Below are 72,089 nucleotides of genomic sequence, written 5' to 3'. Positions count from 1 at the left end.
AGTCTGCAGATACTATGAGGAGGACATTATCAGAGCAAAAAAAGGTTATGTCACATCACAAGTAATTATAAAATTGTGATTATATTTGCATGTCCCTAGTAGGAAAACCATATATTGCTCCAGAATTGCCTCACATAATACTACAGTAACCCCTTAGAAATATGGATGAAGAGTGCCATATTGCAGGAAATAATGGGGTGATAACATAAGTATGATATTTTATACATTTACTGTAAATATGCTATCACAGTGTTCATAACGTGAAATATAGATTGTTCCAAAAATCCATTTTAATGAATTTGAAAGAAGTCTTGATTTTGATTTGCTAAATCTAGTACATCATCCATTGGTGTAATGGTTAAGATGTTTATTTCACACACAAAGTGCAGGGTTTGATTCTTGCCTTTGAAAGGCAAATTGGCTAGGTTTGAAATGGCCCACAAGGCAGGTAGCTGAGTACTTATCTATGGACAAAGAAAGCTGCAACATTTCAATGCTCAGCTATAGAACGTGTATGGTACTCCAGCCAAAAAGTTTTCAGGTATGGATCTTTTGATGCTAATATTTAAAATATTGAGAGAAAATCTTCTCCTGGGATTCAATAACTTCCATGCGGACTTCGCACGAAGCCTACATGGAGGTTACACATGTTTGCGGTAATGCACAGTGAGCAACGGCTATTATTGCATATTCATGCCAGGCACCACATTTAAACATAAATAAGTGAGGTCTCATGTTGCCAGCCAGAAGCCATGTAAGTGAACATGGATAGCACTCCTGTTTAAATCAGAGCACTTAAGGTCTGTGATTTTATACAGAATGCATCAATTATCACCAGGGCTTCACAGATAGCTCTCAAGTCTCTTAGTGCAAGACATTTGGACAAAGGCAAACATAATGGGGGGTGGGGGCAATGACCCAGAAATAGGGACATATTTGACGTATTTTCCCTATAGAAATGTGCTTGAATAACAAGGGATTTGTGTTAAGGTACATGTTCTGAAGGATTTGAAGTCTGAAATTCAAATGTATGTAATTATTGAGTCACATCAGTCCTGAGATCATCCGACTGATATTGCAGAAAGCCACAAATTTGATAAGGAACACATCTGGACATTCTGTGAAAATCTGGACAGTTGGGAGGTATGAATGTTAAGTATATGCTCCAAACACAGTACAGGACAGTGTATCTGCAGTGTAGAGTATTGTGAATCCCATTCCTGGCATTCTGTACTTAAGTTATACAAATGATCTGTAGGGGTGCATGTACTACCATGTAAAATAAACACTCAGGGGAAGTGTGTGTGTGTGTGTGTGTGTGTGTGTGTGTGTGTGTGTGTGTGTGTGTGTGTGTGTGTGTGTGTGTGTGTGTGTGTGTGTGTTGAATAGAGACGCACAGATAAATTATAGGAATGAACACAGGGAAAGAGAACATGGGAAATGACCTAATGTACAACAGATGAGGGTGTGTCAATGGAATATGGTTGTAGCAGCAACACGTCACATATCAATATGGAACAGTAGGAACTGCATAGTGAAAATGTGGATTATGTGACTGTCACACAAGGTGACATAACACTGGGCCATATGTCTGTGTGAGATAATCATCCTTCCATGAATAATGCACAGAACATCTATCAGGGATGTGACATACAACTGGGGTAGGGTGCATACTGTGAAGCTGTGCAAATTGATTTGCCTGAATATAAGGGTAATCTCATCAGAGGTTTCCAGCAAGTGGGACACAGGCAAAGCCTCATTGACAACCTATGAACAAGCAAGCACAATCATGGACAATATCAGAATAATACCACCAGTAATCCCATGCCGATGACATAACATATGAGATTTAGATTGACCAGAGATGATTCTGCACAAACACAATTGTACAACTATTATGATACATCCACACACTATGAGGGTAATCATGCACACTGTCCTGGCACTGTAACATCTACTGAAGTTGTTAGGAGGGACACTGTTATATCTGTATGCTACATTATGAGCAATAGAGGCTAGTTCACTGGTGTGCATGGGATGTATATATATATATATATATATATATATATATATATATATATATATATATATATATATATATATATATATATACATACATACACACACACATATATATGGCAAATCCATACTATCACGAATGTTATCCATGCAACTGATGTTGACAAACACCTATGTATGTACTGTGTGCATCACCAGAACAGGTAGCACATATACATCTGCTATAACAACTTGATGGGGGCTCCTCACCATCAGACAGTAATGTTTACACCACAAAAAGAATACCTAGGTATGACCAATAAGCTGTATGACAGCTCACATGCGACAAACCTGGTGCACTTCAGTTACACATCAGTGGAAGATGTGTAATGAGTTACATGAAGAAAGGTGTATTATACTCAGTTGTAGGTGTGATGAAGGCCGGGAACTATGGAGGTATTATGGCCTCTGATGTGGATGCCCTTCACATACTCTGCACTTGTGTTACATACAAGGGAGTAGTCAGCACTGTGGCTACATACTGGTGGATGTTCCACTTACCATCTAACCCAGGGCACAGATAACATACCTACTGGTCTAATTATAGGGTGTAATGTCCACATTATGCTTGGGTTTTGTGTTTGTTTTCCTGATGTAACAAATCCTCCCATGTTTTCTTGTCATTACAGGTGTTGTCATGGCTGTGGCAGCAATATTTGGTGTGTGTTGATACTGTCTGTATTATACTAATATCTCAGCTGGAGTCAATGATTACCCACAATCTGTAGTCCTTCAGGCAGCTGTTTGGACACAAGATGTGTATGTCATCTTTGATGTCCATTACTTAAATAATGGACAGGAAAGGGTCTAGCAGATAGCTCTGATGTACTACCTGATCACTGGACCTGAAATGTAGGTCACCTCATACATTTCAACATAGTTAGATGTCACATATGTGATCCACTGGTCTACCCACTTATTGATATAGCTGTTTATGGCCAAATCAGTCAGTGTTGATTGAACACCTCAGTGTGGATTTGTGTCAAATGCCTTGGCCTCGTCAAGTTCAACAGGATGATAGTGTTGTCATCATGCATGCCAGCAATGACTTCTTTGAGGACATCTATCAGATGTAACAGACATAATGTAACATTAACATCTCATACAGGACTGTTGCACTAGCACACAGCCAGGATATTACTAGTGTCCATTTGGAAAAGGTCCATGATGACATGTTGCTCTACTTCACACTTGAAAAAAGTCAGGATGTGTCTATACATACATGCATCAAGTGTTGTCCCCTCCAATTTAGGTGGATGCATGTTGATGTACCCCCTTCTATGGGAACATAGCCCATGTGGAGGGTGTGTTGAAGTGTGTTTTCAACTGCACCAGGAAGGTGTATGCACTGAGTCACTCCATAGGAAATCTGTGATGGGCCTTACAGAAACAGATGCTTGGTGACAGAGCCATGGGCTCAAGCTCAATTCTAAGAAATGTATAGTTATCCCCTTTGGGGAAAAAACATGTACCCATGAATTACCACATAGGTGGCAGTACACTAAACACTGAAAGTGTGATAAGAGACTTAAGGACACAGATGGACAGTGATCTCACCTCAATAACCACATTGCCACAACAATCAGGAAATCCTTCTATGTGGCACACCTCATCACTAAGGGCTTTTCATCCAGAAAAAAAGGAGGTCATTGTCCCACTGTACTCATCCTTCATTAGACCCATTATAGAATACAATGCCCCATTTGGTTTTTACCTGTCAAGACATCTGAAACAACTGGAAAGGCCGCAGAAATACCTCACTAAAAGAATCACAGGCCTAAAGCAGATGCCCTATGCTGACTATCTAAAAAAACTCCACCTATACTCTGTCACATATCATCTACTCAGAGGTGATCTCTGCTTAACATACAAGGCCATGTCAAACCCATAGCTGTTGGGCATGCTACACTTAAAGAAATCCCAATAACTCAGAGACACATGCTCCAGGGATCTAAACTCTGTCATTACAATGAACAAAACATGCTGGTGGGATATATTCCTGACCCAGAGACTCCCCAGACTCTGGAATAGACTGCCCATACATGTCAAGCAGAGCACCTCTTTGGCCCCCTTCAAAAGGAACCTTGATGATTAGATGGGAGATAGGAAATTCAGCCCGGGGATCACGTCAGTCACTCTTCTAGACAGGGGTCCAGGGAAATAAATACTGGGGAAGAAATAGCCAGGGTATTGTTATGGTTAGGCTTGTATAGGCCCTAGGGCTGATAGCCTAGTTCCAGCCTATGAACCTATGCTGTCACAGCCCATTGATTCTGTGTGATAGGCCTGGATGAAGGTAAGGCAGTGCATACTGCCTATGTTGATCTGGCCTAGGGTGTTTAAACAATCCCGCACTCAGGTATTATTGAAAAATTCTCCCAGATGGGGATTAACCCTTACATCACTAGATGGGTAACCAATTGGCTCACCGACAGAACACATACCGTAAAAGCTGGTAAATCAACTTATACCAGTAGTTCAGTCACCAGTGGCATACTCCAGAGATCTGTGCTTGGCCCTTTACTGTTTGGAATCTATTTCGTAACAGTTCAGGCTAAAGTATATGGCCTTTGGCTTACCAAGTTTGTTGATTCTTGCATATCGGGTGCAATCATTGAGTCCACCAATGATGATAACATAATACAGGTGGGGCTAACACAGACAAATGATTGGTGACAAAGCTACATGATATACAAATAAATTCAGAAATGCGTCTTTATTTTGTCCTTCTGAGAAGTGGAATTCCATGCTAATTACAGCATTGACAACAGTCCTGCTATGCTGAAGCCCAGTGATACAAACACCAGGAACACATGTAGATAGCAATCTGAACTTCGAATACCAAGTGTTCACACTGGTATTGAAAGCCTACGTTGTGCACATTATAAGTCATGCCATCATATTCAGATATTAGGATTGTATGACACACTGTACTCGAGCCTCATCAGAACACTATTAGAGTATAATGCTCTTTTTTGCATGTACCTTACCAGACAAATTATTTGGCTAGACTGAAAGCCATGTCAATGTAATCTGTATCATATAGGATGTGTTGATTTCTGTCTGACCTCTAGGCCAATCTCTGACCCTGCCCTGGTGGGAATAGTGCATATCCACAAATCAGATATAGCTTATGACATCAGCAGTGTCTGTTGAGGAGAATATGGTAATAACAGCGTCCCACATGCTGATGAAAAAGGCTCTCTGAATGTCAAGCAAGAGCACAAACACACAAACATACACAGACTTGACTGCAGTGAGAATATAACCCCTACTTATCTAAGTACACAGACTACAAGAACTCAGGACTTTATGCAAGCACCATGGCACAAGTCTAACTTTTATAAGTCTGCAGATCATCTTGTAGTGGATGACATCAGCAGGGCATACTGGAGAGAATAGTTTGGGAGGCATCCATAGGTTCATAGGTTCATAGGAGGTTACTAGCCTAATGGCTAGCAGTGTAAAAACACAAGTACCTGTATTGAGCATAGTTACAGTGTTGTTGTTAGCAGAGTGATTTTGTGATCAGCACTGACTGACCCTGTCCATGAGGGACATAGGTGACACCCCAGCAGTAAATTTACAATCACCCACCCAGTTATAAAGGTTGCACTTGAATAGGGTCATTGAGGAGCACTGCTTCACATGCAGTGGGAGCCTATTACAGAGAAGTAGCAACCACTGGGCAATATATTTGTCTCCCTAAATTGTTCTCTTTATGTCACAAGCTATCCCTGGACCAAGTTATTCTTGTCCCATTTGATTTGCAGATGTCCAGCATTTCCAGTAGGGCAGCATCTGAGACTGCTCTATAAGAGAGACATAGGTCACCTCTCAGCAGCCTGTATGAAAATGATACTGAGTACACTGACAGCTTTTTCAGTCTTTCCATGTATGTCATGTTTTGGAGGCCCTAGATCCTCCTGGTCACAAACCTCTAGGCTTCCTCCAGTTGCTGCGGTGTCTGGTGAGGTACAGAGAGAAGGGAGCATTGTAGTCAATTAGTGGACTGATAAGGGTAGAGTACAGCAGAGCTATGACCTCCCTGGTCTTGGATGTGATGTCCTTATTTATGAGGTGCTCAATGTAGAATGTGTATCTCATCACTATGGACACATAGTGATTGAAGTGTAGATTGCTATCATGTGTTCCCAAGTCTCATAACACTGTGTTTGGGCTTAGAGGAGTGCTATGTATATTGCAATTAACAGGGGTACTTCATTGCCAAAGAGGACAATGGAGCATTATTTGCTTTAAGTTTCAGTTCTTGAGTTTGGCACCGATCATTTGTCTGTAACAGCCACTTCAGTAATATGTTAGCATAGTTGCGGGACTCTATATGACTGCATCCAGTTGACAGTCATCTGCAAACTTGGTAAGCCACAGGCCATCTACTTTTGCCTGGACTTCAGAGAAACAGATTTCAAACAGTTGACAGCCCAGCACAGATCCTTGTGGTATTCCACTCATAAGTGATCTAGTGGTGGATGTGCAGTCCCCAACTTTGGCAGTGTGTGTATTGTCAGTGAGCCAGTTGACTATCCATCTAGTAATGTATGGGTTAATCCCCATATGGGAGATTTTCTCTATGATTCCTGAATGGGGAATAGTGTCAAAGAGGTTGGATAACTCAACATAGGCAGTATGTCCTGTTATTCCTCATCCCTGTTATTGGGGTCAGTATCAAAGAAGTCCACTAGTTTTAATTAGTAATATCTACTCTTGATAAAACCAAAATGGGTTGTGTCAAATGTGCTGAATGTCTCTTATGTCCCTGTGGATAAGGTCCATGCAGATTCCTTCCCTAGACTTGCAGTTAAGGCTTTTTATGCTTTTGGGTCAATAGTTCTAATTCTGCATGTTACCAGACTGAACTGCATTGTACATCACACATCATTTGATATTAATTTGTGTATGTAGGTGATATATGTGTGCAAAAATACTGAGACACCAGGGTTGCAGTGCTTAGGGGGAGGCAACACATGGCTGTATTGTAAGTATGTGACATATTGTTAAATAGGGCCTTCAGTTCATAAGTTCACAGGTTGGTACTAGGCTATCAGCCCTATGGCCTATACAAGCCTAGCCATAATGATTCCCTGGCTATTGCTTCCCACAAATATTTACTTTCTTTGACTCCTTTCTAGCAGGGCTACTGATGTGATCCCCAGGGTGAATTTCCTATTTCCCATCCAATTGTCAAGGTTCCTCTTGAAGAGAGCCATTGAGACTTTCTGCCTGACATGTATGGGCAGCCTATTCCAGAGTATGGGGAGTCTCTGGGTCAGGAACCTATCCCTCCAGCACATTCTATTCATTGTGATGACAAGGTTAAGATCCCTGGAGCATGTGGCTCGGAGGGATTGGGATTTCTTTAAGTGTAGCAATTTCAACAACTCTGGGTTTGACATGGCCTTGTATGTTAAGCAGAGATCGCCTCTGAGTAGGTGATATGCGACAGAGTATAGCTGGAGTTTCTTTAGATGATCAGCATAAGGCATATGCTTTAGGCCTGTGATTCCTTCTGTGAGGTATTTCTGCGGCCTTTCTAGTTGTTGCAGATGTCTTGTGAGGTAAATACCAAATGGCCATTGTATTCTATAATGGTTCTAATGAGGGATGAGTACAGAGGAAGAAAGACCTCCTTTTTTCTGGATGAAAATCCCTTAATGATGAGGTGTGCCACATAGAAGGATTTTCTAACTCTTGTGGCTATGTGGTTATCAAAGGTAAGACAACTGTCCACCTGTGTCCCTAGGTCTCTTATCACACTTTTGGTGTTTAGTGTATTGCCACCTATGTGGTAGTTCACAGGTATATGGTTTTTCCCAAAGGGGACAACTATACATTTTTTGGCATTTAGCTTGAGCCCATGGCTCTGGCACCAGGCATCTGTTTCTGTAAGGCCCTTTTGTAGAATATCCACATCATTTGGGGATTCAATAATGGCTCCCAGCTCACAGTCATCTGTGAACTTTGCAAGCCAGAGTCCCTTAATGTTGGCCTGTACTTCAGAGAAGTAGATGCCAAACAAGAGTGGTCCCAAGACAGAGCCCTGCGGTACACCACTTGTCACTTGTTTGGAGCTGGATTTGGAGCCGGCTACTTTTACAGTGTGTGTTCTCTCAGTAAGCTAGTTTGCAACCCATCGAGTGATGTAGGTATTAATGCCCAGCTTAGTAAGTTTATCTATGATTCCAGAGTGGCTGATAGTGTCGAAAGCCTTGGCGAGGTCAAAGTAGGCTGTGTGAACCACCTTGCCCCCATCCACAGCTCTGGAGACTGATTCGAAGAAGCCAGTCAAGTTCAGGAGGCAAGATTGGCCCTTCACAAACCCAAACTGGGTGGGCTTCAGTGTTTGAGGGTTGCCAATGTCTTTGTTTATAAGTGCCATGATAATATGTTCCATGGAATTGCAGATTGGGCTCATTGGGCTCATCAGGGTGGGAGGATGACATAATGGTTAAGGTGTTTACCTTACAGACACAAGGTGCAGGGTTTGATTCTCACATGGGGTAATTGGCTAGGCTTGAAATGGCCCACAAGGGTAGTTAGCCTAGTACTAATCTATGAACCTATGAACCTATTAGACTGATGGGACAGTAGTTCCCAGGATCCAAAGTGGATCCCCCCTTGTGGAGTGGGATGACTGCACCTGCACGCCACTCTGTGGGCATGAAGCCTGAGGTGAGGCTATGATTAAACATGACACATAGGTGAGGTGCCATTTCATTTTGTAGTTCATGCAGTACACAGCCCGGGATGTCATCTGGTCCCATGGATGCTGTATTCTTGGCTTTGGAGAGTGCATTTTTTACCTGAGCGGCCATCATTACCAGAATTTGGCATTCATTTGGTATTGAGATGGGCCCTTTAAAGGGTGAGAGGGGGGTGAAGTTGGCACTGAATCTATATGCCAGGATATTGGCAATATCCTTGGGATCAGTATATCTAGTGCCATTCTTCTGTAGCTCAGAGCACATCTGAGTATTGTCATTTAGATTCTTGGCATAGCTATAGAATGCCTTGTGGTTGTCTTTGGAATCTTTGGCAATGTTGTTTTCGTAACTAGCTTTGGTAGATTTTATGAGGGATCTCAGCTTTCTACTGAGGCTAGTGAGGGAGTTTTTTGAATCCTGGGTTCTTCCTCTTTTCTACAACAGTTTCTTCCTTCTGTTGTACAGCTTGCTTATGGCAGGGGACCACCAGATTGGCTTCTTTTTTTTAGAGAACATCATCTTGGTTCTATTTGGGATGGCTCGGTCCATGCACGAGTGAATGTGCTCATACAGCACCTTAGTGTAGGATTCAGCAGTTGAACTTCCAGTTCCTATCTGCATGGGTGTCATGAAGTTTGATACTTCTGACTTGAGAAGCATGAAGTTGGCTTTAGAGAAGTTTTTTATGGAGGTTTCCTTAAAGGGGGGTGGGGGTGGGATGTGGATGTCAAGGGTGATTAGTTTATGGTCTGATCTGACCAACAAGGGGGGTGACCACTGGTGTGGAGCATTGATCTCCCATGTTGGTAATGACCAGGTCTAGAATATTGGTACTCCTGGTGGGACTATGAATTAGTTGCTCTAGGCCATTGGAAATTATAAATTCCAAGAACCATTGAGCAAAGGTGTTGGTACAGGAGTAGTTCTCCCAGTTAATGGCAGGGTAGTTAAAATCGCCCAGTATTAGGGTGTTTGGTTGTATCTTAATATTTTCCAGTATGTTTAGAAAGGTGTAGTGAGAATCTTGGGGCATGGTGGGGGATCTGTAACAAGCTACAATTTGTATTGGAGTCTTACCTAGTGTTAGTTGCAACTGGAGAATTTCAGATGCATTGTGTTGGGCAACCAGCCTGGAGGTGTGAATATCCTTGGTGAATATGGGCACTCCTCCACCTTTAGTGTTTCGGTCCTGGTTTGGTGGCTGATAAGTGTGGTATGAGCTGTAGCCTGGTATTGCAGGGCTGCTCTCTGGAGCTTTGAACTAGGTCTCAGTTACTGCATACATATCAATGTTCTCCATTTTTAGGAGAGCCTCGAGAGAGTGCATCTTGAGGTTTAGACTTCTAGCATTGAGTAGCATTACCTTCAGATTTTATGGTGGTAGTTTTGTCCTTTGAACCTTGCCTAAAAAAGGCACTATAGGGGTGGCAAGAGCATTAGCCAGTAACCTGAATCACAGGAGAGACAGGTGCAAACCATCTCTTCCAAAGCATTGTGGTTTGTCGATCATGTCATCCCAGGCAGACAGATACTGGATCCCCTTTGAATGACACCAGAAGCTTAGCCAATTATTGAAGTCAATTATTTTGCCCTTCTACTGTGGTATCATTCTGGGTGATGGCAGGATGCTACTCAGGCTAGGGTCATACCTGCCTGGGCTACAGGATCCAAGAGCTCTTCCATGTCTCTTTTCATGTAGTCCAGGGAGGTGCATCTCAAGTCATTCACTCCAACATGGACAATGACAGAGTCATATTTGTACCTGTTGTGGGGTGATTTGAGTGCATGCGTTATGTGGTGGATCCTGGCACCCGACAGGCAACTAACTGTAATTTTCTCCTTGTTCAGCCTGGTGAATGAGACATCAGTGTGCCTGACTATAGAGTCACTGATGACTAAAGTGTTGGGTACGTTGTCTTGCCTTAGGGGCTGCTGTTGGGTGGCACACTGGTGTTGTGAGCTATGTGATGCTTTGGTTGTGTTTGGGGGTGGTGTTTGTTTGCATTTCAGCTTCGGAGGTACTTGTTGCCTGGGCAGGTTAATGTTAAGAACCGCCACATATGTGGGTTTTGTGTTGCTATGTGAGGGTTTGGTGGTGTGGGTTTTGAAGGGCTATGTGTTGTTTGACGTGTTGTTTGGGTGTTAACCTTCTCCTCTTGGCTGTCTAGCACAATCTTGGCTGAAGAGAGCTTTGCTTCCAGTTTGGCTATGTAAGTGCATCTCTCACAGTTTGTAGTGTTTATTGGTAGTAGGAGAGGGTTGTCTGTGTACATGAGGCAATTGCTGCATTGCCACAGTATGCCCAGATTCACCAGGTGAACAGGAGAAATTACCAGAAGCTGACCCTTGGACATGCCTGATTTGTGTAGTACAAGAGTGTTTTCCCTTACTTTTTGGCAAGGTACTTGCAATTGTAGGCTGTCTAGTGCCTATGGCTATTTTCTCCTCATTACCAAGGAGAGGTGAGAGCTTGTAACAAATAAAGGCTTCCTAGTGCTTTTTAGTGGACTTTAGAGCAAGTGCTAGTCACAAGTATACAGATTTTAGTGCTACCGCTGATAAACTAGCTTGTTCTAAGGTAACATTTGAAGAGCAGACTTTCTGCCACCAGGAATAGTTTAAGCTTAGCTCCGCAGTGCTGCGCAGTGTGCAAATGCACGCAAACACACATATTTATGCCAGAAAGTTGAAAGGGATAGAAATCAGCCCAAAATGGCCCATAAAATTGCAATTTCAGACCTGGAAACCACTCATCTAGTGATAGCTAGGCAGTACAATGCTCCCACTCTCACTGGTAAGCAGTAGGACCCGCTCACATATAATTTCATGTCATAAATAAGAAATTGGCAGCAAACAGCAGTAATACATAATTATATTAGTAGCTGTTTTGTGCAATGGTTGGCAAAGTGTTTGCACATGCGAGATACACATTTTCAATACTTTCCATATTTGCTCATAGTTAAGTAGTGCACAAAAATGAGGCGCATTGAGAAAAGTCTCAGAGTTAGTACTGGGTCTATGAAACACACCTGCTGCTTAACTGACTCTGTAGCAGCAGGTGTAAATGCATTGGCACATTTTTTTTGAGCCCAGATTATACTGGGTTCAAATCCAGCCCAAAAAGTGAAGGGATCCATTGCTTTTTCTGCTACTTATATGTGATATGTGTGCTTCTACTTTTTGACCAAATTAAATGTGTTAAAATGGGGTAGGTAGGAAAGTGGTGAAATGGGGAGCAAGCAGGGGAAACAAAGCAAAAGCAATTCAGGAATGTGCAGGAGGGAGGTAAGAAAGAAGCATAGCTATCCATTTCTTCAACAGAGTAAACTGAAAATATGTGCAGAATATTAACTGAATTTAGACTGTCACCTCCACAAAGAGGGGTGACAAAAATGCAATCATATTGTATAGCCAATTGGACCAAATCAAGTGTGTCAAGAAAACATGTGTGTAAAATGGAGAGCTATGTATGGGATGATTTTTTTTTTGGGGGGGGGGCAGGTGCCTTTTTTTTCTTTTTCATTTCAGTAAGAGAGGACTGCTGTAAGGGATGTACGTATGTCTGCATCTGGTAAGTTGGGTAGGTGAGGAAACAAATGTAAACATACAAGACAAGAGACAGAGATGGTGAGGGACAAAAAAGTTTGGGGGACACCATGGCTGGGGGTGGCAGAGGAGACAACACAAGTTCATGGACATCAAGCTTGGAGACAGTGAGTTTTGAGTACTCACCCACTGGACTGTCATCACTATACCCGTACCACTCTGGCAGCTGGAGTGCTTGATGTCTCCTTCTTCTATGGTCTATGAGGGGAAAGCAGCCTCTCCATCCAGTGTAGGTGTACACCAATGGTGTGCTGCCCAACCCTACGCACCATCCCTGGAAGCTCCCGGTGGGTGATGAAATCACCACCTCTGCCACTGCTTCTGGAGGCTACCATGCACCAGCTTCCAGGACAGTACCACCTGAGGGCACAGGTAGTGCAAAGGCAGCAGAGGCAGTGCTGCCAGGTTGGCTCCCAGACATGCTGGACATTGGTGCTGGAGCAGGTGGAGCAGGGGTGGACTGATTCACTGGGGATGGCCTACCTCACTGTGCTGTTTAGCATTTAGTGATGTGGTACACATACATGGCATGTAGACATTTTGATGACACATAGAAAATAAAAAAAGGAGAGATAAGGGTTGGGGTGAGAGAAAAAAAACAGATAAAACTAGTGCCATCATATGTAGCATACAATGCATTCACACTATTATACAACTCTTATCAGATGTATTACAAAGTCCTAACAGATACACACTATATAATAGAATTCTGAAAGCAATCCTTGAAATGTGCATATATTGCACATATGCATGTTCCAGTTATACAGATTACAGTTTACAACAGGATATTTGTGCCACTGGCATAGCGTTTTTAATTTAATGTAAATATTATTGAAGAAATAACAGTATTATATAGTTATGAATGGTGGTATTTGAACTCACAACCTCTGACTACAGTCTAATATTGGACTCTTTCAATTGGTTTATGCTACAGACTAATGCATGCATACTTGCTTTTACAGTTGGGATATTCATGCTCAATTCGATGCAACTTTATAAAATACCAAAAATGTTATCCTTAACTTTTAATGCTACAATAACACTTTTCTTTTGTTGCATATATTCCACTTGCTTCCCTCAGTCTGTCCAATTGAGCAACATGAGCATGTCAATTGAACTCACACTTGATGGGAGCTGGAGAAAGAACATAAAAGAACAAGAGAGCATTATGCATACCAGTCTTACCTATATTTAGCTTTCTAAGTCTTGCAAGTACTCTCTTATTGTCTTACTAACACAGCTGTGGGATGTCCACATTCTTAAATTTCTCCAAACAACAGTTGAGACTATCCCTTTTTCTCATGAGTAGGTCAGTAAGATGATGCCTACATTGCTCTTCAGTACAGAGGATACCAGTGGCACTGGATACAGCCTGGGCCAAACTACTCCATGCCTCAGACTTGTACTGTGATCCAGAATAGACCACCTGCAGAAGCGTTTGGCTGTGGTTCTTTACCAGGAGTCCAATAAATATCCTGGACACCCCACCTCTGTGCCCTAAAGTGTGCACCTTTCCTCTTCAATACCAGCCATGTCTACCAGCTGAACTAGAGCAATGAAAACAAATGTTTTTTTCCCCCATACCAGCTATCATGTTTATTGGTAGGGCACAAACCCGAGCAACAATGCCAACTGTGTTTGTACTATATTAAGCGGAGCACAACAGTGCCAAGCAGGGAAGAATTAAATAATTGAAATCGGAAGGTTAATCTGACACTTGGTCTTTCTTTAAGGGGTGTGTACTGATGTATCCTGAAAATATATACTGGAAAATGGAAGGTAACTGTTTGGTGAGTTAAGAAGCTGATGTACTTGGTTCAGTGAAAGTGCTTACGTTTATTAAACAGTTGGATACTGAATTGCCTGCTCGTTTTCTTTCTCTGTTCTGGTTTTGCCAGTTTTTGATTTTCGTTTTTCAGTTGTTGAGTTAAGTTTGCAGACATACACTGGGGGGCATAAATGTAATGACTTGACATTTTTTATCTTTATACACTCAGGAAAATTTACTTTTACAGAGTGGCATTCAAACCTAGGCATAAGGGACAAACATTTTCTTCCACAGCATTGATTTTCCATCCTTGCCACAGAAGATGTACCGCTCAGACATAGTCAGGAATCATACATAAATACAGGTGACAGTTTGAGCTTTTACACATATATGTGTAACAAATCAACAAAAATACCTTGAATTAAGAAATAAAGCCAAAAAACAAATCAAACTTGATTAAAAAAAACATTGCACCAACACTCAAACAAAACACAAAAATAATCCACAAAAATTCTGGTCTGCCATCAATTAAATTCTACATCCAGGCAAAAAAGGTACCCCTTACACTACAACCAGTATCTCTTCTGACAATATTGCCACACAGTTCAACAAATACTTTACAGAATCTATCACAGCTCTCACAAATAATAATTGTTCCTCTCCACCTTCAAACTTTTCACTCACAACCCAGAATAACAAAAAATTCTCCCTACAACCAATCCCAAAAAATACTATAAAAATCATAAGTAAACCCAAACCCACCACACTTGCAGCTGATAATTTAGCTGCTAAATTCCTCAAGATCACAGCTGATGCCATTTCATTTCCAGCCTCTATACTAATCAATCGGTCCATCTCAGAACTCCATATCCCCACCCTATGGAAAACATCTACTACATAAAGGAAGGGACTCTGCAGAACTATAGATCTACCGCCCTATTGCCATTGTATCCCCTTTATCAAAAGTCCTTGAAAAATGCATATATTTACAAATACTAAATTATCTCTTAGACAACAAACTTCTGGCAAATACTCAGCATTCATTTTGTCCATATTACATCACTACCACAACCCTTATTAGCTTCATCAGCTCCATTTATCAACACCATAATGAATGTAAACGTGTTTCCTTTATCTTTCTGGATCTCTCTAAGGCTTTCAACACAGTTTTCCACAATAAACACTTATCTGCTCTATCCAGACTTAATATGAGCTACTCCAGTATTGCATGGTTCCAAGACTATTTATCAGGTCACACTCAGGCAGTAAAATGGCAAAACAATCTATCTTCATCCATTTCATTTACTTAGGAGGTTCCTCAAGGCTACTACATACTTTCTCTTCTTCTATCATATTTACAAACTACATTCTGCCACCCTACCACCACATGCCACCTTACCAACTATAATCTGTTCTGCCCCATCATTCCAGCAGCTTCATAAAATAACACAAGAATCATTACTGCAGTAGAAACCTGGCTATCCCATTCACAGCTTTATTTATTTATATATTTATTAACATTTGTTGACCGGGAAAGTTCACTTGGTCTGAGACCCATTTTCAGTGAAGGCCTGGGGAGAAAAGCTCCACAAAGTATTACAGTGACAACAAAGTTTAATATAAGCTTAAAAAGTATTACATGTTAAAGACGCAGAAGAAATCATATGTCAAAATACAATTTACAGGATTTACATTATTCTACACAAGACACAAGAGAAAAACATATTTCAAAATACAATTCAAAGGAATTTACTTTATTCTACATTAAACAAGGAAAACAGGTAGAGTCTTACAAAACAATGAAAAAAGCCCTCTGAATTAGTAATGTCATTCGACCCTAAATAAAGAGGGTTAGACATTAATTTGTCTACTTTTTTAGATAAATCGGAAACTGTTGCAGTTAAAGTGGATACAGATCTAAGTAGAGTCTGCAGTTCTGCATCGCCAGTGTCATGCATCTGCTCGCCTCCATCCATGACAACAAACAAGGAAAACAGGTAGAGTCTTGCAAACAATGAAAAATAAAAGGCAGCTGTTGCAAGACAAAAGCGACGCTTGGTAGGTGGTAAATCCTTTATAAGCAGAAAACTCCAAATCCAGAAAAATACAGACAATATTCATCCAAGATTATGGGTTTCTAAGGTAATTTGCCCATTTAATAACAGCTGTTCCAATTCCAGGTCAATATTACGATATGCTATATTAATCTCATTTCGTGAGACCTCAAGATAGACATCGGATAAATCAGAAACTTGCAGTTAAAGTGGAAACAGATCTAAGTATTTTGTATTCTGAGGAAGTCATCTACCAGACGAAAGCATTTAATACTGCTGTGTTTGCTTGCACTGTTTTATCTTGGATGAATATTGTCTGTATTTTTCTGGATTTGGAGTTTTCTGCTTATAAAGGATTTACCACCTACCAAGCGTCGCTTTTGTCTTGCAGCAACTGCCTTTTATTTTTTATTCTACATTAGAAAAGCATGGTCTTTTGAAAAAGTACTTTCTATGTTAAGAGTATTGTATACTGTATAGTAGGTTTCCAGTGGCTGTTGTGAAGACTGAGTTTTACAAAGATATGCCAACCCAGCATTTGGTGAAATGTGCTTTTTAAGGAGGTTTGCTTCTGAGGCAGGTGCAGGATGATTGTTTAGATAATGTGTTTTTAGAGCTACTTTAAAGGTTTTTGGGTGATCAATTTGGGTTATTTCAGATGGTAGGTTATTCCATTGTTTGGCAATAGAGTGGGGGAAACGACATTGTCCAGCTCTTTTGTTGGGTTTTGTTTCCATAAGCAAGTGTTTACAGGATGATCTTATTGTTCTTGTAGGGGTGTAAGTTTGTAGGATTGAGTCAAGGGCTAGGCACTCATTAGATTTGCTGATTAGTTTGTGGGCTAAGGTTAGTTGGATGCATTTTAGATGCTGGGAAAATTCTAGCCATTTTAGCTCAGTGATTGCTTGGCAGTGATGAGAATGGTGTGGTTTTCGGAGGCGAATTTGGCTATTTTATTGTAGCAGGATTGTAGTTTATTACAGGGGTTGTGCGAAGACTGGTAAAAATGGCACTACCATATAGAAGGGAAGGGATGAGTAGGGTATTAGCTAGTGTTATTTTGGTATATTTATCCATATAGAGGTTGTGATGATATAGTTTGCCTAGTTTGAAGTGAGTTCTCTTTATTGCATTCAGGATGTGTGGTTCATAAGTGAGTTTGTTATCTATTGTTATACCTAGTAGTTTGGCTGTCTTAACTAGTTCTATTTCTGTGCCATCTTTAGCAATGATTTTGAAGTCAGTGCCAAGTGATTTTGTAGAGAAAAGTAAAGGTTTTGTTTTTCTGGGGTTTAGCATAAGTTGTGCGTTAATAATCCATGATTCAATAGAAGTAAAGGCCTGTTGTGTAACAGGGAGGAGAGCTGAGACATTTTTGGAGGTGGATATCAGAGCTGAATAATCAGCATATTGGATGAGATTCTGGATTGTGGGGCTTTGTGCAGGTCATTGATGAAAATATTGAACAATAGTGGACCTAAAAATGGATCCTTGCGGTACTCCTATATTGCTGGGTTGGTAGTCAGATTGTACATTTAGCCACCTTACTGATTGTTCCCTGTCCTGTAAGTAAGATGAAAACCAGTTTAGGGATCTTGGGAGCAGCCTAGTCTTGACAGTTGAATTACTAGCTTAGTACCGTGTCATAAACCTTAGCTAAGTTTTGTAGGATTACAGAGGTAGGATGCCTGCATCTAAGGGTTTGTTGATGGTGTCAGTGAAAGAGAGAAAGGCAGTGATAGTGCTATGCCCTGGATGGAAACCATGTTGGGTGGGGGATAGAATAGCATTATATTTATATTTATATATTTAACGCAAACAAAATTAAACGAGTTTCACCCCACCAAAACCGCTCCTCCCACCACGACTTTCACAATTACTTCATGAAACAATGCCTACATTACACCAGTCACCCATACTAAACTTCTAGGTGTTACCATTGATTAAAACATGAAGTTTGATTTATACATTGCTAAAACTATAAAGAAAGTACACACACAACTTGGAACTCTATACGGGGGTAAAGAATACCGTACCAATAAGACAATTATTGCTAGAACCACCTAGTCTCAACACTTCTCTATGCTTCCCCATGCTCACTAACCTTCATAAATCAGACTTAACTAAATTAAACAGCTGCTACAACAAAATAGCAACATTTGCAGCCGATCATGCCTGTTGATCACATAACTGCCAGGCCCTTAAACAGCTATCTTGATTAGTACTACAAAATTTACTTGCCATTAACCAACTCAAAATAGCCCACCACATAATTCATCAACCTGAAGAAAACACCAACCCTACAAGACCTACTAAACCACTACTCAACAAATGTAGACTAAGATCCAGTAATGAATCACTAATCAACATAACCAGAAGAAAAACAGCGCTGGAGACTCCTATATTCCAACTGCATTGCCAAAACGTGGAACAACTTGAGTCTTAACATTAGCAACACAACCATCAAACTAACCTTTATAAACCTTCTCAAAGCCCATGTAACTAGTTCATGGATTTATACATGTTCAGAACCAGGCTAAATAACCAAACTCAATGACCAAGTTACCTAAAAAACCTAGCTCAACTTACCTAGCTGCTTTTAGTGAATACTGTCACATTTAACTTCCCAAAGTCAATTCATATTCTTCTTTATATTTTTTTACATTATCTAATTCCACACTAACCTACCCTTAACCCACTATCAGTAATCCTATCACATGTATTTATAGTGTATTCATACCTTCTCTAATTACCTCACTATGTTTACTAACACTATTTTTTAAAGTTAACTATTTCTTGTAATATTTCTTAATATGTCTTCTTATACTTCTTGTAATATTGCTTGTTACATTTTTCTAATGTTGTACCACCAACTCAGAACTAAAAACTGAATACTCAAACTCCACAGGCAGTAATGAATATCCACAGACAAAGGATTGATTTTTAAGTGCTTTCATTTTTCAATTTCATTAGAACTTCATCAGAAAAAAATCTAAACTTTTTCTGTTTATTAGTTGACAGTCTTTGTATATCAATATTTAGTGCATGTTCCTTTAATTTGGTTTAAGTGTCATATTGGTTTGATTGGATCATTTGACCTTTGCGGAGGGTTATTTAAATGGTATAGATTCAGTGTAAATTTTTCTGATGAAGTTCTAATGAAATTAAAGAACAAACACTATTAAAAAACAATCCTTTGTCTGTAGATATTCATCACTGCTGGTGGAGTTTGTTTGAGTCTTTAGTTTTTAGTTTTGAGTTGGTGGTACAGTGTTTTTATATATTTTTGCTTGTTTTCTTCTTGTTCCTTCAATGGCAGATGTAGTGTTATCATAGGACACTTTAAATCTCAGTACTCACAGTGTGCTAGATATTGTCTCTGCATTGACATAACAACTGTCTACTATTATTTCAGGTGCAATTCGTGATGGATTATTAGTAAATCCAAGGATTAATTTGACCTCTGGGCAGAATTTTGTGACTAAAATTCCTTCTGCATCAGGTACTGTTAACTATGCTAGCATTTCTGGGATGCAAGGTGATGCTGGTGTTTCCAACATTAGTTTCAAGTCTAACAGTCTCAATGCACTTGAGTGTATATTTAAGCAGACAAACAACCCATTTTTGCTGGAAGGGCAAAACAGCAATGAATTGACTGTAAGTTCTAAATCTTCTGTTAATGAATTAAGCAGCTGTTAGCATAACATGAGCAACTGTCTTGTAAATACATAGCCCTTAACTTAGAAGTATTATACTAAGAAGAATTTATTAGACATGGTTGTGTTCCTCAGGGTCTGAGTGTTTTAAGTTCCCAAATTGTGTATTTTACTGAGATGAGTTATTCAAGGAACTTAGTTTATTTAACAGTACTGGTATTGCTGTCATGAAAGCTTTGGTCAAGCATTATAGCAATAACTTGGTTAGTTTATGGTCACAAATCTGACACTTGATGATGGTATTAAAGCTTCCAGCTGTTCTGAGTCTTTGTCAACTTTATACAGTGGCATAGGAGCTACAATTGAGAGGCTAAGAGTTATTAGTATCATCAGAAAAGAGGGAAAGCTTTAGAGGGATATTGGAATCTATGCACAAGGCTCTGCTTATCCAGAAAAGTTCTCACATGGAGTTTCTTCAGATGTTGACATTGGTCAGAATTTAACTAGTGCTTCTAATGATGTAAATAGATCAGATGCACAGACCACTGATAACATCACTGTGCATGCTGAAGTTAACTACCCTACCTGCCCAACATACACTACTGGTTCTGTGTTGCCTGCATCTACACAAGGCCCTTTTTTAGTGGACCAATTCAGCAATGTGAAAACCCTGAAGTGGTACAACAATCTACAAGGAAAAGGGAAGGGGAAGGGGAAGAATCACAAAAACAATTAACTTTTTGCACTGACATTTTGAATCTCAGCAGTATTACATTTGACAACAGTACCCTGTCATTGTTACAGAGAGGTTTTTCATTTGTGCCTGCTCATTCTATTGGTATTACCAAAGCGCTAATAGAATTTAAGCTTTTTTTAAAGAAAGCTTTATTTACAGTACATTATGCATAATGTATTGACATCTAGATCTTTGAATGAAAAAATAAAAAAAATTTAGTGTTTATAATTCACCATTGACTGGCACTCTTCAACCTTTTCAGAATATTTGTGAACATGATTTGAGAGTTAAGCTGAATCAAAATTTACAGTCTGACAATCTTTCAACTGATGAAAGAGCTGCTTTAAGTTATTTGATGAAAAATAAGGTTGTCAGGGCGTGAAAGTGGGCAAGAGTGGCATGCTGATGACCATGAATACCTCTGATTACACTACTGCCAAAAATAATCTACTGAATTATAAGTCCTGTTATAAGGTCATTTTCTCTGATTTCATCTGTAGCAGCTTTTCTACAGCAGACAACACATTATATGATTTATTTTGTCAAGGTGCATTGGACTATCAGACTTATTGCCTTTTGTATGTGGAATTTCTTAAAATGGCAATGCTTTTTGGAATTCCTAAGGATCACAAAAACCAAACAACTCTACATTTTAACCTAAAAAAAGGTGCAACAAGGGTGCAATCTACAAATAAAACAACTAGTACAAGCAATAACGAATGCACCCAATGAAGGATGAAACAGGTTTAAAAAACACAATTTAATGAAAAAAATTGAGCGCTTTTGTCCCTGACAAACAAGGGACTTCATCAGAACATCTTGTTAAAACCTCTTTAAATATACTAAAAACAATTCCCATTGGTAAAACCCTCACCAATCCAAAAATTTATTTGCTAGTCACATGTTGTACTATCAGTCAAATACATATTTTTCCAAAATACGAAATAAACTTGTATATAAAAGTATGATTATAGTCCAAAATGGTATGAAAACAGTAATTTTATGAAACTAAAAAACATTTGTAACGTTTGAGTACACTAACTCCATTTATAAATTATCTTCTTTTTCTTTCAGGACAGTAACTAATGAAATTAATTTGTTTTAACCTGGGGAAAAGGTTGCAGCTAGCCTCAATTGCCACTGTATTTCTCTTTTGTTTAACAAAGTCTTCCAATCCCCACCCCTAGGGTTTAGTGTGACTTGTTCAACAATTCCAAAGGAGAATTTTCTAAAATGCTTATAACTAGAATGCTTGTATACAGCCTTAGTCTCCTGTTTATTTCTGATGTCATACAAATGCTCGTATATTGTGTTTCCTCAGGCCACAGTCTGTCTATCCAATATAAAACCCTGCACAGCTATCACACTTGGCCAAATATACTATTTTCAAAGAGCCACAAGTACCTTTGCAAACACAATTGTACTGTGTATTCTGTTTTGTAAGCTGATTTCCTCTTACTTATTAATATAGCCACACTGATTACATGAGCCTCGGGGTTTAGTACCCCCCTCACTGATCCCAGTTTTATTGTTCTTGCTTTCTAAAAGTCTCTTGATGTTGACATCAGTTTTAGAAATAAACAATGGCCTGCTAACTAAAATGCCATTCAAGACTGGATCAACCCTGAAGATGTTGCAATTTCTCCTTATTATCTTTTTATTCCCTTGAATACATGATTTGGTTGTGTAATGTATGTCTTCTCGTACTTTTGTTATCAAAATTAATGCTGTTGTTGTTTCTGGAGAGTCTCTTCCTCAAAAGGACCCCCCCATTTATTATATACTTCCCAGATGATGTCTTCCACCATTCATCTAGAGTAACCTCTCTCAAAGAACATTTCTCCTACTCTGAGTAATTCTTTCCTCACATCTTTGGAGTGAGAGGTCATTCTGGCCACCCGTATTGCCTGCCCCATCACTAAACTATTTTTCTGTGTAATATTAGGGACATCATTTCACAGGTGAGGGTGATATGATTGTTGGTTAAACTAGAACATGATAAAAGGGTTACCTCAAATAAATCTAATCCCTCCACCTTAGGTATACTGGAGAACAGGTCCTTAACATCTATGGTGAGAAACAACAAATCAGCAGACCCTCACCAATCCAAAAACATCTTTGCTAGTCACATGTTGTACTGTGAATCAAATACACAATTTTCCAAAATACAAAATAAATTTATATATAAAAGCATGATTATAGTCCAAAATGGTATGAAAATAGTCCTTTTATAAAACTAAAAAAACATTTGTAATGTTTGAATACACTACCCCATTTTTAAATTATCTGCTTTTCCATTCAAGACAGGAACTAATGAAATAAATATGTTTAAACCCGGGGGAAAAGTTGCAACTAGCCTCAATTGCCACTGCATTTCTCTTTTGTTTAACAATGTCTTCTAATCCCCACCCCTATGGTTTAGTATGATTTGTTCAACAATTCCAAAGGTGAATTTTCTGAAATGCTACAACTAATAGAATGTTTGTATACAGCATTAGTCTCCTTTTTATTTTTGATGTCGAATGCTCATATATTGTGTTTTTCAGGCCACGCTCTTTCTTTCCAATAAAAAACCATGCACAGCTATCACACTTGGCCAAATTTACTATTTTTGAAGAGCCACAATTACCTTTCTTAAACACAATTTTACTGTGTATTCTGTTTTGTAAACTGGTTTCCTCTTTCTTATTAATATAGACAGACTGGTTACATGAGTCACAGGGTTTAGTATCCCCCACTGAGCTCAATCGTATTGTGCTTCTTTCCAAAAAGTCTCTTGATTTTTTTCCCCAGTTTTAGAAATAAACAGTGGATCTCTACCTAAAATGCCATTCAACGCTGGGATGACCCTGAAGTTGTTGGAATTTCTCCTTATTATGTTTTTATTCCCTTGGATACATGATTATGTTGTGTAATGCATGCCTGCTCATACTTCTTACCTAAATCTCTACTTTCATTAATAAAATTGATGCTTTTGTTTTTTCTGGGGACCCCCTTCCCCAAAAGTGGCCTATACAGGACCCCCCATTTATTATATACTTCCCAAATGATGTCTTCCAACATTACTCTAGAGTAACCTCTCTCAAAGAACATTTCTCCTACTTTGAGTAATTCTTCTCTCCCATCTTTGGGGTAAGAGGTCATTTTGGCCACCTGTATGGCCTGTAACCTCACTAAACTCTTTTTCTGTGTAATGGGGTGACTACCGGAGAAACGCAAATAAGAATTACAAAATGTGTCCTTTCGGTACGCATTCAGTTTAAATCCATCCTTTGTATTTGAAATACTTGTATCTAAATAATTTATCCTTGCCTCTTGGCATTCATAAGTAAATGATAAAAAATTGGCACTCTGATTCAAATACATCATAAATTCATCAACTGTTTCTTTTGCCCCTTTCTACGGGTTAAATATATCGTCCAAAAATCTGATATATAAATGAACATGGCACCAAAATTCACTATTGAAAACTATTTTCTTTTCCCATCCTAAAAGAACAATATTGACATATTTAGAATGGACAGCACCCCCATTGCTACCCTCTTCATCTGCTGGAAATACTGCCTTTCAAAAAATAAATGTTTCCCAATATTAGGGCCAATCATTTCATAGGTGAGGGTGATCTGATCGTGGGTTAAACCAGAACATGAAAAAAGGGTTTCCTCAAGCAAATCTAATCCCTCCAACTTAGATATACTGGAGAACAGGTCCTTAACATCTATGGTGAGAAAAAAACAAATTGGCAGACCAAAGATCTTCTGTAGGCTGAACCTAAAAATTCCCATGAATGCTTCCCCAAATTTGAAGCCCTCATGACTACATATGTTACCCGTTTGTCCACAAAAAGTGCCAGGTGGTAAGTTTTTGAACAATGAGCTGATACAATGGGCCGTGTTCAGGAAATAGAATACTAAAATTCAATTTCCTGGTCAACATCTTGGTTTCAATTACATTATCTGCTATATCTACTTTTCTTCTGGGCACAAATTTAAAACCTTTAAAAATAAAGTAAAAAACTCTTTAGTGATAACCTTATCAGTATAATTGTAAATGTTGTACCCTTGAAAAGAATGTAGTGTTTGGTTTCCAGTGCTCCTTATCTCCTGTTCTTCCCTCCCCCCAGTGGGTGTGGCCTTTCTGTGGTGGGCCAGTGGGACTGAGATAATAATGCCATTTCTCTGTACTCATGTTTGCAAAGACAGCTTGCATCCTATACATATAACATGTGCTGTTTTCAAAGGGCAACTCATATGTTTGAGCAGGCTCACCTCTGAACAGAATGTTTTCCTGAGTGAATTATCCAAGTTGAGCAGTTTTTTATTGGTAGAGGTTATGGCATACATTAGCTCAAAAATAGAGGAAGAGGTTCTTTTACTAAGGAATACAAAAGCTTGTCCCATTTTGAGAAACATTTTTTCATCTGAAGTTAATGGTTCTATTTCTCTGGAAGTGAATGCTGAGAGCAGTAAACATTTTATCTCAGTTTTTCATTTGCCAATTTCTAATGCCATGTGGGTTATTAAGCACTGCATTTTTGACAATTAGAAGGTGTTTATGGGCAATCTAGATTTTGTCAACATTATTTGGACTAAGCCTATTTCCACCTATCCCAATGCCTTAAGTGCATTTTGGAAAGAAGTGCACTACATCTACAATAAAGAAAACTAGTCTAGCATATGACAGTTACAGTTGTGGGCATTGTAAACAATGTAGATGCATTGTTAATTCATCTTCCTTAGAGTTCAAATCTTGTGGCTATTTATTTTTTGCCAAACAAATATTTGACTGCTGCTCCAACTGCGCTGCTAACTGTAATTCATGTCAGAATTTTTATATAGATAAAACTATTAGAGCGCTCAGCAGAAGAATTTATGAGCATTGTTTTGGCCATTAAAAAAGAAAGACTTTTCAAGTGCTTTGGCCAAGCATGCTGTGTCTTGTACAAACTTTAAAAAGTTGACTATTGCAGTATTGGATTCAGTTAAAAGTACTGGGTTTGTTGGTGACTTTAAAACTATGCTTGAATTTAAAGAAGCAGCTTAGCAGATCACACTTAATTCTGATCAGAAGCCTGGCTTTACTGAATCTATTAATATTAAATGTTTTTTTTTTTTTTTTTGCTGCAGCACAACTATACCTGAATATTTAATTAACATTTAAATTCAAATATTAGTTTTGATTTTTTATTTTATGTGTATTAGTTGATAGTCTTTGTATATTAATATTTAGTATATGCTAATTTGGTTTTAAGTGTGATGTAAGCCATTGCAAGTTTCTGTTGGTCTGATTGGATCATTTGATCTTTTTGGAGAGTTATTTAAAGGGTATTGATTCACTTTAGATTTTTTTCTGATGAAGGTCTAATGACATTAAAGAACAAAAGCATTTAAAAAAAATCAATCCTTTGTCAGTAGATATTCATTGCTGCTGGTGAAGTTTGAGTCTTCAGTTTTTTTTTTTTTTTGTAATGTTGTTATACTGTGGAGCTTTTCTTCGTGGGCCTCTGGTGAAAATGAGCCCCTAGCCCAGTCAGATTTTCCTGGTAAACAAATGTAAAATAAATAAAAATAAAATAAATTACTGAGTGTGACCTGACAAGGTTATTGGATATAGATCCAGTTGTGTATGTGTCTTAGTTAATTGTAAAGAAATACAGTAGACAATATACCTTCAGTCATATATTTGAAAATACAGTAATAGTGTATCATCCCTCATACATATAATTCATATCAGATCCACTATCTAAAGTGTTATAAGTGAGAGTAAATATAATGGGAAGTGGAACTAAAATGTCTGGACTATCCTCTATTAGAACATTGAACCATGTGTATGGCAGTTCTACATTGACACTGTTGCCCCAAGAATGTTAAAATAACACTTGTCTATTTTTCTGTTCATTGCTATAAACTGTACTGTGACAGCAGTAAAAGTACGTTGCACACCCTGTGCTAGAACCCAGGACCATCTGTACTCCAGACTTACTCAGGGCTAGTTACATGAAATATCCTTGCTTATTTATTTATTTATTTATTTATTTATTTTTCATTTGTTTACCAGGGATATCCAACTGGAGATAGCTGCCCATTTTCAGTGGAGCCCCAGGGAGAAAAGCTCCAGAACAATTGGTGAGATACAATACATAAGATGTTTACATAAGCATAGTGGCTTAGACATATAATTAAAAAAATAGCAGGTAGTAACATATCATTGTTTGATCATACATAAGATGTTTACATTAGCAGAATGGTTTAGACATACAATTAAAAATATAGCAGGTAGTAACATATGATTGTATGACCATATAATTTGTTTAGTAGAGGTAATATTGGCAATGTTATATTAAAATAGTTTGTATAGTTAGTAATTTAGGATAGGGCCGGGGGGACTAGGTGGCTGTGAGTAGGTATCTAAAGTGAGATAATAAAATGGTGCATCTGTGGGAGTTTTAAAGAAGAGATTAGATGATGGGTAGGGGAAAGGCATTAGAATATCTCAGCCAGGTGCTATGCAGTTGCATGACCAAGAGAACAAGAGATGTTTAGGTGGGAAATAACCTGTTTTTTGAAGATAGTTTTGTTAGATTGTACCATTATTTCTAGTGGTAGGGAGTTCCATGTCTTGGCAATGTTATTAGAATACAAGGAGTCAACAGAGCTACAATGATTTTTGGAGATTGTGATTAGTGCCTTGTTAGTGGATCTTAGTTCTCAGTTACTGGAGTAGAGGGTGATCAGGTCTGGTAAGGCAGGAGTTTTGTTAGGATGGTAGAGTATTTGGTGAGCTGGAATAAGTTGATTTAGGGCTAAGGTGTTTGGGAGTTCCAGCCAGGAAAGTTGTTTTAGGGCTTGACAGTGGTGAGTGCGATAGGAGCAGTTTGTGATGAATTTTGCTATTTTGTTGTAGCATGCTGATAGTTTCTTTAAATCACTCTTGTTTAGATTAATTAGGACAGGAGAAGCATACAGTAAGGTTGAGAAAATATGGGTATGTGCTAGAATGACTTTACTGTTGTTAGGAAGTTTTTACATCTGTAAAGAGGGCCTAGTTTTTTGTAGACTTTGCTTATCATTTGAGCTATATGTTTGTCAAATTACATATTGTTGTCAGTGATGACTCCTAGTAATTTGGCTTCTGTGACAGTGGAGATAGTAGTATTATCTGATGCAGAAATAGAGAATGGGGACATTGGTATAGTTGCTTTGGAGGGATGGAAGCGCATAAGTTGGGTCTTTTTAGGATTTAGTTTTAGCTGAGAGTTTGTTAGCCAGGTTTCAATGGACATAAAGGCTTCTTGGGTCTTGATGTGAAGTTGTTGGAGGATAAGAGCAGAGCAGATTAAGGTGGAGTCATCAGCATATTGAACCAGGTTTGCTAGAGGGGTGGCTTTGTGAAGATTATTTGTAAATATAGTGAAAAGTAGGGGTCCTATGATTGATCCTTGGGTACTACTAGTTTCACAGGAAGAAGAGGGGAAAGGGAGTTTTTCCACTGAACAGCTTGTTGGTGCTGGGAGAGGTAGTCTTGAAACCATAATAGAGGGGAGGTAGTTAGTTTTAAGTCTGATAGTGTTGCTAGACATTTTGTATGGAAGACTGTATAAAATGCCTTTGATAGGTCAAGGAATACTCCAGAATCTAGTTTTCTAATCATTCTTATTTCAATTTCTTAATCATTCTAAATGTGTCTGTATTAACTGCCAGGCAACACCACTTAGTGGGCTTGTGCAGTGCCCAACAGAATTAATAGAATGTATCTATTTTCAATTATTGTCTGTCTGAATCCTGTCTGCAGGTGTTCGATGGCTGCAGCTGCTGAGGAACCCTGCTAACTGCTGTGCAATACTGAGCAACACCTCTAAGCTCACTTGCATGATGAAATACAGAAATTGCAACAATGTATTGTTTTTGACCTTTGCCTTTTACAGATGCTCTGTTTGCAGGTGTTCTGCAGGTGTCCTGTGTGGTTCTTGGGTAGCCCACTAATCCTGTTTGTTTACTGCTGCACTTTGCGCAAATTAGATAAGCACAGCCAAACCAGGCATTAATTTTCCTCCATTTTCTGTGATTGCTCTAAGCAGCACATCATGCAAACAATGCCCCCCCAAAAAAGAAAGAAAAAAATAAAAATAGAAAAAAGAGGCAAGTAGTTGAAATGAGGAAAAGCAATCTATGGCATACACAGTAGAAAATGTTGGTACACGTCAGATATTTTTACATAGGTCTGGATATGAACCCTCACACCAATGAACCCTCAAAACACAGGAGGGGTTCCTTATCCCTCTTTGCCACACAAACAGCTTTGAAGCAAAGAACTGAAATCATTTTGCATATAACCAATTGCAACATCATCTACAGTAATACAAAACCATACAACTGTTATTTGTACATTTATTATTTTTTGGATGTAGTGCACTAAGTGATCACACAACCAGTTATGACTATTGCTTGCAAATATACAGCTCTGTCTTACCTCTCTGTGTTTGTTGGTCATTCTTCTCTTATCTGACCAGTAATCTCAGACATGCAGTCCGTAAGCCATTCTATATCATTGTCCTTAAAATGTGTCATGCATACTTCTCAACTGTACAGATTTTCGCAGAATGCCCAGATTTTTGCCTCATATTTGTGGTGTGTTCTTCCTAAAATCTGTACCTTTCTGGCAAATAGCTGATGATTGAAATAATTAATAATGGCAAATATTTGAGTTTAAGACTCCACATCCTTCAGAAAATTCACGCTAATGCAAAACCTATTATTCTATCAACTTTCTAAGTTTGTAAGAGCAATATTTAAAATCTGTCCCTATTTGTCCCCCCATCATTTTAGGCTTTGTCCAGATGTTTTTGCTCTAAGAGGTTGAGAGTTATGGTATCATGATATTAAATGGCAATAATATCATATGCCTGTTCTTTGTTGGGAGGGGCAAACTTGCATTTCTTTTATGGCACAAATAAGAATATGTTGCTATTGTTACTCTCCTTTTTCTTGCATCCAGCCTGTTCATATTTCACCTCTCTAGACTGTTTTATGTTTCTCCAGTGGGTAATGCTGAAATTCTACCTTTTTTGTTTTATTTGGGAATAGTTCTTTTGTAATTATGTGATACTTATGTGTATTTTAGGACACCTAGGACTATGCCACCTAGGTGTCTCAATCGAAAACCACCCTTCATTGACACTGAAAATCAGGTCATTTTTGACACTTTTAGGCAACAGGGTGCGTTCCTGCTTGAAAGAGGACATGGAGATATGTCACACAGAATGCAGATTTGGCAGCAGGTTGTCATGCCATAGGGCCACTGAAGTGATCACATCAGCACGGAGGAGACTGGCTGCAATGGACTATGACTGGATGGGTACAGGGATGTTGCTACAGAGCCACCACTAGCACCAAATGAAGAGTTCTTGTCCACTGTCTGGGATCCGAACAGCTCACAGGAAAGTGCAGAACAGCATGTCCTTGACATTGGTGCTACTGTTCCAGGGACAGCAAGCATGTTCCATGATCAGTTTCCAGGTAGGCTTTTGTATCTCAGTTGTTGAATACTGTTATATAGTAAAACAATTTAAATCAATACATTACTTCAGTTTCACAAGATTTTTTTTTGTTTTTGTTGGGGGATTGAAGACTACTACAGTTAACAACATATTCTATTGATTAGCTTAGGTTGGAGTTGTCATCCAAGTTCTTGTTGAAAGTGTAGTTAATGGACAAATAAAGGAGAAAAAGTATTATCCCATGTGTTAATGTTAATTGTGAATATGTTGTCCTTACCTTTTGCTTAACTTCTTCCAGGGCCATCTGACATGCAGAGGATACCTTCACATGGTAAACCAAACATTTTTGTGTCAGTACGGATAAGCAATTCAAAGAAATATTTCAATGTGTGATGTTGATGTCAGAACTGTTGTGTGTATTTCTGTACTGTCTAATAGCGGCAGCACTGTTATTTTGTTAGCATATATTGGAGTATAGCAGTTTAGATATTATTTTTTTCTGTGTTTGTTGCTTATTATCACAGGTGATCCAGACAGTGGAAGTGTAAAACTTCTACTACCTGATGTCAGAGTATAAACAGACTCTGATGCTGACGGTGGCCAAATAGAGGCACAGTTGGGAGTGCAGAGGTTGAATCTGACACTGAGGTTGACATACAGCCATCCCCTGAAATTCCATCGGACACAGCAAGTAAGCCTACAACTACTCATTGCAGTGCACCTGCAGATATTGGATATGTGGAGGGCAACACAACTGATCAGAGAAGTGTGGTTGCTGTGCCTTCAGTGCCTGTTGGCAATGACGGTATCCAAAATGTGGGTGAGGTGCCATACTGCAGAGTTATTAGGGATGCTCAGAGGAAGCCTGCTGTCCATTTTCACCTGGTTCAGAGTTTCTCTTCTCGTGCAATTCAACATATGTTTAGGGGCATCATGAAGGCACAGGCATTTTCCAATAGGTGATTCAAAGAAATGCTTAGGGTTGTAGATGTGGCATAGGCTGACATACATGACTTCCTCCACTGCATTGCCAATTCAATGGATCGGGCAAATGACATTTTGGAACAAATGGTGTCTGTAATGTAACATCTGTTAGGAGGAGGACTGCATTCGCATGGGTGTAGGTCAGCCACATCATCTGCAGTTAGCCAATGTGGCAAGGCTTGATCATGCACCTATAGTGGCAGTACTTCCACTGCTCCATTAGTGGGTGAGGTGTCCACACCCAGATGTGGCAGGCCATGGGGTTGAGGTCCTGGGCATAGTCCTGAGGGTAGCTCATCCAGCAGATATCAGCCACATTCAGAGAACAGCAGTGCATCTCACTCTGAGCATAGACATGCCAGTGCAACTCCTGTCTGACCCAGTTCCCTTGGTCAGGGATGATAACAGTTAACTACTACCTCTACCATGCATGGCTCACACCTGTCTGACATACCAAGACATAGAGCTAGCACAAAGCTTGGCTGTGTTCATGCAGACACTTACACACCAGTTTCTCCAGGAGGGCCCCTACAGACACACACACACACACACACACACACACACACACACACACACACACACACACACACACAATAGTCACATGTTCAGCTGTGCAGTTTAAAACTCATTTTGTCTCACTGGCCATTTGTTCATTTCTCCAAATATCTGCCTGCTTCTCTTTCTTACTCACACACACTCACAGACCTTTTGTGTCAGCCTAGGCTTCCTGCCTCCCCAACACCCTGTGCAACTGATGATAACTGTGACATATCCCTGTTTTGTAGCTTTTGGATTCAGGGATACACAAATGTCATGTCTGATGCTCAGGATGTATAGCTGAATTAGTGCTTAGTATATCTGCATTAGTTATGTTGAACTGGTAATTGTACCTTTGAATTATATTGGTCTTAGAATGTTAGACAGTTGATAGCATCAAAAGTTTCCAAATGTACTATGAATTATCTTGTGAGGCTTGTGAAATCTGAAACTGCAATGTGTATCATTACTTTCTAACTTCTCTTTAATTGCTTTCCATTAAAACATATGGTGCTAAACTGAGTGACCATCACTATTTTTGAGAGGTATGACTGTGCGAATATTTGATGCCTGAGGCCTACTACTTAATAACGGACACACATTAGTCAAATAAGTCTCTGCTGTCACATGTCAAGGTCATTTCTGTACAAATCTCCAACCTTTTACTTGCTTACACTACCAAGTAACAAAATGCAACGGTATACCAGTCATTCATATTATTACACAATACACAATATACTCCAAGTTCAACACTTACCTTGCAAATCCAGAAGTTGCAACAGTTTTATTTTAGGGATGACTGTCTGATGCAAGCAGTACACAGCCAATACATGGGGAGGTAAAGGTTTTAAGAGTTGCTTGGCATCAGTGTTGCTATATGTATGTGCATAGGAGGAAGGTTATGGGTTCTTAGGTGGTGAGTAACTGTACTAAGCATTGTCTCTTAGCCAATGCAAGGGCATATTGAACATGCCTATGTCTGCCTATGCGCACAGCAGCTGCTGGTTTCCCCTCTGACTTCTCACCTACATGTGGCTTGGTGACCTTCACATTGGTGGTGGGATGTGTATTCCTGCCCCTTGTTGATCCCTCTGAAGCTGTTTTCTTAGGATGGTATTTTATAACATGGCACATACTGGGAATATTTCAGTACATGTCAGTGGATTGTATTGCAAGGCTTCCAAAGATGTATCTAGGCACCTGAACCGCAACTTCTGCAGCCCAGATACATGCTCTATGATATTTCTGGTTTGAGAGTGTGCCTCATTATTGCATTCTTCGGCAGGTGTATGTGCATTTGTGGTGGATGTCATCAGCCATGGTTCCAGTGCATAACCTGCATCCCCCAGTAAATGACCCTGTGGGATATCCCCCTAGCAGGCATCTTAGGTTCATAGGTTCATAAGTAGGTACTAAGCTATTGGCCTTAGTGCCTATGTAAGCCTAGCCAAAAATGTACCCTGGCTTTCGTCACCTAAGAAAATTATTTTCCTGTGCCCCTGTCGAGGAACGTCACAGAAGTGATCCCCGGGGTGAATTTTCTATCTCCCATCCAATCATCAAGATTTTTCTTGAAGAGTGCTAATGAGGAGCTCTGTTTGACATAGATAGGTAGTCTGTTACAGAGTATGGGAAGTCTCTGGGACAGGAATCTATCCCTCCAGCATGTTATGTTTATTGTGGTGACAAGGTTTAGGTCCCTAGAGTGTGTAGTTTGGAGGGATTGGGATTTCTTTAAGTGGAGCATGTCCAACAGCTCTGGGTTTGACATAGCTTTGTATGTTAGGCAGAGATCACCTCTGAGTAGGTGATATGCGACGGAGTAAAGCTGGAGTTTTTTGAGACGGTCTGCATAGGGCATCTGTTTGAGGCCAGTAATCCTCTTTGTGAGGTATTTCTGTGGCCTTTCCAGTTGTTGTAGATGTCTTGTGAGGTACATACCAAAAGGGGCATTGTACTCTATGGTTTAGGCTTGGACACCAGTCTCAAATTGTTCCAACTCTGCCTAAACTCTGCTTCTTGTGATTCCACAATGTAAGATCTCAGCTCTGGGCAAATATTCTTCATGACTCCAATCTGATTATAACCTCTGGATGTTTGCATCCTTACCACTTCTCCTTCTCGTAATGGATTGAGTGGTTTACTGGTCTTATCATAGTAGGACTTCTGGGTTAAATGCTTCTTCAACCGATTGGCTTTCACTGACCTGTTGTTCTTGACACATGGAACCAAAAATTGACTACTGATTGGTAATGTGGTTCTGGTTTGTCTTGACAAAAGTCTCTGAGCAAGTGAACCAAGATGTTTATCATGAGGTACATTTCTGAGATTCAAGAAATTCAGGAAAACATCACTTTTATCTCATTTTGACTTATCTACTCACTGTTTTGCACTTTGAACTGCACTTTTGCCAAACCATCTGACTGCGGGTACTCTGGGCTACTCATGACATGAGCAAAGTTCCATTCTTCAGCAAATCTTTTGAATTGTTGGCCATGGGAGAAAGGAAATTCACCACAGGGATCACGTCAGTCGCCCTGCTAGACAGGGGTCCAGGAAAGTAAATAATGTGGGAAGAAATATTCAGGGAATTGTTATGGCTAGGCTTGTATAGGCCCTAGGGCTGATAGCCTAGTACTAACCTATAAACCTATGAACCTATAAACTGTGTGCCATTGTCAGAAATAACTTTCAGTGGACTACCAGAAACTGCAAAATGACGCTTTATCTTAGTAATGACAGCACTGGATGCTAGGTTAGGAAGTAGGTCAATCTCAAACAAATTTGAGTAAGAGTCTACTAACACCAAATAATGTTGACCATTCCACTTGAAAATGTCTGTGGCTACTATCGACCAAGGTAGTTCAGGAATCTGGTTTAGCTGAAGTGGTTCCTTTTGTAGATGTGGCTTTGTACTATTACACACAGAATCAGATCAAAGTTCTGTCTCAATATCTTGTGACATAGAAGGCCAAAATACTAGTCCTCTTGCCCTTCTTTTGGAAGAATTGGCTCCTGGGCGACCACAATGTAGGATAGTAATGTACTCTTGTTGCAAGGACTTTGGAACAATTACTTTCAGACCTTTCATAATGAAATGAATGGCAACACTCAGGTCTGTTCTGAGCTAGTACAAAATGGAACAAAATACACTGACCCTTCTGTCATTGCCAACATCTTGGCTGACAGGTTCAGTGCAAATCCCCCCCCCACCACCACCACCACCACCACCTACAGGGCCTATTACCATTCCAGGGGATTGTGTAAGTCCAATTATTACTGATACATTGGTTGGAAGGCTCTATCTAAAGCTAAAAACACTGCCTCCATGGGACCAGATGGTGTCCCAGGCTGTGTCATACACGAGCTCCAAAAGGAATTAACCCCGCATCTTAATACCCTGTTCAGTCTCAGCCTCTCCACAGGATATGTGCCCATAGAATGGTGCATGGCAACGGTGGTCCCGCTACACAAGGGTGGAGCCACAACTGACCCTGTGAACTACTGACCAATAAGCCTGACCAGTCTGATCTGTAAGGCTATGGAGCGAATCATTATGTAACTCATAAATGGAGAGATTAGGAACCTCCAGTTGCTGGACCCCACACAGTTTGGCTTCGTCAAGGGCAGATCATGCCTCCTGAACCTGGTGGATTTCTTTGAGACAGTTACTCAGGCTATAGATAAGGGAAAGGAGGTACACATGGCTTACCTTGACCTTGCCAAAGCATTTGACACCATTCCCCATTCAGGAATTATTGATAAGCTCACCAGCCTGGGCATAAACACGTCACAAGATGGATCGCAAACTGGCTCTCAGACAGATCCCATAAAGTAAGAGTAGCAGGATCTATGTCCGAATCCAGACCAGTAATGAGTGGTGTGCCTCAGGGCTCTGTCCTGGGGCCCCTCCTGTTTGACATATACTTCTCAGAAGTACAGGCAAGCACGGAAGGGCTGTGGCTGACTAAGTTTGCGGACAACTGCAAACTGGGTGCTATAATAGAGTCTCCGGCCGACATGGAGATCCTCCAGAAGGGCCTAAATAAGACTGATGCATGGTGTCAAAGCCATGGTCTCAAGCTAAATGCAAAAAAATGCGTAGTAATCCCCTTTGGAAAAAACAGAGTACCCGCAAACTACAACATAGGAGGTAATCTCCTGAAATCTAAAGAAGAAATAAGGGATCTAGGGACCCAAGTAGATAGTCAGCTTTCCTTTGATAACCATGTTGCCAACGTGGTTAGAAAATCTTTCTATGTGACCCATCTGATCATGAAAGGGTTTGCATCAAGATCTAAGGATGTAATGGTGCCCCTCTACTCTTCCCTCATCAGACCCATTATTGAGTACAATGCACTAATTGGAATGTACCTGGCTAGACATCTCCAGCAGCTGGAGAGACCACAGAGGTACCTAACCAAGAGGATTACTGGCCTCAAACAGTTGCCCTATGCAGCATGATTGAAAAAGCTAAGACTATTCTCTGTTGCATACCACTTTCTTAGAGACGATCTCTGTCTAACGTACAGAGCCATGTCCAACCCAGAATTGTTGAACATGCTCCATCTTAGCAAAACTAAATCTTCTCGAGCTACATGCTCTAGGGATATAAACCTCAACACACAATGAATAAAACATGCTGGAGGGATAGATTCCCTTCACAGAGACTTCCCTTACTATGGAACAGGGTCCCGATCTATATAAGACAGAGCCCCTCACTATCACTCTTGCAAGTGGAGTCATGATGAGTGGATGGGTAATAGAAAGTTCACACCGGAGATCACACCAACAGCACTACTAGATAGGGGCCAAGGGTACTAGCTGCTAGTACAAGGGTCTAGAGAACTACTAAAGGGGCGGTGAATACTGCACAACATTGCTGGGCTAATATATGCCTTCAGGCAGATAGCCCAGTACCAACCTATGAACCTATGAACCTATGCCATTGTCATCCAAAGTCTCATCTCTGTAAGGAAAATAAGGTTGCACTTCTTGAGGTAAACTAGATTGCTTTGACAGCTATCCTTGATTGATAAAGTGGTTGAGCCTTTGTAAAACTGGATCTGTGGTTGTGTGTTCCCTCAGCTCATCAAGATGTGGAAGAAAAATGTCTCACTTCATTGACTCAAAATCAAGGTTCTCATTCTCATTCTGTTCTGTGGTATTTTTGGGTAATCTGGATAATGTATCAGCAAGATAAAGAAGTGTGTCTTTCTTGTAGACAAGAGTGAAATTATGCTTTTGCAATCTCAGCATCATACATTGCAATCTGGCTGGAGCTGAATGCATGGGCTTTCTTAAGATAGTGACTAGAGGTTGGTGGTCTGTTTCAATCTGGATCGGTCTACCATAAACATAATCATAGAACTTCGAGCATGCAAATACAATTGCCAAAATCTCGTTCTCAATCTGGGCAAACTCCATTTCAGTTCAGGTAAGAATTCTCGATACACAGGTAACAGGTTGACCCTCTTGTAGAATGACTGCACCAATAATCACATGAAAGAGTCACTAGCTTGTGAACATCATAGTATCTGAGAGTTGGTGGAATAGCAATTCTGTGTTTCAAGACATCAAGTGCTCTAACCAAGACTATGATACATCTTTACTTGTCAGCTCTCTGAGTGGTGCTGATAGTCAACTCAAGTCTGGAATGAACTTGCCTAGATAGTTAACCATGCCAAAAAAAATGTTGCAGGGTTTGAACATTGTCTGGAGCAGGCATCTCGAGAATGGCTGTTTGTTTAGAAGGGTCTGGTCGTCGGCCTGAACTGGTAAATAAATGACCAACATAAGTAACTTCTTGTAGCCTGAATTTGCATTTCTGTGGATTGAGCTTAAGATTCACTTGAAGATTCCAGAACTTTTCTGAGGTTTCTATCATGCTCTGCTTCACCATGGCCTCCTACTAGTATGTTGTTGACTATAATAGCACAAGGATACCCAGAAAAAAGTTGCTTCATTGCACATTGAAAGAATTCACTTGCAGAATTTATCCCAAATGGTATTCTCAAAACTCTGTACCTGCCAAATGGAGTACTGAGCATAGTGAACAGTGAGGATTTCTTGTCAAGGTGAATTTCTGTGAGAAATACTCTTTATCTTAGAGTGAGTTGTCTAGTGTTCCAATTCCTGAGGAAGTTTCAGAGACTATTCTCATTCCTGTGATAAATCCAGAAGTTTCTGATATGAGTTATTCACCGAATACTGTCCCTGTTGCTAAATTCAGTTCAGATTGCTATGTTTCAAGATTTGGTCAGATCTCCAGTTTAAGGCACTAGGAAGCCTTAAACTCATACAAACACTGAACTCTCCTTGTTAACAAGGAGAAATTAATAGTAGGCACTAAACAGCCTATAATTGCAAAGTACCTTGCTAAGTAAACAGCTCCTTTACAAAGAAAAAAAAAGCCCCAAACCAAGCATGTCCAAGGGTCAGCTTCCGGTGATTTCTCCTGTCCACCTGGTGAATCTGGGCATACTGGGGCAATGCAGCAATTGCCTCATGTACACAGACAACCCTCTCCTCCTACCACCCAACACTATAACCTGTGAGAGATGCTCTTACATAGCCAAAATGGAAGCAAAGCTCTCTCCACACAAGATTGTGCTAAACAGTCAAGAGGAGAAGGTTAACACCCACACTACATCTCAAGCAACACATAGCCCTTCTAAACCCACACCACCAACACCCACATATAGCAACACTAAATCCACATATACAGAGGCCCTTAACTGTAACCTGCCCAAGCAACAAAGACCTCTGAAGCTGAAACGCAAACAAACACCAATCACAACCAATGTGTCACATAGGTCACAACACCAGTGTGCCACCCAGCAACAGCCCCTAAGGCAAGACAATGTACCTAACACTTTAGTCATAGGTGACTCTATAGTCCGGCACACTGATGTCCCTCTCACCAGGTTGAATAAGGAGAAAATTACAGTCAGCTGCCTGTCGGGTGCCAGGATCCACCACATAACGCATGCACTCAAGTCACTCCACAACAAGTACAAATATGACTCTGTCATTGTCCATGTTGGAGTGAATGACTTGAGACGTACCTCCCTGGACTACATGAAAAGAGACATGGAAGAGCTCTTGGATCATGTGGCCCAGGCAGGTATGACCCTAGCCCTGAGTAGCATCCTGCCTTCACCCAGAATGATACCACAATATAAGGATAAAATGATTGACTTCAACAATTGGCTAAGCTTATGGTGTCATTCAAAGGGGATCCAGTATCTGTCTGCCTGGGATGACATGATTGACAGACCACGATGCTTTGCCAGAGATGGTCTGCACCTGTCGCCCCTGGGATTCAGGTTACTGGCTAAGGCTCTTGCCATCCCTATAGTGCCTTTTTTAGGCAAACTTCAAAGGACAAAACCACCACCGTAACAGGTGCAAGCATGCAAAATCTGAAGGTAATGCTACTCAATGCTAGAAGTCTAAACCTCAAAATGCACTCTCTCGAGGCACTCCTAAAAATGGAGAACATTGATATCTGTGCAGTAACTGAGACCTGGTTCAAGGCTCCACAGAGCACCCCTGCAATACCAGGCTACAACTCTTACCACACTTTTCGGCCACCAAACCAGGACCTAAACACTAAAGGTGGAGGAGTGTCAATATTCACCAAGGATATTCACACCACCAGGCTAGTTGGCCAACACAATGTGTCTGAAATTCTTGAAGTGCAACTAACACTAGGTAAGACTGCAATCCAAATTGTAGCTTGCTACAGATCCCCCACCATACCCCAAGATTCTCACTACACCTTTCTAAACATACTGGAAAATATTAAGATAGAACCAAACACCCTAATACTGGGTGATTTTAACTACCCTGCCATTAACTGGGAAAACTACTCATGTCCCAACACCTTTGCTAACGGTTCTTGGAATTCATAAATTCTAATGCCCTGGATCAACTAATCCACCCATTAAAAATCACCCAAATCAGCCAGCTAATCACCAACATCCCACCCACCCCCAGTAAAGAAACCACCATAAAAACTTCTCCAAAAACTTCTCAAAGCCAAAATACTAGTCCTCTTGCCCTTCTTCCGCCAGAATTGGCTCCTGGCCGAGCACAATGTAGGATAGTAATGTACTCTTGTTGCAAGGACTTTGGAACAATTACTTTCAGACCTTTCATAATGAAATGAATGGCAATGCTCAGGTCTGTTCTAAGCTAGTACAAAATGGAACAAAATACACTGACCCTTCTGTCATTGCCAACATCTTGGCTGACAGGTTCAGTGCAAATCCCCCCCCCCACCACCTACAGGGTCTATTACCATTCCAGGGGATTGTGTAAGTCCAATTATTATTGATACGTTGGTTAACAAGGCTCTATCTAAAGCTAAAAACACTGCCTCCATGGGACCAGATGGTGTCCCAGGCTGTGTCATATGCAAGCTCCAAAAGGAAGTAACCCCGCATCTTAATACCCTGTTCAGTCTCAGCCTCTCCACAGGATATGTGCCCATAGAATGGCGCATGGCAATGGTGGTCCCACTACACAAGGGTGGGGCCACAACTGACCCTGGGAACTACCGACCAATAAGCCTGACCAGTCTGATCTGTAAGGCTATGGAGCAAATCATTATGGAACTCATAAATGGAGAGATTAGGAACATCCAGTCGCTGGCCCCCATACAGTTTGGCTTCGTCAAGTGCAGATCATGCCTCCTGAACTTGGTGGATTTCTTTGAGACAGTTACTCAGGCTATAGATAAGGGAAAGGAGGTGCACACGGCTTACCTTGACCTTGCTTAAGCATTTGACACCATTCCCCATTCAGGTATTATTGATAAGCTCACCAGCCTGGGCATAAACACTTATGTCACAAGATGGATCACAATCTGGCTCTCAGACAGATCCCATAAAGTAAGAGTAGCGTGATCTATGACCGAATTCAGACCAGTAACAAGTGGTGTGCCTCAGGGCTCTGTCTTTGGGCCCCTCCTGTTTGGCATATACTTCTCAAAAGTACAGGCAAGCACGGAAGAGCTGTGGCTGACTAAGTTTGCAGACAACTGCAAACTGGGTGCTATAATAGAGTCTCTGGCTGACATGGAGATCCTCCAGAAGGGCCTAAATGAGACTGATGCATGTGGTCAAAGCCATGGTCTCAAGCTAAATGCAAAAAAATGCGTAGTAATCCCCTTTGGAAAAAACAGAGTACCCGCAAACTACAACATAGGAGGTAATCCTCTGAAATCTGAAGAAGAAATAAGGGATCTAGGGACCCAAGTAGATAGTCAGCTTTCCTTTGATAACCATGTTGCCAAAGTGGTTAGAAAATCCTTCTTTGTGACCCGTCTGATCACGAAAGGGTTCGCATCAAGATCTAAGGATGTAATGGTGCCCCTCTACTCTTCCCTCATCAGACCCATTATTGAGTACAATGCACCAATTGGAATGTACCTGGCTAGACATCTCCAGCAGCTGGAGAGACCACAGAGGTACCTAACCAAGAGGATTACTGGCCTCAAACAGTTGCCCTATGCAGCACAATTGAAAAAGCTAAGACTGTTCTCTGTTGCATACCACATTCTCAGAGGCGATCTCTGTCTAACGTACATAGCCATGTCCAACCCAGAATTGTTGAACATGCTCCATCTTAGCAAAACCAAATCTACTCGAGCTACACGCTCTAGGGATATAAACCTCAACACAACAATGAATAGAACATGCTGGAGGGATAGATTCCCTTTGCAGAGACTTCCCTTACTATGGAACAGGGTCCCGATCTACATAAGACAGAGCCCCTCACTATCACTCTTCAAGAGGAACCTTGATGAGTGGATGGGTAACAGAAAGTTCACACCAGGGATCATACCAACAGCACTACTAGGTAGGGGCCAAGGGTACTAGCTGCTAGTACAAGGGTCTAGGGAACTACTAAAGGGGGGGGGGTGAATACTGCACAACGTGGCTGGGCTAATATATGCCTTTGGGCAGATAGCCCAGTACCAACCTATGAACCTATACCATTGTCATCCAAAGTCTCATCTCTGTAAGGAAAATAAGGTTGCACTTCTTGAGGTAAACTAGATTGCTTTGACAGCTATCCTTGATTGATAAAGTGGTTGAGCCTTTGTAAAACTGGATCTGTGGCTGTGTGTTCCCTCAGCTCATCAAGATGTGGAAGAAAAATGTTTCACTTCATTGACTTCAAAATCAAGGTTCTCATTCTCATTCTGTTCTGTGGTGTTTTTGGGTAATCTGGATAATGTATGAGCCAGATAAAGAAGTGTGTCTTTCTTGTAGACAAGAGTGAAATTATGCTTTTGCAATCTCAGCATCATACATTGCAATCTGGCTGGAGCTGAATGCATAGGCTTTCTTAAGATAGTGACTAGAGGTTGGGGGTCTGTTTCAATCTGGATCGGTCTACCATAAACATAAACATAGAACTTTGAACATGCAAATACAATTGCCAAAAGCTCGTTCTCAATCTGGGCAAACTCCATTTCAGTTCGGGTAAGAATTCTCGATACTCAGGCAACAGGTTGACCCTCTTGTAGAATGACTGCACCAATAATCGCATGAAAGAGTCACTAGCTTGTGAACATCATAGTATCTGAGAGTTGGTGGAATAGCAATTCTGTGTTTCAATACATCAAATGCTCTAACCAAGACTATGATACATCTTTACTTGTCAGCTCTCTGAGTGGTGCTGATAGTCAACTCAAGTCTGGAATGAACTTGCCTAGATAGTTAACCATGCCAAAAAAATGTTGCAGGGCTTGAACATTGTCTGGAGCAGGCATCTCGAGAATGGCTGTTTGTTTAGAAGGGTCTGGCCGTAGGCCTGAACTGGTAAATAAATGACCAACATAAGTAACTTCTTGTAGCCTGAATTTGCATTTCTGTGGATTGAGCTTAAGATTCACTTGAAGATTCCAGAACTTTTCTGAGGTTTCTATCATGCTCTGCTTCACCATGGCCTCCTACTAGTATGTTGTTGACTATAATAGCACAAGGATACTCAGAAAAAAAGTTGCTTCATTGCACATTGAAAGAATTCACTTGCAGAATTTATCCCAAATGGCATTCTCAAAAATCTGTACCTGCCAAATGGAGTACTGAACATAATGAACAATGAGGATTTCTTGTCAAGCTGAATTTCTGTGAGAAATACTCTTTATCTTAGAGTGAGTTGTCTAGTGTTGCAATTCCTGAGAAAGTTCCAGAGACTATTCTCATTCCTGTGATAAATCCAGAAGTTCCTGATATGAGTTATTCACCGAATACTGTCCCTGTTGCTAAATTCAGTTCAGATTGCTATGTTTCAAGATTTGGTCAGATCTCCAGACCATATAGCAGATACACGGCAACTTGGACATGAACATTCTGTTTTGTTTCTAATGACTATAGTAATGCATGTCTAACTCTAATATTGTTTTTACAAATGGCAATCATTTTATGAGGGAGGATGTAGATCAATGTATGTGTATGTTCCTTTAAGAGGCTATCCAAGGGTATGCACAAGTGTATAAATACTGAGCACATGCAAGTCTGACTGCCATTTTGTAGTAAGCTGTTGAGTTTGTTAACCAGTTTGTTTTATGATGCTGCTATCCATCCTGATGGGTTTCTATGTATTTAAGCAGCTAAACAAAATACCCTGCCTGCTTGTCATCTATGTTAGAGAAGGATGAGTGACAACTTCTAACACATCTAAAAGCCTAAAAGTCTATAATAATTGTCAGACTATAAACAATACTAGAAGATATACATAGGTGGTGTAATATCCTTGTGTATGCTTTTGTAATATTGTGATTATGTAGACTGGTATTGCAATATTCTGTGAGTAGCAGAATACATAGCTTTAGTTGCTCCATTTACTACCAGTTACAGAAAAAAAGAAAGTGTAGGAGTGTGAAGTGCTTTACCAGCTTAGAAATCCAGCAAATCACTTAGTCGGTGCATGCAGCAGCATACTTCTCATCTTTGTTGCTTAACAATTACAAGCAAATTCAAAAATCATGGGGAGACAAAAAATCAGACTCAGGAATAGTTTTAAAATATTGTTCTTATTCACTTACATTAATAAAACAAGTTATTATGTATCAACATGCATGTTTTGAACAATAAGAAATTAGAAACTAACACCTAACATTATTGACTAACTATAATCCTCTATGAATTATTAGAAAATCAAACAAATTTGGAGGGACAGGGTAAAGATATGAGGCAAAATCTGAGACATTCTGCATACTCCAGATCAATTGATAGGTAAAGCTGGGAGAAACAAAGGGCAGGAATCATGAATGGCTACACTAAGTGCAACTATTTTGTACACATCACAATTTGCTGGGCACACAATACTGCACTATTTGGTATTCATTAAATCACTTAGTGTAGAGCCTCAAAACAAGGGTAAATGGTAGAATATAATAATGAAAGTATAAGTATTCAAATTACATGAAAATTAACCAACCCAACATGGCAGAGCTATTTAGGAGCCTATAAAGAAATTGTGTACACACAGTGTAGAAATTTGCCCTGAAATCCAAAATGATTTGGATTACAGCACCAATTACACTTAGAAGAAGACATGTTAGCAGTTGCTGCTGTGATTACTAACCTGCATGTACAACAGATCAAGATGCTGCTGCTGCCAGACATCAGATAAAAAGAAGACTGTTTAGACCCTAGTTGACTTACCACTGACTGCATAACACAAAACTATAGAACGATACTGGGTGGACAGGGAAACATTAGAGGAAATATACAACCTCTGCTGCCCCTGAGGCCCCAAGGAAATAATGGAGAACCCATCCCAATGGAAAAAAAGGTATGTGTAGCTTTATGTACACTAGCTGCAGGTACTTTCCAAGATACACAGGGGATATATTGGAGTGTCATATATCTCACCGGCCAGACTATTACATCAGTTTCTAAATGCAGTGCTATTACATCAGTTTCTAAATGCAATGCTAGAACATGCAAGGTAGTATATCTGTTTCCCATGCACCCCAAAGGAGAGAGTGAGACCCATGCAGGAATTTTATGCAATAACGCATTTCCCTGATGTTTCGGGGTCCATCAGTTGCAGACACATGGAAATGAAAGCCCAATCCAGTCAACAGGGAAGGGGTTTTATTAACAGAAAAGAATACCATTCTATAAATTGTCAGGTTGTTTGTAATGTCCAAGGGATCATCGACAGTGTCTGTGCAGGTAACCAAGGCAGTTCTCATGATTCACACATTTGGCACACCTGTGAGCTATACACAAAGTTTGCTAGGGGTGAATTTCCACAAGGGCATCTATTGAAGGATGCAGGCTATGCCCTGGAATCTTAGCTCATGACATCCATAGCAAACCCACACAATCCTACCAAGCAAGGATACAACAATGCCCATGCTCAAACTAGGAATATCATAGAACATATATTCAGCTTCTTCAAGTCAAGGTTCCCAGTGTCTGGGCACCTCAGCAGGTACCCTGCAGTACAATCCAGCAACGTTTGTTGAAATACTCAAAGTCTATTTCATTTTGCACATTATCATTCTCAGGAAACAGTTCAACCATGATAACTAGGGGCAGGACCACAGTTCCCAGTACCACAGGCAGGGAAACACCAGCAGATACAGGTGAGGAGTTTGAGGGAGAGCCAACAGCTGCGGATGCTGCTGACAGATATAGACATGCACAATATGCCATGACTCTGGCTAAGACATAAAGGATAGCTCACACACTTAAAGGAAAGAGTAAAAGTCTAAGTACATACAAATATATAAATTGATGCCTGAAAAACTAAACTCCCTTTACTTAATCATGTCATGGCTGTATTCTCTTAGCATCAGACAGAGGCAACCCCCCCCCCCAGGATAACATCTTATATCTGCAGTATTAACAAGGTAGGTCTGAGACCTGAATAGAAAAAAAAACAGTACAGTTACATAACTGATTACTGTAATTTGCAAATTCTGATATGTCTGTAAGATGATACATGTCCTAGGTATACAGTAATGGCAGCAATACCTTATGAGTCATGTTTGAAATATTCAGCTATGGATTGTGCCCAGTAATATGCTTGAAGCATTTCAGTTGACCACTATATACAAGGCAGTGAGCAGGTCAATGCTGACATCATTTGCAGAAGTATAACAGTAACCAAAACCTAAATGTCTACTTTGACTGCATGACTAATAACAGTAACATAAATACAGTGAGGGTCAACAATTACAGAAACAATCATTCACAACGGATTACAAACTATGATTAGAAACATTTATTCTGTAATATATTTACATTAAAGGAAGGTTCTTAGTAAGCAAGCATTAGCTATCAGATCTGTGCATCATATACATATGCACCAGAAGTGACAAAAAATGTGGAAAGGGCAGGGCACAGTCTTCATCACTTGCTCCGAGGGAGAGGCAGGAGGTCAACTCTGAAACCAAAGTAAGTGTGTACAGTTAAAACAAAAATGGGTTCCTTAAGTACCCAATTTGCAATGCAAGTAGCAAGACATGTATAGCAGTCAACATTACTGATTATATAGTTTGCATGTGTGTGTGTGTGTGTGTGTGTGTGTGTGTGTGTGTGTGTGTGTGTGTGTGTGTGTGTGTGTGTGTGTGTTTGAGGTGGTGTGAACATATATGTGTTGAAAGTGTGTATGTCTCTGCATGAACACAATCAAGTACTGTGCTAGCACTACATCTTGGCATCTCAGCCAGGTGTGAGCCATGCATGGTAGATAAATCAATTCAATGTCATCAACCTGACCATGACAACTACCTCTGCCAGGAGTTGCACTGCTTGTTCCATTGTCCTGGGAAGAATTTGGTGTGCTAGTTAAATGTGACTGATAACTGCTAGATTAGCTCTCATCATGACTACATCCTTGACCACAATCATATGGCCTACCATGGCTGAGTGTGGACAATACAATCACTGAGGAAGCAGTGGAAGTAGTGCTACTACATGAGTAGGATCTTGAATTGTCACGTTGGCTAACACCAGATGTTGTGAAGGGTTCACAGCCACATAGATGTCAACCTTACCTCAGCAAATGTTCCTTTACAGACACTGCCTGATCCAGTGTATTAGTTATCCTGTCCAAGGAGTCACCCACACAGTTCAGGTTATCTTGCATGTCAGACTACACAGTGTTTAATACTAACACTATTTCTTCTGAGGCCCTTGTGGAAAGTGCCTGTACCTCCATGACAGCCCTACACATATGTTGTGTGGTAGCTACTGATAGACCAAAATCAGGAGGAATGTGGACAGTAGGCCCGTTTCATGCACTTCCACCAAACCACCTATGTGCCACCTCCCCCTCAAGATAGCTACAGGGAGACTCAAGTAGTTCTGCAACTGGAGTACCCACACTACCCTGATCAACTGTGTCATGCTCAACCTGTCCTATCGTTGAGGTCTATGTGCCATAGGTATGTGTAGGCAAACTGACAGTGTCCAAAATAGGAGCAGGATATGTTGAAAAGACAACTTCAGTGTCAGACTAACCATCTACACCCCCAGACTGTGCCTCTTAATTGCCAACATCATCATCAGAGGCTACAAGTACTCTGACATCAGGCCACTGGCAAGATCCCTTATGATAACAAGTAAACAACACAAAAACAAGGGAAATAGAACAAACAATGATTAAACCTATGTTATGTAAAATGTGTATTAAAAATTAAGAGATGCTAATGTAATAAAAACAAATAACTTTCAGTTACACTTACACCTACCTTTTGTACATTAATAAGAATACAGAAGGTGTGCTTATCACAGGCAGGTGGTTGTACAGTAACAGAGCCAGATGTGCCTAGAAATAAAAAAGGGAGATGAAACACACATGATAAGTATCACAAAGCAAATGACACAAGGAAGAGAAGAAAATTGCTTTTACAGCTACAGAATAAGACTCTTCTCATAGAAAATGTACATGTAAATGTAAATGTTTCATCTCCCAAGCCCTTACACTTCAAGGGTATCAGCACTTTTCAGAGATTCGGGATGCATGGCTAGGCTTAAAAAGGCCCTTGTGGTCATTAGCCTTGTAAACACTTATGAACCTATGAGCCTGTAAAACTCTACTACCTACTGGACCCCCCACTTCCCCCTCTTCCTTAATGTCTCCTCTATCCCACCCATATCTCTCTCTCTCTCTCTCTCTCTCTATATATATATATATATATATATATATATATATATATATATATATATATATATATAAACACACACACACATATATATATATATATATATATATATATATATATATATATATATATATATATATATATGGGTGTGTGTGTGTGTGTGTGTGTGTGTGTATATATATATATATATATATATATATATATATATATATATATATATATATATATATATATATATATATAGCATACCTGGAAATTCTGCATTAGATACACTCAGGTTGTCTTCCATGTCATCCCCAACATCAAGGATTCTGTTTGAACAGCAGACAGGAACTCTTCTGTTTCAATCAGTAGTGGCTCAGAAGTAGGACCACCCCCTGTACCTATGCATTCTTGGGCAACTGCAGCTGCTTGACATCTGGCTGCCATGATCATATCAGGGTCCCTATGTCTTATTTTAAAATATGTATGTCCATGGCCTCTGACTGCATTCAATTCATTGACCATTTGCTCTCAGATATGGTCATGGATGGACTTGTCACCCCTGCATCTCTCTAAGAGGAATGACACATGTGATTTTGGCGCCAACTATTGGACACCATTATTTCTTATATAATACAGGTACCACCAATTGAATCAGTATATTATTAGACAGATTGTCTAAATCCTTTCTGTATTGTATGGTTTTGTCAACAATTTCTGTATTGTATGGTTTCTCAACAACTTGGTCGGAAGGCATCAGGGGTGGGGTTAGACTCTGCTTCTTTTATGATACTAGTCCCATTGTATATACAAAAAAATTTTGTAAAATCCATTCTGCTGACCTACAGGTACTGTGCCACACATGTTCTAATTTTATTTTTTAGGACTCTTCTATGGGTGCTGTATTCACATTTTGGTGTATTTTGATGATAATTATGTCAAGCCAGTGCCAGGAATAGGTTAAGGCCTTTGGATTCCGATTAGATTATAATACTGTTTTCAAGTGGGCAGTTATAGTCCTGATATACATTTTTTATCGGGGCTGGTGTAGTACAATAGATAACTTGGTCCTTTCTAAGCAAATTGTTTAACTTCAAGTAAGCTCTAGTAACACAGTTCTTTAATTGTGGTGGATGTAACTTTAGCCATACTACATTGCTTATGTATGGGAATATCAGGACATGATCACCATTAGGGCTTGTTTGATCCCCTAACAGATTCAACTGTATGACTTCTCAGTTACCTCATTGGTTATATTGTGGTTATGGTCAAGCCCATTTATTACACCAATAGGATTCTTTAAATTTTCAAAGTTTATCAAGCTGTTTTTGGTGGAGGGGCATCTAGTCTCTTTTTGATTTTGGATGCCTTTGTTAATTTTATTCAAAGGTCTTGTATTCTATATTTGCATTATGACTAAGGTATCTTGATCATTGCAGTTTAAGTTGTTATACTTCTGAAATTGAATTTACACCCACTGCTTGGTCCCACAGAATAAACGTACACATTTCCATCCATTTATGTATGGAGGATTGAATTTTGTTTTTGGATGATTCATTTTCATGATACTATCATGACTTAGTAACCAATTTTGTTCCTATGGTGTTGATGGTTTTTGGAATATATAAGTTTTCAATATTGGGTTGTGAATTGCTGGTGCTTCCTGCTGATCCGGTTTTTCCTTTGACCCTTAAGTGGGTTCATTAGAAATTGGTATTTGGTATTACTGGGGAATCATCATTTTTGGTACGTCTTGGACCTCTGGTCCTCAGCTTTTCTAGAAATTTTTTTATTATTATAATATTTTTCTGTGCTTCATTATATTCATTGGGTGGGTATTTTGAACTTATATTCGCAGCATGGATCTCAACAATATTTTGTCCAGATTATGTGCTGATCAGCAGGATATAGGTGTTTTTGGGATCGACACCCCACCAAGCAATGATCCGGATAACTCGGCACAACCACTGACGGTGGATTGTGATATGTTTTTTCATTCGGTTACCAAAGCATTTAAAACACTTAGATCCAACATTTGGCATCCTAAACTGTTCAGAGCTTACTCTACTCAGAACATGGCTCCCAGGGGACTTCGGATACGTCTCCAACCTCTAGTGGGGAGACCAGATGAAAAATTGAATCAAGATTGGAAGGAAGCTTTACAGTTGGGATCCATGTCATTTGTGAATATTCTATTACAATACTATGAAAGAACGGTTGATTTGAATATACAGGACATCAAGACATTATGTTCAGATGTCAATAAGTTTGAATCCTCTCCCAAATATCAAGATAATATTAAAAGACTTTCCCATGAATTGATGGAACATGAGAAAACTATTAAGGAACGTAAAATCAAAAAGTTTCATAGGGATTATTCGGATTATCAACGGGGCAGACCTTTCGATTTCAGTCGGTCTGTCAGGTTTGCTGATACTAATCAGGTTAGGACGGGGCCCAGTCGTACCAAAAAGAGACCTCGATCTATTTTGAAGAATAGGGGTGAATCTTCTAACAGTACGTCAGGGGATGATTCCTCAGTAACTGATAGTGAGGGGACCTCTGACAGGGGGTCTCCCAATAGGAAGAAAAGTAACAGAATTTTCCCTTTAGAAGGGGCAAGGGACACCGGGGGGGCAGGAAGCACCGGAAAAGAAACCGTTCAGGTTTCGTTTCAGGGTTTACTGAACAATCTTCTGAGCCAGTGACCATTCAGACTTCAAATCAGAATGTATTAAATTTGTCAAATGTTGTATTATCTAAGGAACAAATAGCCTTATTGAACAAAGGATTGAATTATATTCCTTCCCTTTTTTTTCCCAGGAATATCACATCATTCAGGATTTACATGTTTTTTGCCGTACCCTTAATTTAAAATTGTTTTTTGCTGAGGATAGTTCAGGAACATCTGATGATTTTTGGTTTGGCAAGTCATCCTTTCAACCACCCATGAATAAATATGTTTCCATATTTATGGACTCAATTTTGAGGGACCTCCATTTTGAGAACCAGGGGCATGTTATGCTAGGAAGTAATCTTACTACTGATGATAAGTTGGCTTTAGACCAACTATGTAACAACAGGGACATTATTGTTGTTTCAGCTGACAAAGGGGGAGCTGTGGTGGTTCTTAATACTGCTGATTATATACAAGAAGGGTTGACACAACTATCGGACAAAAAATGTTATATGCATATGTCCATAGATCCCACACCTATTTTCAAAGAAGAAATTGATTCTTTTTTGAAGCTAGCCTTTGAGGAGGGGATTATTAGTAAAAAATGTTTGTCATCTTTGATGGTGTCTGAACCTTCTAAGCAGATTTTGTACCTTTTACCTAAGATTCATAAATCTTTGAATAAACCACCCGGCAGACCTATTGTCTCTGGAATAGGATCTCTTACTGAACCTTTATCTGCATTTCTCACGAAATATCTTAAGCCACTTTTAGGTTTGATCAGGTCAAGATTGCAGGACACTACCCAATTCTTACAGATTATTAAAGATACTCAGTTGGAACCAGATTGGCACATGTGTACCTTAGATGTAAAAGCACTATACACCAGTATTCCACATTGGGCAGGTCTACAATCCCTTCAATATTGGCTAGACAGGGCGAATCTCTACACACCAGGGTTCAATACCTTATTGATTTGTATGGCAGAACATGTACTCAACAAAAATGTTCTATATTTTCAAGGCCAGTGTTATTGGCAACTGCAAGGCACGGCCATGGGAGCATCATTTGCTCCCATTTATGCTGATCTTTTCATGGCTTATTTTGAGGAGTACATGCTATATGACAACTCACATAACATTTATCAGGTGGAGATGGATATCTGGCGACGTTATCTGGACGACTGCTGGTTAGTGTGGTGTGCGGATTTGGGCTACTTGCATGAATTTGTTGAATATCTTAACAGTAATATATGGGGACTGGAATTTTCAGTAACACATGACCAAAATTCAATCAATTTTTTGGATGTCACAGTCTCGAGAAACTATGACTATACCTTATCTACTAAGGTGTTTCGCAAGTACCCACAATATAATACCTTGCTTCATGCTTCAAGCATGCACCCGCGCCACACTATCAGAAGTATCCCAGTGTCACAGTTCATACGTATCAAACGTCTCAGCTCAAGGGACGAGGAATATCAAGCAGCCAGTATTGATTTGAGTCAGAGGTTTGCCAGCAGGGGTTATGACCATCAAGACATTAACTTAGCCAGATGTAGGGCAAATCGTATGAACAGGGAACAACTATTGGAATACAAAACTAGGAATAATAATACATCTTGTACTCCCGTAAGGTTTGTTACGACTTATGGAAGAAACATCAATATGGTTAGGAATATTATTAACAAACATTGGAACATCCTACTGGCCAATGACCAGTTGAGGTCAGTTTTGGGACCACAATGTCGGTTTTCGTACAAGCGGGGGAAAACTTTGGGTTCATATTTGTCACATTATAAACATATGGCTAGCGGAGGGATTATTCATAAACAACTTACTTTACAAGGTGATGAGCTATTAGGCTCTTTTCCCTGTGGCCATTGTGGATCGTGTTCTTATATGCCTAAATCAAAGGAATTTTCAAGTCGCAACACCAGCAAGATATTCAACATCAAAATATTTGGTAACTGTAGTAGTGATTGGGTAGTGTACCTAGCATCTTGTTATTGCGGTGCATTCTATGTAGGCCAAACTTCCAGGGCACTTAGATCTCGAATGAATGAACATCGCAGTGATATTAGAAATCACAAATTGACTAGTGCTTTGTATCAACACACTCTCAAACATCCACAGGCTAGATTCAATTTTATGATCATAGATCGTATCTCGGGTGACAGAAGTAATAAACAGGGCTGGCATGGCCTATTAGATCATAAAGAGAAATATTGGATAGTTACATTAGGGGGTCTGTTTTACCCTGGGCTTAATGATCATTTATAGTTGGTTCCTTATGTATGAACGCATAATTTCCATGGGCCTAACCTATACTATTTCTCATGTTTGGGTCCTTATTCCTGTTTATGTCTTTTCGTCCCCAGGTTGTATAGATATCAGATGGGCGTGGGTCCATTTGGCTACAGGAGAGCCTTTTGTGTTTTTCTGATGGGCTGTTCCCGTATTATATTATAACATGGCTATGTAGTTTTTGGACTGCTTATGTGCCATATTTAATTTGTCTATAGGTAACTTAGGCAGAGTGGATGACTAGCTTAATACTGCTGAGTGTATAATCACACTTTCAGGCACCATAGGTACAATGGATAATTATGATATGGAGGGTTTGCATATCATATTGTCATGTATTTTGATCATGAACTTTGGTTAACAAACTGTAGTGTTTTCTCTATCTTGGATGTCTGATGGCTGATTGTGTTATATACAATGTAAAAATAATACATAGATTGGTTTTTGGGGTACCACACATTCTATGTATTTTTTTATGTATTTCCCTTTAAACATATATTCATTTCTGGAAAATATGTTTATTGTCATTTTTTGTATTGGTTGGTTTTGGGCAATTCAAGGGTTTTTTGAAGGTTACTTTGTTACTCTATGCTTCAGCAATGTATATTATTAGTTAGGATTTAGCCATTTTAAACAATAAAATTTTCTGGGCTATGGCTACATCTTATTACATTATTAATATTTATGACCTCTGTTGGTTTATTGGCTGACAATTTCTATTTAATGTTTGATGGATGGGACTTTGTTGTTTTGTCCTACACTGAAGAAGGCAACATTTGCCGAAACCGGTCTGTATTCAATAAAGGATTACTATTTACCTCCACGTTTGCTCTTGCTGGTCTACTTGGTTGTTTTGTGGCATTTGGTTTGGACCGTGCATCTCCCCCGTGCATAGAACTTGGTTGACATGGTGACATAGTGCCTGAATGATTACATTATTATGTGATAGTTTATGGGGTGCAGATATATTGTGTAATATAGCCCTGTATGAAAGAAAACATAACAGGAAAGAAAAATACAGAAGTTAAACAAAACTGATTATTACCCACCCCCCCAAAAAAAAATCAGTGAATGTATCTCTCCATTATACATAAAATATATGAAAAAAGAAGACGCTGTATGAGCACATATAACTTAATAAAAATCCATCTGCACCTAGCAAAGAAAGGAAGAAATTGATAATACACTGATAAGAGGACATACATATATGTAACTCTGTAGTATATTGTAACATTAATAAAAATAATGTACACATGTCAAAGAAAAATGGATAACAATTTTCCATGATATTGACTTCAATGTAGGGTAGCCAGGTATAGATTACTGGCTTAACACAATTTTCTGTGCTAATATTGCAAAACCCATGACCTTCCTAAAAAATAATATAACAGTATTCTGTGTTAATTGATCAGCTCCCATACAAAATTCCTATTAAAAGTATTTAAGTATTTTTTAGAAAAATTCTTAAGGGTCAAGAAATAAGTAACATGCATGCCTATACCACCAGCTTATGAGAATAATGCAAAGAGAAAAATAATACTTGTATTGTGAAATGCAATTCAAGTAAGGTTAAAATACATAAATTTGTACAAAACAGCTACCACCCTTTGCAGCAAGTTATTTGGAAAAGTAGCAACAAGTTTTCAAAGCAAGTACCAGTATTAATCTTTCAGGAAACAAACCATTTCCAGTACTAGGATACAAGTTCCTTACCTACACAATTATCTTTGTATAGTGCAGATTCAGACCTCCCTGCACTGTGAGTATCTAAATGAGGTTTGAACTCATTAGCATTCATGAATTCGACACTCTGCTCTAAGTGCAGGGCAGGTAAACAAAGTGTAAGGATCCAATTGCTTTTCTGTCTTCTCTTCTACCAGTCAACACCCTCCCCCCTTCATGGTGATGTACGATTGGCATTTTTATCTCTAGATTGTTAAGCACCCTCTCATCCTCCCTCAGCACTTCATGGGTCCTGTCTCACAGATAAGCTCCTGCAAGCAATAAGTTCCCTGTGCCTCTTTTACTGCTCACATCTACTGGATGCTTGAATCTTATTCTGGACCCTGCTTCCCTCTATGGTTATGTTAAACACCCTCTCATCCCCCCCTCAGTGCTTCTTGGCTCCTGGTTCCCAGATAAGCTACTAACAAGCAATAAGAACCCTGTGCCTGTTTTACTGCTCACATCTACTGGATGCTTGAATCTTAGTTTGGACCCTGCTTCTCCATATGATGTATGTATGTCTGTGAATTTACCTTCTGCCTAACTGTAAGTTTTATCTATGTCATTGTTATTGTATTGTGGTGCCCTAGTACATCACCTTGCCACCCCTGTCCCTTAACTCTGTCTTCGCAGCTTACATAGTCTATCTTATCCTGTCTACCCTCCTTTGCTTCCTTTCTGGCCTTTTCCTAATATTTTTCTCACTTTATCCTTTAGCAATCCTCTCCCGCTCTCCACATCTCTCCTTTTACTATTCTATCACTACCTACCCTCCACTATTACTTGTATACCCTGAAAACCAACTACTTAAATTCTTCTCTTTCTCATTTCTTCACACATCCTAAGTCCTCTACCGGCATTCTTCAGCTACATTTCCTCCACATTTAGCCTCTTCTCTACATTGCCATCACCTCCCTAATTCCTCTCTTTTCCTTACCTTGCTGATTGTTTTAATACTTCTCAACTGTCCAGATTTTTGCAGAATGTCCAGATTTTTGCAGAATGTCCAGAGTTTTCCTCATAATTTTGGTTTTCTGGTAAATCACTGAGATGAACTAAGAATTGAAGTCACTTAATAATAGCATACATTTGAGTTTCAGACTTCAAATCCATTTAAAAATTTATGTTAAAACAAACCGTTACTCTGGCAACTTTCTAAGTTTGTAAGAGCAATATTTAAAACCTGTCCCTATTTTTGGGCATTTGTTCTCCCCATTTTGTCAGGCTTTGTCTAAATTTCTTGCACTAAGAGGTTGAGAGGTATTATTGTTTTTCTTTTTCTTCGAGTCTGAACTGGGAAAGGGCCTGCCAACTCAACTTGCCCTTCACTTTGCTCAGGCTCACTCCACTCCCCTACCCTACTCCCATTCTCACCCACCTCTACTTTAATTACATTAACACTCTTCTAACCACTCCCATCTCATCACTCAACCAATCACCCTCTCACTGTCTCTAACCACTTCCCCCTCTCAACCAATTGTCCTCTTTTTTTGTCCCTCCATTTTCATCCTGTGATCTTAGTTCACCACTGCCTGTTCCATTTCCTCTCAGCACAAATGCCTCCTATTAGATATCTAACTCACTCCCTTATCCCTTTTTCCTTAATCTTATTAACTCTAGTCAAAGCCACAGAACTAAAAATTCTCTCCTTGCCTCCCAAATCATACTCCTCCCTCTGCTTTCCATGCAACCCAATTAACACCTTCTCAGACATTATCCCTAGCCTTTTTCACCCTTATCCTATTCTGCACACCAAAATCCACATTTCCCTTCAAACTTCACCCTCCCTTATTCAAAAAACTCCCTCTTCCATTCACTTCAATTCCTTATCTCTAAACTATCTAACTCATATCCTTTCGATTCTCACCTGCTCAGATGACATCCACTCCAGTCCAGGTACTACCATTTTTTACAACCACTCAAACTGTAACCTCTCCAAATCCCCCAAATCACTCCACATAACTACTCTCAATTTCCAAAGCATCTGTAATAAATCTTCAGAGCTGCATGCCTGTCTTACCCAAAATAAAACTGATATCCTAGCAGCCACTGAAACATGGCTAAAATCTCCCATTCAGGATTCAGATCTTCTTCCACCAAACATTAGTATTATTACATCAGGCAATCAAAAGAAAAAAAGGAGGTGGTATGACCCTCATCTACCCAAACTCCCTCAGTATTATGCCATACAAAGACCAGATCCTGCTATTCCATAATGCTGAAATATTGATCTCTTTTCTTGAAATTAACCACTCAAAAATACTTTGTATCATTGTCCTATCCATTCCACCTGGAAATAACATCCCAACTCTAGAAAGTATTTTATCTTGGATTTCCTTCACTATAAAGAATGAAACAATTATCCTTGGGGACATGAATATTGATTGGTTCTCCAACTCTTCCAATCACTCCCTCCCTTGCATAAATCTATTTCACTTCAGCTTATTAATACTCCTGCTAGATACAACAACAAAACTAACGTTGGATCCATCCTAGACTGGATTCTAGTCTCAGATCCTTCTAAATTTACAGCATCTGGACCAATGTCCAACCCCATTATGCTATTGAGCATGCTCAACAATCCCAAAACCCATAGTATCAAATTAGTCCTAAATCTTTCCAAATTTGACCTCAATTCCTTCAACAATATTCTGAAAAGCATTAGCTGGAGTATCCTTCCCATGGATGATGCTTTGCTCTACTTCAAGATGTTTCAAAAAATTTTAGATATTGTAGCTCCTTCAAGAAGTAGAAGAACCAAAACTAGTAATGCCCCTGGAACCAGCAAAGTAGCAGAAAAACTAATCTAAAAGCTTTCTGGTCTTCTATCAACAACCTTCTTAACCCTGGCACTAAACCCAACCCCTGTCCATACCCTGATAAACCACCAGAACAAATTGCAAGGCTGTTTAATTCTTAATTTATTGACACTATTGCCAGCATTACCTCTACCTTCTCCCATCCTCTCCCCAACACCAACACTACTTCTTTACCATCATCCTCTCAGCACCACTCTCTGTCCACTGACACTTGCTCTCCAAATGGCATACATCTGTCTCCTCCACCACTTTTTATATTCTCTCCTATCCCTACCTACCAGATCAAAAAACTGCTCTAAGACTAAAGTCCTGCTCCAACTCTGCTGACAATATCTCTGCCAAATTCCTCAAACTTGCAACAGATTCTGTGGCCTACCTCATTAGCATCCTGATTAATAGAGCCATACAGGAATCCTACATCCCTGGACTCTGGAAAAAAGCTATAATATTACCACTTCATAAAGATGGTCCTTCAGCTGACATCTCCAACTTCCAACCCATAGCTTTACTCTTCCCTATCTCAAAAACTCTAGAAAAGTGTGTTCAAAAACAATGTTTAGACTACCTTCTAAAATATAATCATCTCTCTCCTACTCAGCATGGTTTCTGCCCTGGACATAGCACATCCACTGCATTAATCTCATCCTTAGACATTGTGAACAAAGCACAAGACTCTGGTAACATTGTCTCAGCCCTTTTCCTGGACTTTTCTAAAGCTTTCGATACTATCCCTCACTCTGTCCTTCTCTCCTACCTTCTTAGTATTGGCTTATCTCCTCAGTCTCTTAACTGGTTCAAAGGCTACCTCTCTAACAGAGAGCATGCTGTTAATTGGCAAAACTCCATTTCCCCTTACATTCATAACCCTACCGGTGTTCCACAAGGTTCAATTTTAGCCTCCCTTCTGTTCAACATTTTCATTAATAATCTCCACCAAGCTATTCAGCAGGCCTGTCTAGTGAACTATGCAGATGATTCCACAATAGTCTGCACTGCCCACAACTTAAACATTCTGAAAAAAGCACACAAGCTGCTTTTACCACAGTAGAAACATGGCTTCACAATAACCATCTCTCTCTAAATCCCCCCAAAAAATGAAACTTATAATCTTCACTCCCAAGAGAAATTTACCCATTAATATAGCTGACTTTGAAATTCTCTCCCTTAACTCTACTAAAATTGAGTTAGTTTCCCATACTAAACTATTAGGGGTAATCATAGATTCATAGGTTCATAGGTGTATACTAGGCAAATGACCCTGGGGCCTTTACAAGCCTAGTCCATAGAAGTGCCCTGGCATTGTGCTGCCTGTTGTTAGTTCCCAGTGCCTCTATCAAGTAGAACCACTGGAGTGATCCCCAGAGTGAACTTTGTATTTCCCATCCAGTCATCAACATTTTGCTTGAAGAGGGCTAGTGAGGTGCTCTGCTTGACATGTATGGGAAGTCTATTCCAGAGCATGGGTAGTCTCTGGGTTACGAACCTGTACTTTCAGCATGTTCTGTTGATTGTAGTAATGAGGTTGAGGTCTCTGGAGTGTATGGTGTGGAAGGATTGGGATTTCTTTAGATGTAGCATTTCTAAAAGAGCTGCATCAGAAATTGCTTTGGAAGTCAAGCAGAGACCGCCTCTTAGTAGATGATATGAGACAGAAAATAGCTGGAGTTTTTGAGTCTGTCTGCGTATGATATGTGTTTAAGGCCTAGGATCCTCTTTGTGAGGTACTATTGTGACCTCTCCAGCTGTTGCAGATGTCTAGTGAGGTACATGCCAAATTGGGAATTATACTCTATGATTGGTCTAATGATGGAAGAGTAGAGAGAAATGATGACCTCTTTTTTCCTGGATGCAAAACCCTTGGTAATGAGATGTGCTACACAGAAGGACTTTCTGACCACAATGACAACGTGGTGGTCAAAGGAGAGGTTGCTGGCAACCTGTGTCCCCAGATCTCTTATAATGCCTTCAGTGTTCAGTGGGCTCCCATCAATGTGGTAATTAGTGGGAACTGAGTTTTTCCCAAAGGGGATGACAACGCATTTTTTTGGGATTAAGCTTAAGGCCATGGTTTTGACACCAGTCATTGGTCTCAGTGAGGCCTTTCTGTAGGATGTCTGCATCACTTTGGGAGTTAATAACGGGTCACAGCTTGCAGTCGTCTGTGAATTTGGTCAGCCAGAATCCCTCTGTGTTGGCCTGGACTTCTGAGAAGTAGATGCCAAACAAGAAATGACCCAGGACCAATCCCTGTGGGAATACATTCATGACTGGTTGGCAGTCTGACTTGCAGTTTGCTACTTTCACACTGTGGGTTATATCTGTGAGCCAATTTGCAACCCACTTAATGATATAGGAGTTGATGCCTTGTTTGCTTTGTTTATCAATAATTCCTGAGTGAGGAATGGTATCAACGGACTTGGCCAGATCAAGGTAGGCTGTATGAATTGCCTTACCTTCATCCACCGCTCAAGATGTCAACCAGGTTGAGCAGGCATGATATATCTTTCACAAAACCAAATTGCATGGGATCTAGAGTTTGAAATTTCCTTATCTGCTTGTTAATTAGGTCCATGATGATATGCTCCATAGCCTTATATATCAGACTCGTCAGGGTAATGGGGCAATAATTTCCGGGGTCTGTAATCGATCCTCATTTATGGAGAGGGATACCTTATTAATGCACCATTCGGTAGGGACAACACCTGAGGTGAGGCTGAGAGTGAACAGAGCACACAGATGTGGTGCCAGTTCACTTTGTAATTCATGCAGAACACAGCCAGGGATATTGTTGGGTCCCATGGAAGCTGTATTCTTATCCTCAGACAATGCAGCTTTAACCTGTGCTGCAGTAATGTTGGGTGCCTGGGATTCTTTCAGTATTGAGATTGGTCCTTTGTGGGGAGGGGTAAAGTTGGCACTGAATCTGTCAGCTAGTATGTTGGCAATATCTGTTGGCTCAGTATAGGAGGTACCACTGTGCAGTAACTCTGAGCAAAGCTGGGTATTGCCATGGAGATGCTTGATATAACTATAAAAGGCTTTGTGGTTGTTTTTAGTGTCTACCACAATTCCGCCTTCATAGTTGGCTTTAAAGGTTTGGATGAGGGATCACAACTTTTTGTTGAGGCTAATAAGGGAATTTTTCCAGACTTTGGACTTCACCTTTTTCTGCAACAGTTTCTTCATTCTGTTGTAGAGTTTATTAATGGCAGGGGACCACCAGACTGGCTTCATTTTTTTGGAGGAGAGCATATTAGTTTTGTTGGGTATTGCTAGTTCCATGCATATATGTACGTGTTCATGCAGTGCATTGGTGTATGATTTGGCAGTCCTGCATCTATTTTCCATTGGGATGGGTGCCATGAAGTTAGGCACCTTTGTTTTTAGGAGTCCAAAGTCAGCTTTGGAGAAGTTTTTCATGGTGGATACCTATGCGGGGAGTGTGGGTGAGATGTGGATTTCCATGGTGATTAGTTTGTGGTCGGATCTAACCAGGAATGAATTGACTATTGGTGTAGAGCAATGGTTGCCTATGTTAGTAATAGAGTGAGAGTCTTGGGACATGGTTGGGGAACTATAGCAGGCTACAACCTGAATCACTGTCTTATCCAATGTTAGTTGTACCTGGAGGATCTCAAATGTGTTATGCTGGGCTACTAGTCTGGAGGTGTGCATATCCTTTATGAATATGGAGACATTACTGCCTTTGGAGCTTCAGTCCATGTTCTGGGGCCGAAAGGTGTGGAATGAGTTATAGCCTGGTAGCACAGGGGTACTTTCTGCTACTTTAAACCAAGTTTCCGTTACATCACAAATGTCGATGTTCTCCATTTTGAGGAGTGTTTCGAGCAAGTGCATCTTGAGATTTAGACTTCTAGCTTTAGAAGCATGACCCTCACATTGCATCTATTTATAGCTGTTATGGTGGTAATTTATTCTTTGGAACACTGTGTAAAAAAGGCACTATAGGTGTGGCAACAGCCTTAGCCAGTACTCAGAAACCCAGGGGTGACAGATGCAGGCCATCTGTGACAAAATATCGAGGTCTGTCAGTCATGTCATCCCAAGCAGACAGATACTGGATCCCCTTAGAATGACACCAGAAACTTAGCCAATTGTTGAAGTCGATCATTTTCTGTTTGTACTGTGGTATCATTCTGGGTGATGGTAAGATGCTGCTCAGGGCTAGGGTCATACCTGCCTTGACCACATAATCTGAGAGCTCCACCTTGTCTCTTTTCATGTAGTCCAAGGAGGTGCATCTCAGGTCATTCATACCCACATGGAGAATGACAGAGTCATATTTGTACTTGTTGTGGAGTGACCTGAGTGCGTGTGTTATGTGTCGGATTCTGGCACCTGATAGACAGCTGACTGTTACCTCCTCTTTATTCAACCTAGTGAGTGGGACATCAGTGTGCCTCACTATTGAGTCACCAATGATTATTGTATTGGGCAAGCTGTTTTGCCTTAAGGGTTTAGGTTGAGGGGCACACTGTGTAGGTGAGCTATGTGTCTTGTGGTTTGTGCTGTGTTGTGGTGGTCGAGTGTGTTTCTGCCTTGGAGGTCTCTGCTGTTTGGGTAGATTTCTATTGAGAGCCTCCATGAAGGTGGGTGTGTGTTTTTTATTTTTATGTGAAGGCTGTGATGGTGGGCGGTCCTCAGGGCTATGTGTTCCATGTGGTGTGGTGCAGGTGTTGACCTTATCCTCTTGACCAGCTATTCCAGTCTTTGCTGGAGAATGCATGGCTTCCAATTTGGAGATATAGGTGCATCTGTCACAAGTCTGAGTGTTGGGAGGTAAGAGGAGTGGGTTATCTATGTACATGAGGCAGTTGCTACACTACCTCAGAATGCCCAAGTTCACCAGGTTAATAGGAGAAAGCACAGGAAACTGATCTTCACAGATGAAAATCTCAAATTTGATCATCACATTCAAAATAATATAAACAAAACCCATAAAAATCTGTGGCTACTATATAGACATAACAAATTCCTCTCCCTCCCTTCTAAACAAGCACTAGCTCTATCATACCTTCTACCTTCACTTACTATGGTGCTCCCCTATTAACTAATCTGCAGTCTTCCCTAATGACAAAATTAGAAACATAAGATTGCTAAATTTGCTACTAGTAGTCGCCACTCCACTCACCGTTGTCTTTCTCTAAAGCAACTACAATGGCTCAAACTCTCCCTTTACCTTCTCCTCCTCCTCTGGCTCACAATCTCTCACAAACTTACATATAAACCTCAAGACTGCCCAGCACTCAGCTCCCTCTTTACCCTGTATAGCCCATCTCATTCCTTACGGTCTGAAAACCAATACTTTCTCCAAGTACACAAACCAAAACTACTGGCAGGTCAATTCCTGTACTCCTAGACAATCTCCAAAATTTGGAATAATCTTCCAGCATCTACACACCTTCAACTGAGACTTTCTAGCTTCAAAAGTGCACTGCATTGTCACTTATATTCCATGTGGGTCTGTAACTGCTCACTTCCTTCCTCAGCCATTACCTAAACTCAATCCTTCCAGCTCAGTTACTCACAATTTCCCTTCTTACTCTTATATTCCCAAATGAACATCTTATCTAACACTTCCTCCTCTCCTCTTTCAACTCCCTCCCTCACCCTTCACTCTCCAGTCTCCACTGTCTCTCTGCTTCACAAAACTACCATCCCCCTCCTTTTTCTTACCATTTCTCCATCTCCCTTTACAATTCCAAACTTCCCTCTACTGCACTGTCACTGATCTTTAACTCCTACTAAACATCACACACCTCCTACGCAAGTTCCTTACCTCACTGCCATTGCAAACCCTTTCCTCTAGGCCTTCACTTTAACCTTTACTTCCCTGTTCCCATTTCTTCACCAAATAAAGACTCAGTTGATACACACCTTTACCTTTGAGTATAACAGCTTGTTACTCTGCACTGCCAAACATTACTGTATTTGTCTTGTACTATGCCGACATATTAGATTACTTTACTGAATCTTAATTTATAATATGAAAGTTTTCTTTTTGTTTTTCCAATAAGTTTTTGTATCTTCTGTAATTTTAATCTCTGTATCCTAAAATACTTCTTGTAAAACATGTTTTAACTTTTTTTAGATTTGCTTAGTTTTGTTACTTTTGACAGTTTTGTTTTCTATGTAAATACCCCGGAAGTTTTCTCCCCAGGCCTCCACTGAAAATGGGCTAGCCTGGCCCAGTGGACTTTCCCGGTTAACAAATGTCAATAAATAAATAATAAATAAAATGATTGTGTGCACTCACCCGAGTACTGCAAGGACGAACATTGAGTAGTGTTACCTGCTAATGGCTTGATTGTGTGACTGCAGTAACAATCAGGCTTTCACTGTCAGTCCTCTTTGATGTATATTTACCAAGGGTGTATCAGGTAGAAGGGACTTACTAGAAAGTTTGGGAGTACATTGACTGACTTAGGAGAGCAACATTCCTAACATTTATATGAACTGCTTATGACCACAGTTTCTATCTCTGAGTACATTGTGTCTACAATTCAAAGGAAGTGCATTACTCATTGAAATCTATATCAACTGCAATGCAAATCACATAGCAGGCATATTAGGGAAGCATAGATAAGGAATGATGCTCCTAAAACAAAGAGAAGAAAAGAGCTCCAGTGATACAATTTTTATATATTATGTGAAGAAAGATCAACTTCCTTGTTACCAGTATCATAGGCATCCACACGTCAGACTGCAAACTAAACAGGATAAAGTTCATAACTTGCCTCAATGTCAATTCATACTGTGTCACATCTTGAGTATATGTAACCTCATTTTTTTTCATAGTGTAAGTATGTGTTTGTGGCACATATTGAGTAATCTCAAGTGTGTGTTCGGAATTTCCTAGTGCCCTGGGGTTTAAATCCAGATGGGGTGGTGTTTGTGTGAATGTAATGATGTTTATGGAGCATATGTTCATGTTACAAGACAACAAAGTTGAGGAAACATCAGAGTTGCACATTTTAACTGTTTGTTTCATAATGTATCATCTTTTTAAGTAACATTTTTTTCTTTTCTCTTCATCGCTTGCATGCTGTTTGGCATTGCGCACTCATGAATGGCAATAGTCTATAGCATTTGAACTATACTTCACTTCCTAAGGAAAAAAAGTGAAAAATGTAATTTGGGATGCCTTCTGGAACACAAATTAGCCTGATGCTGGTGCATGGGCATTAGCATTCTAGATAGTACAAAGTGAAGAACATGCACCTATCAGATAAATTGTTCTGTGGCACAAGAAGTAAACGGGATGATTTTAGAGAAATAAGACAGGTGAGGCAGTGTTTGAATCCAGTTAATTGATAAGTTTACAGAGGATGGGGTGAATATATATTTGCACACATTTGTTATATCATTATATTGTTGTTTGAAAATGTACTCAGTGAGCTGCTGTCTGTCACCCTTCCTATTATTTGGCCTTACGTACAGTCCTGATAATGTGTGCCAGAAATCAAAGTTCGGTTATGGCAATGAAATGTGAGAAAGATGAATGTGTCACTGTAATGCACTTCTTGCTATAGTCATTGCTAGGTATACCATTTGATTGATGTTTTCCTATTTTTAATGACTTTTGAAATAACAATCCACTTGGCAGCATGCAAATACATTTTATTTCCAAAAGGAAAGAAGGGAAAAATATAACTTCAGGTAGCTTCTGTGGTGCAAAAAAGCCTGCCAGTGGTACATGGCCTTCAGCATTCAGGATAGTGCTAAGTGAAGAAAATGCTTCTGTCAAACAAACTTTTCTGTGGCACAAGGTGCATGTGAATTGACTTTAACAAAAGAGGACAACTGATGTAGGGTTTGAATCTAGTTGAGAGTTGGTCAGAATACCATCTGTCCCAATATTTTGTTTAGGAATATCACAGGAAGTGCACATTTAGTGTTATAACTATGATATATATATACGTTCATAGATTAGTACTAAGCTAACTGCCCTCGCAAGCCATTTTAAGCTTAGCCAATTATCCCTTGTGAGACTCAAACCCTGCACCTTGTGTTTGTAAGGCAATCACCTTAACCATTAGGCCACCCTCCCAGCCCCTATATAAGTCTACTTCAGAACACTGAAAAACCAAAAGACTGAATCTCAAAATACTGAAAACATTTTTAATGCAGGGGGGCACCCACCATACCCCTCATGTGTAGGGCTGCACCCACCACACCCCTTGCTTATTATATATACCAATTCCAAGATTGTACAACAGTGGAGAAGGGGCAAATTCCATTGAAGGCCAAGATAATGTGTGTAAATTGTGTTAAACATGACAGTGATGCTATTTAATATAGTATATACATGAATAGGTATGATGTCCATAATATTTTTGTTATAATTCTTATTTGTTATTACACATCATATAAAATGTATGTGTTTATCACAGTATTTCTTGTGAATTATTTATGTATGTAACCTAACCCACTATATATTACTCAAGTTATGCAACTGCATGCATCTGTTATGCAATAACAAACAGAAATACTGCCTTTTACATAGAAATACTTTTCCATGAATAAGTAAAGTCACTAACATACATGCATCTCTGAAGAATATCTGCAGTCATTTTGTTACATTAATATACCTGTAATTACCACAGTACAAAGTAAGCTCTCCTGTGGCAATGACAGTTAATCAGCAAAGTTTAATGTTTTCCTTTTTTTTCCTCATGGGTTTAATTCCCAGGTGGCATTACTCAGTCTTACTAGTGTATAAGTCTGAACAGCCCAATATGTCACAAGCCATATCATTTTCCCCAGACAACTATGATTATAACAAGCACCACAGATGTTTAACACTGGAACATGTGTCAATAATCTGTGCACCTCACATGGCAAAATCTCAGTGTCATATTTCACACAAGCTGTGCTTTTTGAAATATTCAGTGACAATGTGTCTTGCAAGCTATTGCTGTGTTTTCAATTGCACAAATTATGATGGCAAGGCTGTGCATCTTTGTGCACAACCTGTTGCTCATGAAACCTGAATTGAGCACCAATTCATACCCATATTTCTGTCTTAACTTCTGCAGATAAAATGAAAGTAAATATTCCAGCCACAGGAAGCAAACAAATACTAAAAAACGTGTTTAATAGCACAACAGACTTAGCGCTTTCACCTTACATATAACAGGCTTCTTCAGAGTCAATTACAATACATCTAGCACTCTGCTTAAGTAATCCAGGGTAAAATATGCATACCACTAAATACTTCATCTCATTTAAAGACATTCAACACAATTCAGTACATTTAAATGTTCATTTGTATATAACAAACCAAAAATGTTTTTACAAAAATTCATATATAAAACATGTTTTATAAAAATTGTTGCTGTACAAATTCAACATGTGCAATTAAGCAAACTAGGCAATACTTGTTTTCTTTTTTCTATATAACCAAAGCCCTTTGCTTTAGTATTGGTATCAGTGAGATAGCATCATTAAGTCCTGGAGCTGCTGTGGCATTTAGTCTAAGTTGCCATTTTACTTGTCTTGCCTCAACTTCCAATTTTTCATCTCCCCCATTTTCTTTCTACACCACTCTATCTATCTATCACAAAAATGAATTTTTTAAACTCAATGCATGTAACACTGTGAAGATAGAGGGCATTATGCACATCTTTGTTTTTAATGGCTCTAAGGTGCTCACTTATTCTATCCCTGAGCCTACGTGTGGTTTTACCTATGTAAAATCCAGGGCAGGATGTACAGGTTGCTAGATAAACCACGTTGGTAGAGTTGCAATTACATTTACCAGGACATTTTAAAGTCAAGTTTGAACTAGTTACTGATATATACGGGGCATCATTAATGAACTTGCTAAACCTACAAGTCCCACATTTAAACATTAGTGACCTATATTGCTTTATTCTATCTTGGTTTCTGTGCCCTTCCAAGATATTCTTTAAATTTCTATCCCTGCTATAGGCCGCTAAGGGCTTTTGCCCAAGTTTCACCTTTGTTTCTTGTTCGAAACACAAGTCCCAACTTTTATAAATGATGTTAACTATAGCTGGGGTGAAGTTGTTTACCGCAGCACAATGGGATCCCCTTCCCTTCTTCTGTGAGTAATTTCTTGTAACCCCCCACCCTTTTGTAATATTAGTGGGTATAATGCATGACTCTTTTCTTTTATTTCAGGTTTCACTTTAGTCAAAATCTTTAGGGGGTACCACCTCTCCAAAAACAAACCTCTCAAAATGTATAGTTCATTGTCAAAAGTTTTCTCATCACTGATGAGCTCGAATACCTCACCATCTCTCCCTTTATTATACTTCTTCTCTGGTGCTGGGGATGACAGCAGTTGTAATGAAGTAAAGTATTAGAAAAGGTTTCTTTCCTAAAAATACTGCTATGAAGCTTGTCATCCTCTTCATTAACCCAAAGATGTATATCAAGGAAGTCTATTTCTTTTAGGACCCCATCTACTAGTAAACTTCAAAAATGAAGTTGTGGAATTCAAATAATCCACAAATTCTATGTCTTCCTTTTCATTACCTTGCCATAAAATTAGGATGTCATCCAAGAATCTCTTATAGATTTTGATTTTCTTCATTTAGGTGATGTCAAAAATGTGTTTTCTCTCCCACTCCAGTAATACCAGGTTGGCAAATACGGGGGCGCATTTTGCCCCCATAACCATGCCTGAGATCTGGTGGAATAACTCCCCCTCAAAGAGAAGGAAATCGTTTCTCAGAACAATTTCGATGATTTCCACCAAAAATTGACTTTAGTCTTGTCAACCTTCTCACTTTTCAATAAACTCTCCTGAAACATATCAAGCCCACTATCATGTGGAATAACAGAGAACAGGTTTATGACATCTATTGTCAAGAATGAATAGTCTACTTCCCTGCTTGATTTCAGTCTTTCAAGACAATGCCAGGAGTCCTTAAAAATATGTTCGCATCCCTGACCACCAGTCCTACTGTCCTATCCACCCAAGCTGCCAGTTTTTGATCCCTTTGCTGATACTATACTATATATAAAGGGTGGATTTTGTAGTTTTTTGTGGACTTTAGGGATGCCGAAAATCTTAGGTGTTATAGGTTTCTCCACTGTGAGAAATTTCAAATAATTCTGATCAATAACCCCTTGAAAAGAATGCATCTGACAGAAAAACGTCAATTCTCATGTAAGCCCTGTTAACTTCATTTCTAGAGGCCCTAGCATATGTGGTGGAGTCGTTAAGTATCTCAAACATCTTAGATACATAATCTGTTTGGGGCATAATAACTAGCCCCCCCCCCACCTTTGTCCGGTTTCATAATCTGGAGGTTATCATCCCTAGCTAGGGCTGTGAGAACTTCTTTTTCCTTTTCTGATAAATTTCCCTGACTTTCATTTCTTACTTTTGTCACTTTCCTCATCTCTTTTTCAACCATTTTTTTCAAACAAGGCTGTTTCAATGTTTTGGGGTGGGGTAAATACACTTTTCATTCTCAAATTCCTGGGTCCCCCCTCTATAGTAGAAGTAGACTGCCCCTGAAAAAAACAGTCTCAGATTTAGCTGTCTTACATACAATTTCAAGTTAATTAAATTGTCAACAATATCTGACTTAAATTCAGGGACAAAGGAGAGGCCCTTTTTCAGTAATTCAAAGTGTGTTTCATCCATTTTTAAATCACAAAAGTTGTAAATTGTGAAACCTTGATTTTTAATAATTTCACATTCTAACAAAGCATTAGAATTTGTTACTTCACTAGTCTCAAAATCATTGCTGTTGTCACAATTATTAAATAAATCAACCAGCAATTTCAAAACGTCACCAATTTCGCAGTCATCACAATTGTCACACTCAGCCAAATTTTTTATGGCTTCATGTATTTCAAAGTCATGTTGTCCTGCTAAAAAAGGGATTAGTTCCATCTCATTCTCCCCCCACCCCTCTTTCTCCTGTTGTATGAGTAGTTCTGCTGGTTCCTGGAGTTCGTGTTCGCTTGGTTTTTCAAGCGTTCTGATCTCCTGGGTTGTACTTCTTGTTCTAATAAAACTTCCTCATCATCGTATACTTCACCAAACATTTCACCTTCATTCCTTGAACTATTTTGTAAGTTATAATCATTCCCTTTCTCATTATAATGCCCAGGTTTGTTAACAATTCTAGTTGCTCCATCAGTGGGATATGCTCTATTGTTTTCATAGTCAGCTTTGTCTCTAGCTAGTTTACACTGTTCAGTATTTATATTGTCTTTAACAAACATTTCTACATCATTTAAAACTTTACAATATTTATGATGATATTTCTCAAACAACAAATCATTCATAATACTTTGATTTAATGTAGTAATTTCTGTCTGTAAAACAGACAACTTACTTTCATTATTCTTTGTTATAATGTCCAGCATCTCTAGCCCAGCTTTATCAAACAAACCTATGAGTTCTCTGTATGCCGTTGTTCCTGTCTGAATCCCCACAGGGAGTTTCCAAAGTCTTAGACCCTTCGGGACCTGTTTGAGTGATAATGATGTCTTTAAAAAGGCATTGTCCAACTGTAAAGACCTATACCTTTTACAACGTTTCTGAAAGTCACTGATTTGTGTTTTTAAGTTAGGAATGCTTGCTTTTTCTGCTGCTACCGCTCAGAATTCTACTTCCGGTGCCACCAACCCATTCAAGAAGTTCCTTCCTCCTGGTGCATTCCTTTTCATCCCAATAGCAACATTTCCAGTCTCAGTATGTACTGGTGAGTGCAGGGTAAATAGTTCCACTTGAGAACTAGTCAGGGAAGTCTCTTCTTCCCTCACTCAGTCTTTCATAAGTAGTGCAGACAACTTCTGTACAGAAGTAATAAGTTCTCCCAAGAGTGCTTCCATTGAAACCAAGTAAAGAATCCATTCTCTCCCAGGCCAGAAAAAAACAGTAAAATAAAAACAAAGGTGTCAACTGACACAAAAACTAAAATAAAATGAAAGGAAATATTCCAGCCACAGGAAGCAAATGAATACTAAAACACTTGTTTAAGTGTTGCCTGTCTGCCTGGGATGACATGCTGGACAAGCCACGCTGCTTCACAAGGGACGGCTTGCACCTGTCACCCCTGGGCTTCCGGATATTGGCAAAGGCTCTTGCCACCCCCATAGTGCCTTTTTTAGGCAAGGCTCAAATTCTAAACCTACCACCCTAGAACACCAAAAACTAAGGGTAATGCTGCTCAATGCCAGAAGTCTCACTCTCAAGATGCACGCACTCGAGGCCCTTCTCAATATGGAGAACATCGATGTCTGTGCTGTGACAGAAACCTGGTTCAAGGCTCCTGAGAGCACCCCAGCACTAACAGGTTTCACCTCATATCATGCTCCGCCCCAAAATCCGACAACACCAAGAAGGAGGGGTGTCCATATTCATAAAGGACACCCACACCTCAAGGTTGGTGGCAACGCACGATGCATCGGAGACCATCCAGGTGCAATTAACCATAGGCAAGACTGCTCTGCAATTTGTAGCATGTTACAGGCCACCCTCTCAAACTCAGGAACCTCACATGGCCTTCCTGAAAACATTGGAGGATAAATGTATCTCCAAACACCATCATACTAGGTGACTTCAACTACCCTAATATAGACTGGGAACACTACTCAAGCCCTAACACTCTAACCCAAAGATTCCTGGAGTTCATAAACTCAAATGCCATGGAACAACTAGTCACCATCCCCACAAGAGGAGAAAACATACTTGATCTCATCATCACGAACATGGGATCAAAATGTTCAACACCGAAGTATGCCCCTCACTGGTGAGATCAGATCATAAACTAATCTCGCTGGAGGTCCTCATCCCGCCCACCTGAAACAAAAAGACCACAGTGAAAAACTTCTCAAAAGCCGATTTCACACTTCTAAAAACTAGTGTGGTCTCCTTTAAGGCCCCTGAGCCAGTGGTAAACATTACTCAAACAGCTGAATCACTTACAAATGCCTTCTACCAGCACCTACAGGACTGCATGGATCAGGCAATCCCAAACAAAACTAAGACTCTCTGTACCAAAGGCAAGCCCAGTCTGGTGGACCCCAGCCATAAACAAGCTCTACAACAAAAGGAGGAAGCTACTACAAGATAGAGCAAAATCCTTGAAAGGTAAGACACCTTTGATCATTATAAGTAAAAACTAAGAGCTCTCATAAAATCATCCAAGGCAAATTTTGAGAGAAAAATCGCCAAGGACTCTAAAGACAATCATAAGGCCTTCTTTAGCTATGTTAGAAACCTAGGAGGAAACTCCCAGATATGCTCAGAATTAGTTCAAAATGATGTGAAAATTACTGAACCTACACACATTGCTAACATACTGGCTGACAGGTTCAGTGCAAACTTCTCCCCCCCCCAAAAGGAGAGATATCTATTCCAGAGGATTGTAGCCCCCCCAAACATCTCCAACGCCCAGGTGAGAACTGCCCTCACTAAGGCAAAAAACACAGCATCCATGGGACCGGATGGTGTCCCCGGCTGTGTGCTTCATGAACTCAACAAGGAATTAAACCCACAGTTAGGACAGCTGTTTAATCTTAGCCTCACCTCAGGATACGCACTCAAGGAGTGGCGACGGTGACTGTGGTCCCACTTCATAAGGGCGGTGCCTCCACAGACCCTGGAAATTACCGCCCATTAGCTTGACAAGCCTTATCTGCAAAGCCATGGAGAGGATCATAATGGAACTCATAAATAAAGACATAGGGAACTTGCAGACTTTGGATCCAACCCAGTTTGGCTTTGTCAAAGGCAGATCCTGCCTCTTAAACTTGGTTGACTTTTTCGAGACAGTCACCAAGGCCATTGATGAGGGAAAGGCAGT

The sequence above is a fragment of the Protopterus annectens genome, chromosome 3.part0 (genome assembly GCF_019279795.1).
Source record: "Protopterus annectens isolate FY-2018-M chromosome 3.part0, PAN1.0, whole genome shotgun sequence".
NCBI lineage: Eukaryota > Metazoa > Chordata > Ceratodontiformes > Protopteridae > Protopterus > Protopterus annectens.
Note: the sequence above shows the minus strand (reverse complement) of the source record.